Source organism: Triturus cristatus, chromosome 6 (assembly GCF_964204655.1).
Source record: "Triturus cristatus chromosome 6, aTriCri1.1, whole genome shotgun sequence".
In the NCBI taxonomy this organism is placed as follows: Eukaryota; Metazoa; Chordata; class Amphibia; order Caudata; family Salamandridae; genus Triturus; species Triturus cristatus.
This window is the reverse complement of record NC_140589.1, coordinates 844,816,367-844,888,455: the sequence shown is the minus strand read 5'-3', so window position 1 is coordinate 844,888,455 and position 72,089 is coordinate 844,816,367.

Genomic DNA, 72,089 nt, shown 5'->3' with positions numbered 1-72,089 from the left:
GGTCAGTGATCACTGCTCCCAGTCTTTCTGTGAGGTAAGTAGGTTTTTTCATTGTGCGCAGGGAGATCACTCCTACCTCATCAAAGGGCTAAGCAGAATTGTCTTTGCTACATTTTTATAGCTTTACTTAGGGTACACTTTTAGTAACTTTTATGACTTTTTAAATATAAAGAGACCACTCTAAAGGAAGGCCTCAATTGTCTATACAGAGAAAAAGTACATTATTCCTTTTCACTCTAGGGCCATACTTGTCTTAATATTTAGCATATACCACTTTTACAAATTAGGTACCCAGCTTAGTGGTGGGAGGGCAAACACAAGAGTGACTTCACTGATGCTTAACCCCTTCGCTGCCAGGCCTTTTCCCCTCCTGTGCCACGCCCTTTTTTGGCTATTTGGGGTAGTGCGCGCTGAGGCCCCTGTAACTTTTTGACCACATAAGGTATCCACGCCAAATTTGCATCCTTTTCTTCCAACATCATGGGGATTCTAAAGGTACTCAGGGTTTGTGGATTGTCCTAGAGGGGTCACAGAAATGAGACAAAATACAGCAAAATTTTGGGTTTTTTCGGAAACATTGGAAAAACGGGCTGCAAATGAAAGCATCTGGGTTTTTCCCTGCAAATGTTATCAAAAAAGGGTTTGTGGGGTTGAAATCACCATTTTCCCAGATTTTCGGGGATACCAGACTTTTGTCAGAAACCCAACATTTTTTACACAGTTTTGGCATTTTTCTGGGACATTGCCTAATTTTGCTATTTTTTGTGCTTTTGACCTCCTTCCAGTTAATGGCAGAAATGGGTACAAAAGCAATAATGGATCCTGGAAAGCTAAACATTTTCGAGAAGAAGGCAAAATTCTAAATTCAGCAAGGGGTCATTTGTGTAGATCCATCAAGTTTTTTTTATAGAAACTAACAGTTAAATATAGGATAAATTGAAAATTAGTTGAAAAAAAAAGCCTTTCGTGTCAACGTTTTCACCTGTAACTTCTTCTAATTATGACAGCTCTTTGAAAGCTATATATCATTACATCCGCTGGACATTACTGGTTGTGGGGATATATAGGACTTGTAGGTTCACCAAGAACCCGACGAACCCAGAGCCAAAAACTGAGCAGCAACTTGCAATGGTTTTTTTATTATGTACCGGGTATATAGTAATTATTCTGTAACAATGTGTACATGGAAAAATCGGTATGAAAGACACCTATGTATTTCTGAAATGGGAACAAAATATAGAGTTCAGAAACAGTAGATATTTGCACATTTCTGAAATTGGGAATACTCATACTAGCATGAGAATTATCAGTCATTTTTTAGAATGACTTCTTTTTTACACAATATCTTTCATTTAGAAGGCAGAAATGCATTGAAAGTCAATAGATAATAACAGTTCCTTTACAAAACTGAATTACCCTAAGTCTCCCGATAAAAATGGTACCTCACTTGTGTGGGTAGGCATAGTGCCCGCGACAGGAAATGGCGCAAAACGCAACGTGGTCACAACTCAATATCGCAGTGAAAATTTACCCTTTTTTGGCAAAGTGCCTAGCTCTAGTTTTTTAACCCTAGCTCTGCGGGCACCTTGGGAAACCTAGCAAACCTATACATTTTTTAAAACTAGACACCCAGGGGAATCCAGGATGGGGTGACTTGACTGCCTCCCACCAGGTTCTATTACCCAGAATCCCTTGCAAACCTAAAAAATGTCAAAAAACCAACATTTTCCCCACATTTCTGTGGTGGAAAGTTCCGGAATTTGCGTGGATCCACAATTTTGCACCCACCCCGCGTTCCCCAAAGTCTTACGAGAAAAACGGTACCTCACTTCTGTGGGTGGGCCTGGTGCCCGCGACAGGAAACGGCGCAAAACGCAACGTGGTTACACCTCAATTTCGCAGTGAAAAATGACCCTTTTTTGGCAAAATGTCTAGCTGTAGTTTTTGAACCCTAGCTCTGCGGTCACTTTGGGAAACCTAGCAAACCTATACATTTTTGAAAACTAGACACCCAGGGAAATCAAGGATGGGGTGACTTGACTGCCTCCCACCAGGGTCTGTTACCCAGAATCCCTTCCAAACCTAAAAAATTGACAAAAAAACACATTTTCCCCACATTTCTGTGGTGGAAAGTTCCGGAATCTGCGTGGATCCACAAATTTCCACCCACCCCGAGTTCCCCAAAGTCTTACGAGAAAAACGGTACCTCACGTGGGTGGGTCGGCCTAGAGCCCGCGACAGGAAACGGCGCAAAACGCAACGTGGTCACACCTCAATTTCGCAGTGAAAAATGACCTTTTTTTGGCAAAATGTCTAGCTGTAGTTTTTGAACCCTTGCTCTGCGGGCACCTTGGGAAACCTAGCAAACCTATACATTTTTGAAAACTAGACACCCGTGTGCTTCCAGGGAGGCATGGCTTGCATGGATCCCCCAATGTTTCCTTACCCAGAATCCCCTGTAAACCTCAATTTTAGCTGAAAAAATCACATTTTTCACACATTTTTGTGTGGGAAAGTTGAGGCATCACCGGGCTGACACAAATTTCCTACCACCCAGCGTTCCCCCGGGTCTCCCGATAAAAACGGTGCCTCACTCGTGTGGCAGGCCCAAGTACCCGCGACTGGCAAGGTCCCAAAACGTATTGAGGCGACATGAAAATTGCCTACCTCAAAACGACCTGGTTTCGCAAGGGGGGTCATCTGGGTTTTTGGCCCGGTGCTCGGCGGCCACCTAGGGGAACCTACCAAACCCACACATTTCTGAAACCTAGACACCCGGGGGATTCCAGGGAGGTATGGCTTGCGTGGATCCCCCAACGTTTCCTTACCCAGAATGCCCTGCAAACCTCAAATTTAGCTGAAAAAATCACCTTTGTCACACATTTTTGTGTGGGAAAGTTGTGGCATCACCGGGCTGACACAAATTTCCTATCACCCAGCGTTCCCCCGGGTCTCCCGATAAAAACAGTGCCTCACTCGTGTGGGAGGCCCAAGTACCCACGACAGGCAAGGGCCCACAACGTATTGAGGCGACATGAAAATTGCCTACCTCAAAACGACCTGGTTTTGCAAGGGGGGTCACCTGGGTTTTTGGCCCGGTGCTCGGCGGCTACCTAGGGGAACCTACCAAACCCACACATTTCTGAAAACTAGACACCCGGGGAATTCCAGGGAGGTATGGCTTGCGTGGATCCCCCAACGTTTCCTTATCCAGAATGCCCTGCAAACCTTAAATTTAGCTGAAAAAATCACCCTTTTCACACATTTTTGTGTGGGAAAGTTGTGGCATCACCGGGCTGACACAAATTTCCTACCCCCCCAGCGTTCCTCCAGGTCTCCCGATAAAAACGGTGCCTCACTCGTGTGGGAGGCCCAAGTACCCGCGACAGGCAAGGCCCCAAAACGTATTGAGGCGACATGAAAATTGCCTACCTCAAAACGACCTGGTTTTGCAAGGGGGGTCACCTGGGTTTTTGGCCCGGTGCTCGGCGGCTACCTAGGGGAACCTACCAAACCCACACATTTCTGAAAACTAGACACCCGGGGAATTCCAGGGAGGTATGGCTTGCGTGGATCCCCCAACGTTGCCTTACCCAGAATGCCCTGCAAACCTTAAATTTAGCTGAAAAAATCACCCTTTTCACACATTTTTGTGTGGGAAAGTTGTGGCATCACCGGGCTGACACAAATTTCCTACCACCCAGCGTTCCTCCGGGTCTCCCGATAAAAACGGTGCCTCACTCGTGTGGGAGGCCCAAGTACCCGCGACAGGCAAGGCCCCAAAACGTATTGAGGCGACATGAAAATTGCCTACCTCAATCTGCCGCCCTGGGGGGAATCGGGGAAGGTGGTTTCATCCTGATATGCCCCTAAAGGGGCAGAAAGACAGTGGCTATTTTTTGTGGGGGTGTGGGCATTGGTATGACCATTTTGGGCAGCCCCCACCCCCACGCATAAAAAAAGCCTGCATACTCGCTGGCGCCTACAGATCAGGGGCCACTGCCACCATCTGCCCTCCCGGGGGGGCAGAAAGACTGGAATTTCTCTGGGTGTGGGGTGGGGTATTGTCATGCCCATTTTGGGGAGCCCCTACCCCTACACTAATAAAACAAAAAAATCAATGGATTCTAGTGGGCATTCTGCGCCCCCAGGGGGCTACAGCTCCCATCTGCCTCCTGGGGGCAGAAAGACTGACATTTTTGTGGGGGGGGAGGGTTGGGCAGCCCACACCCTAAAAACAATTGCGCAAAAAAAATCCCTGGTGTTTAGTGGGCTTTCTGCCCCCCCCTCCAAAGGGGCAGATTAGGGGCCAATGCCCCATCTGCCCCCCCGGGGGGGGGGGCAGAAAGACTGTAATAATTGTTAAAAAAAATATAACAATTCCCTGGTGTCTAGTGGGCTTTTTGCCCCCCCGGGGGGGGCAGATTGGGGGCCGATGCCCCATCTCCCCCCAAGGGGGGAAGAAAGGCTGTAATGGTGGCGGGTGGGTGGGGGCATTGACGTGCCCGTTGCGGGCAGTCCCCACCCTAAAAATAAAACTAAAAACTAATCCCTGGTGTTTAGTGGGCTTTCTGCCCCCTGGAGGGGCAGATTAGGGGCCAATGCCCCATCTGCCCGTCGGGTGGGGGGGCAGAAAGCCTGTAGTAATGGGGGGGCATGGGCCTGCCCGTTTTGGGCAGCCCCCACCCCTATTTTTTTTTTACAAAACTTCCCTGGTGTCTAGTGGGCTATTTACCCCCCCGGGGGGGCAGATTGGGGGCTAATGCCCCCATCTGCCCCCCAGGGGGGGCAAAAAGACTAAAATTCCCAAAAATAAACAGGGGGGAGCAAAGGCCCTTGCCCAAGGGGCCGCTCCCCCCTCCCTGGTGTCTAGTGGGTGGATCCCTGCTTGGGGATCGCCCTCTGTGGCGATCCCCAAGCAGGGATCCACTGGGGAGGGGTACCATTGGAATGGGGAGATTCTCCCCTTTCCAACGATACCTCTCCCGTCTTTCTGCGTGCTCAGGGGGCTGAGATAGCCCCCTGAGCACGTACAAAGTGAAACCTGAAATGAGCCTCTTGGCTCATTTCAGTTTCACTTTCACTGTAATGACGACAGCGCGACATGCGCGCCGATCGTCATTACAGTGAAGGGGGGGGGCCTCGGGTGCTGGGGAAGCTCTTCCCCAGCTCCCGTGGCTATTTTTGCACAAAGGGAATCCCTCTGGTGCCCGCACCAGAGGGATTCCCTAGGGTATGCCTCATGACGAGCTGGACTCGTCTTGGGCACAGCGTGACTGTGTTCCATGACGAGTCCAGCTCGTCATGGGCATACAAGGGGTTAAAAGCATGGGGTTTTCCCATCTTAAAGAGGTTTCTTGTGACGTGGCCTGCTGCAGTGTTTTAGAGTGCAGCCAGTCAGGTTAGAAAAAGAGTTCTGAAGTCAGGTTTATTGTGAATATGCCTCATTTTCACACATGCCGTCATCCTGCATGCAATTAGAACACGGTCGTTATAACGACCGCGTTGTAACAACACATACCATTACCCCGCAAGTCGGAACAACGACTTGTGGAGGAGGGCGCTGGATGTTGGAATAGTATAATTTACTATTACAACTCCAGTCTGTGCGGACAGTAGGGAAGGTTATGGATTTTAAATCCAACACCTTCTCTCCCCTCCGCAAGTCGTTCTTTCAACTTGCGTGGTAATGGTATGCATTGTTACAATGCGGGCATTGTAACGACTGCTTTGTAGTTGCATGCGGGGTGACGGCTAAATTGTGAGGGCTGTTTTCCTTTTATTGTCACTCAAGTGGGTGTTGTAAGTGTACACTGCAGTTAAAATAGGGTATTTAGCTTTTAAGTCACTGATGTGTTTCCTGCGCCCCACTACTGTAGCCTTTCTTGAAGATGAACTAAGCAAATGGGTTTATCCACTATTTATCCATGTTTATGGGTCAGAACATATGAACTGGGAAGCTTGACAGCCGTCTCCCGGTGCCCAGAGGCAAAACCTACTAGTAAAACCAAGGAGCATATTTACAGGAGCTTATAGCCTGTCGGCGCGTGGCGTCAGAACGCCGCTCTCCGACAGTTTCCTTATAAATATGCCACCAAGTCCATAAAACCATAAAGATCTGATGAAACCACTTAAAAGGTGAATTCCATGCACTAGATCATTCCTGGCATTTGTTACACTCTTTGTTTATTCTTGTATTGAAAGGAAAATTGTGTCTTTTTGTGCACGTTTTGAATGTTCATAATTTTTAAAAAACTACCTTCAAATTATATTTGTTACCAAGTAGAGTGAATAATTGATCCTATGGATTAATACTCTATCCATCTGTAACTGAATGCTTTTTGAACAAATCCCATGATATTTGATGAGGATATTTAAACCAGACGAAATATTAATTACTAGTTTTGATGCAAGGCCCACTAAATATTTTAATGGTTGTCCTTCACCCCTGGTACTCAAAGGATACTGGATGACAGTGACTCTAGCTGAGCAGCACTGAGAACTGTAGCGCATAAATTGTTGAAGCCAGTTAAGCCATGGGAAGACCATGGTTGTGTTACCAAGTGTGGAAAAAGACAAGCACAGAATCATGTCCAGAAACATACACTAACATGTGCTTTGGTGAACATATATAGTTCTTTTCAAATTTGAAGAGATATGGTATTCCTGCAGATGGCCTAATTATTCTCTGCAGAGAAGTGGACTATCTAGACTGCTTCTGTGTGGGTAAGGTTTGAGAGAGAGGCCAGGCTTTACTGTTCTTGAAGATAAAGGCATGCCCCCAATGCCCAGGCTATGTACACATACGTTGTGCCACGTATTGAATTAATATATCATTGGATCCCAGTGATCACCAAAATCCCTCATCTATGACAAACATTCATGCTGTTCATGTGAGGGCCCCTAGTTGAATCTCAGATAAGTTTAACATTGTTTATACTTTGATCGTAATGTGTGAAAAATTCTAAAGCGCACCACTGTCAAATCTCAAAAACTTGCTTTTTTTGACATATCACACCTTTGGATTACGTTGTTGACTATTAAAATACCTCCTGTCCTTCATCTGGTCTTTCCTTCTGAATATGTTGTTTAAATTTTATACTTTCAGTCTTATGAATGGGTTGCTTTCCATGAGTCTTTTACCTCGGGTTTGAATGAGGCAATTCCTTTTGACGGTTTTGGGGAAGGCTTGGATAAAACTTGGGTGGCCACGTCCCTGCCAGGTAATTACAGGTAATGGTACAGGTAATGGTACCAGTCCAGTACATGTCTGTGACAGCCTAATCAATTCTGGGTTTTTTAGCGTTGTTGTGCTTCCATTTACATGATTAAAATGACATACCTAAAATAAATGATGTGTAGTCGAAAAGTCCTGGAAAATGACAGAATTGGTGTGAGGCTTCGTATACATGGGCGCTTATAATTTGGGCATATTATGTTATTTGATATTTTTGCATTAGTGTACATTTTCTTTTTTCTAATTTCCCACAATTTATTTTGATCGTTTTAAGTAATATCACTAGACAATACAAATCTTCAAAATTGGTGAATTACAAAGGAATTATGTAAAAAGATGGGGCCTGAGGGAGGACATAGAGGAGACAGTGGGAGTCACAGAAGGCTGTTGATCATATTGATGAGAAGTATGATTCGCATATCAGGGGAGGGGGAGTTTGTCCCCTAATTATTGGTTACTTCATTAGGCCTAAAGCATATCTTAGTGACCCATGGTACTGTGTTATCGAGAGTCAGACATATTGTGATAAAGGCTCTTTCTCACTAGGCAGAGAACATGTTGTGATATTCTATAACCCACAATTTTTTAACTATCTGTCAGTTTTTCTATCATATTAATGTGGCAGCTCTTTGTCCACCACAAGCCTAGTAGGGGGTGAAGATTTATGCCTCCAGCAATGGGCTTACATTAATTTACCCACTAAAAGGAATTGCATGATGAGTCACCCTATATGGGAATGCATTGGTCTATTTTCACCCAGATGACCCAGGAGAATCAAACCTGGATCAAATGGCAGAGTGTTATCTCTTTTATGAGGTACAGCAAGGATTCCCAGTAGAACCGAGAGTGAGCTATTGCCACCCATAGCCTTATTGCCTCCCACTCTTCCTCCTCTAAGTCTCTTTAATGCTCTATCACCTTTCCTGCCGCATGAATATTAAGTTGTACTGGTTCTAGGCCTATCTGTGAAGTCTGAAAAAAGCAGTAAATGCCCTTTCGATTAGAGGCCTAGGCGACTACTAACTCAACAGTAGTCAGTTCATGTCCACTCTGAATTTGTCTTTCCCTAGTGCCTACCCAGTGTAAAGCCTGTAATATTTAAAATGTGTATCATATCTGTATGGGATATGAGGCTTCACATTACTCCTTGGATTTTAAGGTTTTTTTCAGATAAAGTGCACAGTCTACAGGAATCAGACCCATCAGGGTTTAAGAGGAGTGAGTCGAGTTGGCCCGATGGAAATTCAAGATTGTCTGTCAGTGGCATTATTAGGGGCAAAAAAGAATTTAACACTCTGCATAAGGGCTAATTCTTTTCAGTTGTCAATAATAAATGTATGATACACAAGAGTGCATCTTTGTATGATCTATGATGTGAGAGAAGCTAGAGCCAATGTTGTAAGAGGATGAAACTGTGCATCTCTTCAACCATCAGCCAAGCTCTATCTTAGGCAGTTGCATTAATTCTGTAGCAGGTCAAATCAGAGAGGCCATTATTCAGCGTGAGGACCGATGACTTCTTTTATCTGACTTTTAAAAGAAGTAATTTTCCAAATCTATGAGATTTACCCTCCCTTATGAAGAACAAGAGACCAAATTGTAACTCTTTCAAACTCTTTTTAGGAATGGTCAGGTGGAGTGTTTGTGCTGAATATAGTAAGCAAGGTAGCAAGTTTATTTAGATGTTGTTGATTTAAATAATCAAGGACAGGTCTATCCTGCCCCAGTAAAATAGATCTTTAAAAAACAGTACAGATAGAAGGGTAGATTGCAATTTTATAGTGCATTGAATCATGCCAGTAACCAAAATCCCAGATAATACAGGGCCCTCTTTAGTAAGTCAAACCTTCATTTTAGAGCAATTGCTTTACATGCTGGGTTGAAACCGTCACTTCCCTCCCTGAGGATTTATTATAACCACACAAAATCTGGACACTTTTGAGAAAGCTCCCAATTCTTCTTTAAGAGCAGGGATGGACACAGCCGAGTCAGTCATCGGCATAAATCACAAGTTTATACATCTTTTTTTCAACTTTTATGCCATGTATAGCCTGATTATTGGTGATTCTATAAATGAGGGGTTCCAATGCCTGCATGAATAGTAGAGATGGCAGAGGGCATCCTTGTCTCCTTCCTCTCATGGACTACATGCTATTTGGTGATTCCCCGCCGATTTTCATTTGGTCTGCTAGATTTACATAATTTGTCTTGATGAAGAAAGACATGAGAGGAAAAATAGGAGTTATAGAGAAGACCTTCTGAATATATTGACTTCATCCTATAGCAGGCCTTCTCTATATCAAGAGAAGGAAGGACGATCGAAGTTCAACATGTAGTGGCTCCAGCGATGAGGTTTACCTTGTGTTTTCCTGGGCTTGAGAACCTCAGATAACCCTTTATTGAAAGGGGGAGATTAACTTTGAAAAACACAATGAGTGTGCAGTTCCTAAGGGAAGGAGAGGAAAGGAAGGTCTTTGCTAAGAAGTGCCCTCACACACCCCAAGGGATGTCATGCTTCATCATTGGGCCTGCTCCACATCGGACCTGTGCTGCAATGTCTGACAGGCACCCACGAAGGGTTTCTTTGGCGGAGATCTTTTGGGATGAAACCGTACAGTGAGTGCAGGTGCGTGGGCTGGGAAGTGCAGTGAGTGTCTGGATTAAAATAGGTCTAGGGCAATCCTAAACTAAAGTGTTTATTCTCAGGGTACACTAGCTTAATTAAAATGAATGGGCCCCAATTGGATATAATGATCCTATAGGGCTAGCGTGGTGCTTAGGTTCAACATGTTTTGTGCGTGGTTAGCCCCTTATGGGTATGGTGCCCGTCGCACATTGCAGCGCCAGTCCGGCAAGGAGCAGCCCGCCTAATCTGCATTTAAATGTGCTTTTAAGACAGTTTCTGTATGAATGTGTTGAGCATTATATAGTATCTGCCAATTGGCAAGCAACCAAGTCTTCTACATAATAGCGGGTGGCAGAACAATTCATGAGTGGGTGAATTTTTCCTTTAATGGTCTAAGCGGCACAGAGAACCTTTAGATACTTCTCTATTGAGCAATAATCTTACACGTTTATGCAAATGGTAACACAAAATATGCAGTCATAAGAAAACTATGGATTTGCTTGATTGCAATATACCTCTATTTGGTCACAAATTACTTTTATTTAATCCACTTTTGTTTATTTTTATCTTTACGTTTCCACAGGTTACAAAAACAGAGGCAATGAGATCATCTCTCTTTCCATGTATCATCACATAAGCAAAAATCCTTTCTGTAGGCTACCCCACTGGACTTCCCCACTTAGCTCTTGACAGATCTTATCTCAGACAGGTAAACAAAACTTTATCTAAAAATGTTTTCTAGCTAGCTGTTCTCAGTCTGAAATGGTTCAAAGCTTACTCATCATCATCATCATATAACTTTATTCGATTTTTTTCAAAATCATCTAAGTGTACAGATTATAAACATTTAATCAAGTACATCCATAACAAGGAACAAAATACAGCTCAAAGGTGCAAAAGATCAGGAAAACAGTATACAAGTTAAAAACATTTAATTGAACACATTCTTACAAGATAAAATGCAGCTCAATAGTGCAAAAGTTCAAGAAAACAGGACAGTATAGATGTTAGAAAATATTTAATCAACAAAGAAAGAAGCTTAACCATGTGCAAAATATCTATGATCAAGTGTCACTCAATATAATGGAGGATTTTCTCAACATTCGTCAAAAACCAACAGTAACCTCATTTAGCGTGCGTTTTTTTTGTCTCTGTGTACCGCAGGAAATTATCACTGTGTTAGCGCCGTATTCACAACACGTCGCTAACAGGCGATAGTTTCAGGGAACTGCGGGGAAAACTACTGCTAACATCAAGGAGAAGGCCATAGGAAATCAGGCGTTATCGGGCCAAAACTACCGATAGGCCCAATAGCGGCAGAAAAACCTTACGTTAGCCAGCCCAACGTGAGTTTTTTTGTCTCTAATGCAAAAAATTCAATGGAAAATAGGTATAAAACATCCAATGGAAAATAGGTATAGAAACCAATGTGGCAGACATTGAGGCGCAACAAATGCCCGTACCTGGTGGTGAAGTCTGGCAGGTCGCATGGAAACACGTTGCTGACCTGTGTGAGAAGACCGCCTTGCGCACCTTGGAGCTGTTAATAGTAGAGGTGCTCCTGTGCCCCAACTTAGGGAGGTCTGTATTGCATACTACGATCCACCACTACACCGGGGTGCACGGAGGGGATTACCAGCAGTGGGTGCTGCCTCTCTGCATCACAGGCCGGATGATGTTGGGCTGGCCGGACGCTGTGGAGGGTGAGGCCCCTGTTCAGCACCGAACTTGTGTGGTGGGAGCTCTGCAACTTCATGCCTAAAGGAGCCCTGCTGCATCAACTGCATCGGGAGGTACACCAGCAGACTTGGAGGTGACTGCTGTACCCAGGCTTGTGTAATCCCACCTGGCTGAGGCTCCTTTTGGCAGATTTAGAGAGAATGCAGCGGATTGCGCCACAGTGTCAATGTCCAGGTAGGGAGAAGGTGGGACGCGTAGCGCAGGACGCGCGGGGGTCGAGTTGCCCAGGCCTAGCACACATAGATGACGCAGCCCCAATGGCGGCTCATCCGCAATGGCGGAAGACCGTCGCCCCACTGCTTTCAAGCAGTACAGAGGAAGACCAATCATCACATGATAACTTACTCATGTAACCGTGCTATGTTTCCTTTGCGGGTGGGAGGGTTGGTAGGACTGCTCCAAGCACACGGAAAGGCATGGGCAGATTGGCATGCCCACTCAAGTGCGCAATGACTGGTCGGCTCACTCATGCTACCCAAAGCAGTCATGCGTACTTCACTGTTCGCAATGCAGACTGCATTACAGCCTGCATGGAGAACCCCTCCAGCCCTGGCTGCATGCCTTGTCCCATTGCCAATTACCAATCCCACTGCCGCATGGCAGGGCTGTGATTGGCTCAGCGGAGGGAGCCTGGCTGCCTACTTTCTGTTTCTTGAAGCAGACGCAGGAGAGCAGAAGCAACAAAGGCACAGGACCCGGTTTTGAGGTAAGACTCTTCTTATTGAAATATTTACAACACCCGCTCACACACACATCCCCGCATCCACACCACATCCAGTATTCTTTCCAGCGTTTACCACCTCACAGCTGTCCAGCCACCCCGCACTTCTCAATGGCGGCTGCTGTGCGCCCGCGCACAGCGGGCATACCACTCGTCTGCCCAAGGCACATACGTGCTTGCAACGCATGCCATAACATCGCATTCCATTCCAATGCATACTAATACTAGGCACATTGCAACAGTAGAATAGGTGTTGCATAGCGGAGACATTAATATCACTATTCCCACTTCACTGAGTGCAACCCAAAACTAACCTTTGCACCCCAAACCAACGTGAACCCAGGAATTCCTTTTTGAGCCCCAATAACACACCCAAAAATCTAATTTGACCCACAGCACACCCCGATTTTCATATTTCACCCCAAAAACCCCTAATTTTCATATTTTACCCCAAAACACATCCCAATTTTCATATTTTACCCCCCAAATTCCATAACCACCCGAAAATCTTTAAACTACCCCATTACTGACCTCACAATGCGTTGTAATCAAATGCGATGTAAAGGCACCTGCTTTGTCGGAGTTGCGTTGTGAACGATGTACTGCCTGCATTGTACTGGTTGTCTCCTGTGCCAAAGGCAACCCATTGGCTACACCGTTTGCATCTGTCTGTTCCTGGACCGCGCTCAGCACCAAGGAGCCTACCTCTTGGACACTCCACGGCTATGACGCCAGCACCATCCTCGCCATCAACCCTGGACGCCCCCTCGCCTGCCAGGACCAACCTCTTCTCCGCACCGGACATTGCCATCGCCATCACTGACGGCTGCAGTACCACCCGCAAAGACAGGTAAACAACAGGGGAATGATTCAGTTCAGGAAGAACAGAGGTAGGAATCCTAATACATGTGAGAAAAACAAAATACCTCTGACACCATAAATCACAAATCACTTTTTTCCAATAGGATTAGCCTGTGCTCCCCCTCTGGTAGCTTGGCACAGAACAGTCAGGCATAATTTAGGAGGCAATGTGTAAAGTATTTGTACATCAAACCACAAAAACAATGGAAAATGTCCATAGTGGGGAACTAGAGGCTATAGGGCCTCATGGGTGAGCTCGCCTCCAATTAAATCCTATCTCACACAAAAAGCCACCCAAGGGAGTTGATATTATTTTACAATTCTACCACATTTTGATTTCTAACATTGGGTCTTCATCCCTGATTCTAGGGTGAAGGCCTGCTCTCCACAAACCAAGGTTTGGGAGAATCTGGGGATATCCTCTGAAGAAGCATGATGACATATGGTGGTGTGTGAGGACATCCCGTCAAACTGTTGTGCATGTCTAGGGATCGGCTGATAATTTTGCAATAACAAAATTTGGTAGAATTGCAAAATAATATAAATACACTCGAGTGGCTTTTTTCTGTGAGTTAAAGTGTGTGTACAACACTTCGAAAAGTGAAACAGTAAAAACACCATGCAAAAAGATACCACACCTGGGGCCATATGTAGGTGGCCTAACATTTACCACTTCATAAATACCGAATTTTACCGATTCGGTATTTATGAAGTGGTAAATGCTATGTAGGTAATCCATCGGTAAAATTTACCGATTCGGAATGGGTCGGTATTTTAGAATCGGTATTTACCGATTCGGTAATGGTAACTGGCTTGCCATTGATTCCTATGGGCCAGGAGGCCCATAGGAATCAATGGGAAGCCAGTTACTATTACCGAATCGGTAAGTACCGATTCGGTAATGGGGGGAGCACAATCAAGGGTGGCAGGGTGTCACAGTGACACCCTGTTGCACCCCTGATTCCTGCATGTGTGCACATGTGGCACACATACATGCCCTAAGGGCATGTATGTCTGCTACATTGCACACTTCTAAGTGCAAAAAAATGCTTTTTCAAAGCCATTCGTCATTTACCACCAACTTTTAGTTGGTGGTAAATAACGAATCCCCACAACACCCACACACTCCCCCTACATCTCATTTCAGGATTCGGTATTTACCGAATCGGTAATTTTACCGATTCTGTAAATTACCGAATCCTGAAATGTGCCCCCTATATACCAAAAGCCTGAATACCGGTCGGTAACAGGATTTTTACTGAAAATCGTCCGTTACCGACCGGTATTGGGCTTCCTACATATGGCCCCTGGTGAGTAAAATAGAGCTTAATTCAATAAACAAAAAAAGACCAAACTGACAAAAAGCCAATAAGTAGAACTGAAATTATGAACTTGTCAAAACTAAACTGAAATGTAGTGCTTTAGAGCATAACATGCTAAACAGGGCTATATGGTCATGTTAGACCAGCTCGAATCCAAAAGTGCAGGCTGACCGAGATGGAGCATGGGTAGAATACAGAGGTCAGCCTTGGCCCACTGAAAAGTCTCTTGGTTGCATCATCATCAAAGACAAAATGTGGGTTCAGAGGAGGTGATGCATCATCGTTGAGGACAAGATGTGAGGTGCAGGTGAGGTGATGCATCAGTGTTGATCCACCAAGGAAGGTGATGCGTTGGTCCCGAGAGGCAGGGCAGGACAGACTCACGGATGGCAGAGTCCCAGTGCTGAGGTAGTTCAGTAGGAAGTCTTTAATGTTCCCAAGACCTCATAAAAGGAAGCAAGCCAGCAAGCCCTTGCAGTGACTCTGGCTTTAAGTGATGTGGGTCCAGTCCTTCTAACCGAGAGATGGATGGCACCAGGTCAGTACAGCAAGATAGCATTTCTACCAGAGCAGCAGTCCAGCTGATAGCAGTCCGTCAGCAGCCCAGGGAATCCACAAGCCCAGAAGTGTACTAAGTTGGTAGGGTCTGATGTCCATCTCTTATACCCAGTGGTACCTTTGAAGTGTGGGGAAACTTCAAAGAAGGACATTGAAGTGCACAGAGGTCATACCTTCCTGTCCTGTATCCAGACTCTCTACAGGGGGTATGCAGCCCTTTGTTTTGGGGTCAGGACCCAGCCTATTCAGGTATAAGTGTGAGGCTGTGCCCAGGTCCTCCCTCCCATCCTGCTAGGATGAGCCATGAAGGCCCATTAATACACATCTAAGCTCCCTTTGTGTGTGGCTGTCTAGGGGGGAATACGCAAAGCCCAGTTTTCACCCACCCCACACTGATGAGAGACAGGCTGCAGGCACACAGGGCTAAGAGCAGGAAAATGACAACTTCTAAAAGTGTCATTTTCAAAATTGTAATGAGAAATTCTATTTTACCATTAAAGAGGATTTGACAATACAATAGAATAGATATTAAACATGATAGATCGACTCCCACTCAATTAGGAATTACAGCGTATTAAATCTAATAAGAAATCCCCAATGTTATTCTATGAGAGGGGTTGGCTTCACACTAGTGAAAAATGATTTTGAAAGTGTTTTTACTACCAGGACATGTACAACTTAAAAGCACATATCCTACCTTTTAAGTACATAGCTCTCTGCCCTATAGGCTACCTAGGGTCTCCTAAGGGTGACTTATATTTAATAAAAGGGATTTTAGATGCCAAGTGGACATAACAGTGTAAACTGCACACACAGACACTATCTGCAGTGGCAGGCTTGAAACATGTTTAAAGGACTACTTATGTGGGTGGCAAAATCGGTGCTGCAGGTCTACTAATAGCATTTAATTTACAGGCCCCGGGCAAATGTGTACTTTATAAGAGACTTATAGGTAAATTTAATATACCAAGCAGGTGTAAACCAATTATATCACGTTTTAGGGAGAGAAAGCACAAGCACTGGCTTGCTGTGGTATAGTGCAGAGAGTCTGAAGGCCAACAAAAACGAATTCAACAAAAAGAGGAAGAGGAAGGCAAAAGGTTTGGGCGTGGCCCTGCAGAAATGGCCAATATGAGGCACATCAACCAATGCTTCTCTGGTATCCCTTCCTTTCTGAACAAAATCTGTGCTGACATCAAAGAAGACACCCTTGTAATATTGTGCAAGGATACCTGCTTTTGCACATGGCTGATGAAGGTGTGCCAACTGTGGGAGAGGACAGAACTGTGCCACTTCTAAGTACATATGGCGCAGTACTGCTCTATCTAGTTCACACACTGCAGCGCAGCAACTTTACTTGCTGCAGTGCATTATGTCAACGCTTTTTAAATCTGGGCCCTGATGTATATTATTCTGTGCCCCACTGTGGTAAACAGTCAAAATATCAAAGTTAAAATATCGAGATGACAACATTTTGAGTTTTAAATATCAAGAGGACAGAATATCGACTGTTGAAAATATAGTGGTGCAGAATATCGATATGCAGGTAAGAAATATCGTTTTTTATATTATCGAAGTTAGTAATATTGTTAGTCATAATATCTTTGTTAAAAATATCGATTTTTTGTGTGCTTTAAATGTTAGTATATGTGTTAAAAGTATATATAATGTTTGTAATGTATGTTTGAATTTTTTAAAAGTAATGAATTCTATGTTAAATAATTTTTGCGTATTTTAGTTCTGTAGCGGGTTGTGGGTTCATAGGGGAATAGGGTGGGAAGTAATTTAATTATAATATATTAATTAACAACTTTTTTGAATTAATGAATTATATGTTAATTATTTTTTCCGTAATTTCCTTTCGTAGCGGGTAGTGGGTTCATAGGGAAATAGGGTGGGAAGTAATTTATTTTAAAGTAAGTAATTAATTAATTAATTAATATTGTTGTATTTAATAATTTATATTGTTAATTGTGTTAATTAATTTTTTATGAATTACTTATAAATTGATTAATAGTAATTAATAATTTATTGGTAAATTATTCTAATTGATCATTAATTATGTTAATTGGTTAATAGTTTACAATATTGGTGGTGATGTTTATAGGGGAATATGGTGGGAGATAAATTATTTTTTTTACATTAATTCATTGTTAATTAATGTTAATTATATTGCAGGAGTGGGAATACTAAATTAATCCCCTACGCTATCCAACACTTTCCCTACTGTTATACTTGGTGGAGTGGGAATAGTAATTTTTACCCACCCGTTATCTAACACTTTCCCTACTGTTACACTCGTTGGAGTGGGCATAGTAATTTTTACACTTCCACTATCCAACACTTTCCCTAGTGTTGCAGTTGCTGCAGTGGGAATAGTAATTTTTACCCACCCGCTATCCAAAATGTTACCTACTGTTGCACTCACTGGAGTGGGAATAGTCGTTTTTACACTCCCGTTATCCTACACTTTCCCTACTGTGACACTTGGTGGTGTGGGAATAGTAAATTATTCCCCCTCGCTATCCAACACTTTTCCTACTGTTGCACTCTCTGGAGTGGGAATAGTAATTTTTACCCACACCGCTATCCAACACTTTCCCTACTGTTGCACTCACTGGAGTAGGAATAGTAATTTTTACCCTCCCGCTATGCAACACTTTCCCTACTATTACACTTGTTGGAGAGGAATAGTAATTTTATCTCCCATGCTATGCAACGTTTTCCCTACTGTTATAATTAATGTAGTGTGAAATATTATTTAAAAAATAATAATTTAAATAATTACATTTATTATATATAAAATCAATATTTATATGTATATTATCGGTTTATTTAGATATATGTAATTATAATTTTAATTATGTTGTGAACATTTTATTATTTCATGTAATAATTATGTATTCATATTATTAAGTTAATATCTATATATAACCAAATTAATTATGCATGTTTAATATGTTTTGATATTACATTTATTATTTATTATTTTTTTTAAATAATCTTACCTATGTTTTATTTAATTAAATGTATAATTTAATTAATTGTACATTATTTTTAAGACATTAAAAAAATCTATATTTTATACAACTATATTTTTAACAACAATATTTTGGTATCGATATTGTGGTACTTACCTTTATGGAGATAGGAAGTCTATATTTTATCCATCGGTATTTTGGACTCAATATTCTGGCACCTCGATATTCTGACTGACAATATTACGTCAGTGATCCCCCACTGTATTTTACCTTGTGCCCCTTCATGTATTTCTTCCATTGTTCTGCTGACTCACATCACCATGTGCTCCTCTGTGATCTATAATCCTATGTTGCTGGTGCATATCACATTTTGCCCTCTTTAGCACATCATTCAGTTCAACTATTTCTACTGCACATAATCATGTACGATTTTTGATCTGTGTGCATTTGTGCCTGTCTGCGTGACTATGTGTCTGCGTGTCTGGTTGATGTTGTAACAACAGGTGTCTGTAGGTTTGTTAGCAAGCTCTGTGGGTGCATGTGTACCGAAAACGTGTGTTTCTGTTTGCAATCACTTAGTAAAGCCTAAACCTGTAGGCCTTGTCAATACTTGTCGCAGTTATGAGGCCTCCAAACAAGCCAACAACCCTTCCAATAAGATGTCGACTGGGTGAATATATTATAGTCCTTTAAACGTTGTAAGACAATAATTGAATTTTTCAAAATGCTAAATCTGGCCGATGTATATTTATTTCCCAGACATTTCCAAGGCATCTGCTTTATGCATTGCATCAAAAAATGTTTTAAACTCAGAACAGAGATAAAGGTACAACCTACCCAATGCTCTCAGCATATGGCAGACAATGAGCCAGGAAATTACAACAATGTCAGAGTAGAATACTTTCCACACTATAGAAAAAACACTTATCCCACAGCCTCGCATCTTGTAAGGCAATTCAAAGCATGCCTAACTCATTATTTGTGGCATAGAGAATGTCCTGGCCATATTATGAAAACATATAAGCAATTATAACCATTGTGCCATTTTTTAAATAAGAGTCCTGGAGACATGAGCTTCCGTGGCCATTTATAAAAAAAAATTAAAGACGAGGGCCTGTATCACATGAAGTTTGCAATGAAATTGACAATTTAGGAGTCAGTGCTGGATCAAAAAATATTTTTGACTGACACTATTTCATGTCATTATTGGTAGGTTTAGGCAGTGCTTGGTGATTACACTTTTTGCCACCAGAGTATGAAAACAGATTTATGGAGGGTGTAATGTGTTGTAAGACTGCTTGTGCATATTCGTTGTGGTAGCAATGTGTTCTGTTATTTTTGAGCTGGTCGCTTTTTGTGGTACATTACTGAAATATGACAGTTTTGTTTTGTAATGTGGTTGTTAAGCTCCATTCTGTTTCGCAGTTTTTTTGTGTTTTTGTTTTTAGTGTTATTTTGCTCAAGACTACATTTTTGTTTCTGCACTGTTTTATGGGTCAATGAGAAAGTTGATGTTTGGACAAATGCTGCCATGTTTTTATCCAAAAGCTGCACATGCCTTTACATTTCATGTGAAAAGCAAACATTTACCACTGTTTAAGGTGGTAAAATAATACTGATCCAGTTCTTCAACTATTAAAGACACCAGTAAACCCAAAACAATTAGCCCAAGTCTTTAATTACACTTGCAGTCTTATAGATGATAAGGTGGCCAGTGCACACTTTGCGTGATATGTCTCATGGTCCCCAGCACCATTTTGGACAGACTGGTTGTTTAAATAGTTGAGTTGTAGAGACAGAGCAGTGCTACTTTTGAATTTTAGAATATTTTTGGTAATTGTTTGTTGGTCACAGAAACCTCAATAGAAAGCAATGAAGAGGAGCTGCACGCACTGATATCTCTAGATATTCACAAGCACAAATGAGCACAACACAAAAGAAAATCAAAACAAGAAAATAACAGGACAACACATCAAAACAGTTAGAACAGAATGCAACACAACAAACAAGATTACAACCCGAAAGGAACACAATGCAATAGTAATGGACTGAAACAAAACAGCGCAAAAAACAATTAAACACATGGCCACCACAGCAAAATTCAATACGACAAATATGCATAGATATTCTTGAAACACATTACAACTTCAACAAATCCGCTTTCAAAATAAAGTGGTAAAAGCTGCTTACACATAGAACACTCTCTTAAAAGGTTTTAAAACAGTACCATTCAAAAACAGTTGGTGTAAATTTCACCTCATTAAACGAAAATGAATGTAATTTTCGTTTCCTCAGAAAGGGGTGAAAGAAGGAATAAATAACTGTGAAACTTTTAAAAGGAGAATAAGGCTAATGAAAAGATTTGCATCCATTTGAGCTTTCTGAAAATGCACTTTAGCTTTCTCCTCCTTTACTAAATTTGAAGTGAGCTCTGTTTCTCTAAAGGGAGGCATCTTTTCAATCGGTTAAAATCATTCGAGGAACATATAGACAAGAGATAAAGGGGGCCTCGCAGCCTTTGAGGCAGAAAAAGGTATGGCATAGGACAAGGTTTCAAGGTAAGCAAAAATGCTAAAACGCTATTTATGAGAGCAGCCTCACTTAGGGCCTCATTTATGAGGAAGTGGCATGGGGCAGTGCCACAAGTCTTCTTGGTGCGCTACCCTAAGCCAATGTGAATGGGCAGGAATGCACCATATTTATGAAATACAGTGCATTCCTGTCCTTTCCTCCTGAGCTGGAGTGCAATTTACTGCCTAGAGCCAATGTAGGCACCCATGCACCATGTTGCAAGGATACCTTTGATGAAGGCAAGATTGGTTTTGTACTGGAAGGAGCATCTACAAGCACAGAAACAATCACCAGAAGTGTTTTCTTTTTCCATGTGTGCTTCAGATTACAGAACACATAGAAAGAGGAAAATATGTGGAGGAATAAAAATATTTCTCCTCGTTATGCCTGCTCTGGCTTCTGGCTGAGCTCCGCTCCTACGCGGAGCTCTTCTTAGGTTTTCAGCCTGTTGTTCCCGCTTTGGAGGGGAGACACCTCTGCATACATGCTTCGAAAGGGTCGGAACGGCATTTGGAGCCATTCCGACGCTGCATGTTGACCTGTGCGACCCAGTGGCACTGGCGGTGATTTCTACCTCACAAACGCGAGTGGCTGCCATTTTGAGGCTGTCGCTCGCCTCTACAAGTTTCACTCTCTGGTAAACCAGCGTTTTATTCATTTAACAAGCGGCAACGATTTACTTTATCTTCTTTATAGCTGCTGCTATTTTTCAACATGGGCATTTGTTTATCCAGCATTGCCTCCTTTTTAAGGCACACTATACCATGACTGTGATGCCTTTCTATGCTACTCCTTTTAATTGATGGTGCCTTAATTTACCTGTGCATGTTTGCGGCATAATTTGTTTTTCTTTTTCTCAGAAGAAGAAGATGAAAGGAAAGGCTTCCTTATTTTTACTCTTCTCTGGTTTATATTGACTCTCCTTTACGTCTCTGTCTATCGCTGCAGTGTGTTAATACAGTATATGAGCAGGTTGAGACCTCCATTAAAGGTGCTTCACCGTCCTCGAAATTTCATGATGACCAGTGAAACTCATCTCAAAATCCTGTTCTTGATACTATTCTTGATGAGGTGAGGGGCTGAAGTCTTTTATGTCGTCTACTAACAAGAAACTCCAACAAATTGAAAACAGGTGGATTAGTATGGAAGCCAAAGTGTTTGATATGGAGCAACGCATTAATGACTTATATGAGGTCTCAACTAAGATTCCTATCCTGGAACAGGAAATTCAACGACTTAAGCTCCACACTGAATATCTTGAAAACCACAATAGACGTAATGATCTTTCTCTATATGGCTTACCAGAGAATTTGGAGGGTCCAGACCTCCTTCTTTTTCTAAAGAGGTTCCTGCTGGAACCTTTAGATCGACCACTTGAACCTTCATTAAATATTCAACGTGCTCATTGTCTTGGACGTTTTCAACCAAACTCTTCAAGACCTAGAGGAACTACAATGTTATTTCAGGAATTTACAGATCTCATGCGTGTTCTTACAGCAGCAAAAGTGAATCGTCGTCTCATTTGGTCCGGTCACACGGTTTAACTTTCTCAAGATCTCTCCAATGCCACTAATGAAAGAAGAAAGGAATTCCTGGCCCTTCACCCTCAGATGAGACAGTTGGCATTTTGCACCCTTGTTTGTGTACAATTACTCATGAGGGCTCAACTCATTCATTTGATGATCCTGCTGGATTGAAGTCTTTTCTCCAAAGTCTCTCATTGAATTCCGTTGATGGTTCTACCCAACGTCTCAAATTTTCTTGTCTTCTTCATGATCATATTCCTTATGGCCGTTCATTTTCTTATCTCTTAGTATCTTTCTTTCTGTCGTTCCGTCTGTCTTCGGAGCTGTTGTGCTCCATGCTGATTGCGTCTACTCTTCGTCTTAGATCTGGATCTCTTTCCTTGATCTACTTCTTTTTCTTTCTATTTCCTTTTCTTTTTCTGTTCTTCATTGCTTGTCCTCTTTTTGAAATTTTTACGATGCATGTGTCTAGTTGTGGCATTTGTTGTTGTGTATATTGTCTTGTTTTCTTTTCTACTAAATGGTGTTTTTTTGTTTCCAGCTATACTTCTGCAGTGTATCATCTCCATCCATGTACTTCCTACCCCACCTCCCTATATGTGTAATGTTGTCACGTGGAACGTTCGTGGTCTGGGACACCCCGTTAAAAGACAAAAGGTAGTTTCTCATTTGTCTCGATTGAACTCTCATGTTTCGTTCTTACTAGAAACTCATTGTAACGATGTAGAATCTCTTAAATTGAAAAGACAATGGGTAGGTCAAGTTGTGTTTTCCCCAGCATCTAATCGTAAGGGTGGTGTTGCTATCATTTTGATAAGTCATTGCATGTACAAATTGTATCCACACAATGTGATACAGATGGACACTGGGTAATGGCTACGGTTGTTATTCACAATAAAGAGCTTGTTTTACTCAATATTTATGGCCCAGTTAAACCAGATCCTGAGTTTTGGAATAACATAAGGTTTTACTTTTTCTCCATCGACAATCCACACATTATTGTTGCTGGTGATTTTAATCAATGGTTAGATCCATTTTCTGATCGACAGTCCAAATGCAAATATAATCCCGACACATCTCATAGATCATTTCAATCTGCCATTACCTTGCATCCATTATTTGACGTTTGGAAGACCTGTAACCCTGATTTGTTTGAATTTACATTTTATTCTAATGTCCAGCAGACTCATTCTAGAATTTATTATATTTTGGTTAGTAAACCCTTACACCCATCTATCCAGTCTTCCGAGATTGGATCTATTTTTATTTCCGATCATGCTCCTGTTCTTTCTGCTCTTGATTTATCTCTGAATACTCAAAAATGTGTTGTCAGATAGTGACTTCATCTCTGAGGCCACTAGTTTTATCAACAAGTTCTTTAAGATAAATAACCCTTTGGGCACCTCCATTCCTAATACTTGGGATGCTTTTAAGGCCTATTTTTGTGCTTTCACGATTGCATACTCGGCGAGAAAAAAGAAAACCACCAAGGCCAAGTATACATCTTTATTACAACAACTCAAGTAGCTGGAACATATTTACTTTACATCTAAATACCCCCTAACTCTTCTTAACAAAGTTGCTACTGTAGATGCTTGCAATGTCCTTCTTAAAATTAAGTCCAAGTATCACGGGGGCCACAATAAAGCTGGCAAAATGCTGACTAATTTTACAAAAATTAAATCTGATCGTAAGAAAATTGGTCCTATCCTTACCGACTCTATCGACAAATTGATGTCCTCTAATGAAGATCTTTCTACTAAGTTTCATGATTATTACCAATCACTCTATTCAGATGACACAAACCCCTCTACTCAAAATATGCACACTTTTTTCAATGGCCTTCCTAATCCCCCATCCTTGTCAGAAAAATTTGATTCATTAGAAACTGAGATTACTCTCCAAGAAATACCGGATGCTATTAAATCTTTGAAAAATCTAAAGCACCTGGTCCTGATGGCCTCTCAGCTGAATTTGTTTCCACTTTTTCCTCTATTTTTGCTCCTAAACTTTTTACTCTTTTTAATTCCTTCCTTCTCAACTCTAAGGCGTCTGGTTCCACTTCCTTTATGGAAGCTTTGATTGTCCTAATTCCCAAACCTGATAATGAACACACCCTTTGCAAAAATTATCGACCTATCTCATTAATTAATTATGTCTGTAAAGTTTTTGCTAAAATTCTTGCCTCTCATCTGGAGAATATTATCCCATTATTGGTTAAAACCGATCAATCTGGTTTTGATAAGGGCTGACTGGCTGCTGACAATGCTCAAATGTTTTCCAATGTCATCTCCATTGGGAAAAAATAGCAATCTCCTCTTGCAGCATTATCCCTAGATGCAGAGAAGGCTTTTGATTGTATTAATTGGCAATCCTTGTTTAATACTCTTCAATGGTATGGTTTTGGTCCGAATTTGATCTCATATGTTAAATTGTTATATTCTGCCCCTTGTGCTAGTATTTTTGTGAATAATCATTTCTCTCAATACTTTCCCCTGTATAGCGGTACCCGTATTCGTGTCAACTCTCTTATTTCAGGTTTTATACATAATTCCACTGAAATTAAATTGTCAGCATATGCTGATGACATTTTGATTTATATGTCTAATCCCATTTCCTCCTTACCTCCTTTTTGCATGAAGTTCAATTGTGTTCTAGCATTTCCGGATATAAGTTGAACTTTTCTAAAACAGAGGTACTACCTTTAAACCCCCTTTGTCACCAATATATCTTTAATAATACTAACTTTGCCTGGTGTCCTTCAAAAATAAAATATCTTGGTATTTGGTTCTCCTCTACTCTTTCTAATACAACGAATTACTCATTTAATACATTAATTACCAAATTACAAAAATTACTTCTCTCTTGGTTGGCTCTCCACCTATCTTGGTGGGGTAGATTGGATACTATTAAAATGATGATTGTCCCACATGTCCTCTATACATTATCCATGTTACCTTTTCGGATTCCCGTTTCATATTTTTCTCAAATTAATTCTATTTGTATCAAATTTTTATGGAATAATAAGCATCCCCGTATTGGCCTTGTGAAACTTAAACATCCCAAAACTGAAGGTGGTGTCCATTTCCTTGATTTTAAATTGTATCATTCTGCAATTTTAATTCATCAGTATTTTGCCTTAATTGGGTGGGGAACATGGCGGCGGGCTGACAAAAACACTGGCAGAACGTTGAAAGTGGACGGTAATGGAATCACCCGTAGCGGCGCATTAAAAGCCTTGTTAGGGTAAATAAGAAATGTGTTTGCTTTGAAAAGAATAAACCCCTTTGGTCCTGATTATTCCTTTCTTTTTCTACTTTCCCCCCCGTTTGCCTCCATACCTCTATATTACGACCTGAGTTGCCGGAATCTTTCTTCTCGGCATCTCGACATCACGCTGACGCTGTATGGGTCAGGAAGAGGCAGCGGTATACAACGGGTTCGGAGGACGCCGAACAAAGCTTTGGCGGAGGGTTCAGGCGGCGGCCGCCAGGATTGGATACAGGTTGGCGGAAGGCAGAGCCAGCACAGTATTCCGGCAGTACTCGCTGTAGGAGGACTCTGCTACGCGGGTCCCTTCTAATTAATTGATAGATGCGGTAAGACGGGCGCTTGGCTGGGGGAAGGCTTGGCCCATGGAAAAGAAGCTTTGTTCTTCCCGCCCGGACCCTTCTTTTGATCCCTTCGTATTAGGTTCAGGAAATAAGGCTGTAAATAAAGGGGTGAATATCATATCAGCACTTTTATTGAAGCAACCTTTGCGAGGGGCGCAGGCTGGGTTTAGTGATTTCTTGAATAATCAACACATTAAAGGAGGGTAGCCCCCCACTAAAAATAGATATCAGTTGCGCTCGCACCTTGAGTTAAAAAATAAGGAAAAACTACCTGCGGAGGAGGACATTTTTGGGGGGGTGCTTCCAATCACCCGAAGGAAAAAAATGACAAAATCTGGCGACAGAAAAAAGAGGAGGGAGGTTAAGGCAATACTTCCATCGGTTAAGACAACCCCCTCATTGAAATCCTATTTTAAAATAATGGAACAGTTGGTTATTTCCAAGGGGCAGGTGTCAGTTCTCCAACAGAGCTCTCCCCCACTTTTATTGGAAAATCGGTATGCTTTATTAATGACGGATATTGGAGTTGAGAAACAGGCCTGTCAAGATAGTAATACAGAAGCACCTAGGGCTGGAAACATCTTGTCTACAACAGTTCAGTCCTCTAACATGACAGATCTGCCCTTTAATACACAATTAATGCCTTCGGTGCCTATATCTGATGGAAATATTGCATCGGCCAGATCTAACACAGACACCTCTAACGGGGGCGGAGCAGGTGGGTCACAACTAGAGTCAATGCTCTTAAGTTTAAGGGGGAAAATACTTACAAAATTTGAGATCTCTGAGACCAATCAGAGAGGGATACATGAGAAATGTGAGTTATTAGAAGGGAAAATGGACGATATTGTTCTACGAACTGGAATTCTTGAATGTGAAGTCAAGACCCTCTCGGAAGCTGTTCAAGAGAACACGAAAGACTTAGTGAATTTAAAAGCCCAAAATAAATCTTTGCAAGAGGACTTGGAAAGGTTGGAGATGCAGGAGAGAAGAAATAACTTAAGAGTTCTTAAAATACCAGAAGGTGCGGAGGGAGGAGACATTAAGGCATTTATATGCAAACTTTTAAGAGAAGGAATTTTGAAAGATAGATTGGACATATACCTGGATAAAGAAATTCAGAGAGTCCACAGAGATCCCTTTAAGATGCACCCCGACAGGAAAGCCCCTAGAAGGATCCTAATCAATTTTCATACTTATGCTGTCAAGGAATTGGTCCTGGGGAGAGCTTTAAAAGAACAGGCACTTCAATTTGAATTAGTGAACTATCAAATTAGATCTGACCTTGGTAAGAGAACAGCACAAAGGCAATGGGACCTTGGATCTAGAATGCCCGAGCTGAGAAGTCAGGGCGCCCAGGTCCAAATGAAATTTCCGGCCTTATTGAAGGTCATGTGGAGAAATGAGATACATAATTTCAGCTCCCCAGAGGAAGTAGACACTTTCTTGGCACAAATGAAGAAGTAATTTAGTCTAAGATAGGTGCTACACTGGTATTTATACTGATACACAAATTATAAAGGCGGTATAATATGTATAATGTATAATATGGATATGCTGTAGTGGAGTAGTTAGGTGGGCGAGGAGGGGGAAAAAAAGGGGGTATAATATATTTAGGAGCTATGGAAAAAAAAAAGAATCTTAGTTAAAGTTTAGTTTATTCTTTTTGACATGCCCTACTATAGTGAAATATGGAAGGGTGAGTGTTTTGTTTGTTTTTGTCTCAGCTGCTAAGGGAGGGTCCAGAAGAGGTGTTTTTTTATCGCCAAGGGAATGGTAGGAGGGTTTCTTATGGGTGGGAGAAGGGGAGGGAGCACAGGGTGTAGGGAGCAAGCGGGAAAAAATAAAAAATATAGTCCTCATATGAGTTTTAAAATACTAGAGCTGCGAAGGAAGAGCTCAGGGAATTGGGTAAATGGTTAGATTAAATAAAGTTGAGTTAATAACCTGGAACGTTAATGGTCTGAGGGGTAGGATGAAGGTTATTGAATTTCTTAATAATAGTGAGACTCATATTTGTTTTTTAGAAGAAACTCATTTGGAGGCCCATGAGTGTTAACTGGGTTTTAGTAAGGTTAGATGGATCCAAGAGGTGCTTTGCTCAGAGCAAAAGGGAAGCACTAGGGGAGTTGCCTTAGTTATCAGAGGTAATGTAGGCATAAAAGTCATAAAATATGACACAGATCAGTCAGGGAGATGGTTGGCGGCTACCTTGAGAGTAAAGGGTATGCCGCTAGTTTGCGTAGCATATTATGTGCCAAATGATGACAACCCAGGAGCACTCTTGAAACTAGAGGCCAGTTTGTTGAACACCACTGCACCGATTATAATCGGTGGAGACTTTAATTTAATATTGAATAAGGAGCTAGATCGTACCTCTAAAGTAAAATATAATACCCCATTAAGAATGTAAGTGGCGCTAAAAAACATGATTAAAGATTTCAACTTGCTCTATATTTGGAGATGCAAGAAGGGGAAGCTAGGGATTTAACTTTTTATAGTAAGAAATATAAACATCATTCAAGAATAGATTATTTTCTTGTGGATCAGGGGATGCGGTCTGAAACATATCCCTGCAATCCTATCAGATCATTCAGCTGTAGAGATGATTCTGGGGTTTAAGCAAAAAGAGCTCCAAAGAAGGTGGACTCTTGATAGGACCATGCTATTGGATGAGGTAGTGATGTTGGAGCTGGGAGAAAAAACAGATGAATATTTTAAGTTTAATATTGGCACTGCTAATGACCAGGTAGTTTGGGAGGCTTTTAAAGCCTATATAAGCCTATATAAGAGGGTTATTTTCCACCATAATGATTAGTAAGAGGAAATTTATGAAAAAAGATGAAGAGGATATGATGAGGAAGATAAAGGAAAAGGAGTTGAACTTACAGAAGGCGTCTTTGGCGTCTCAGAGTTTGGTGTTACATTTGGAAAAAGAGCTGGAAGGTTTACAGGCTGAATATCAGGCTAATTTGGATAAGAAACATATCAATAGGTGGAAAGTTAGCAAGCTCCAGCATTTCTCTTATGGCGAGAAATGTAGTTCTCTTTTAGCATGGAAGGCAAGTACAGATAGGGCAAGGAGTTTGATCAAGAACTTAACTCATAGAAGAACGGAGCATTGACAGATTGGTTTAACATCACAAGGGGCACTAGGCAGGGGTGCCCCTTGTCACCGCTCTTGTTCAACCTATACATTGAGCCGTTTGTGTGTTGGCTTAGGGCAGATCCAACTATTCATCCTTTTAAAATCGCAGAGTTAGAGTTAAAACTTGCTCTTTATGCAGATGACCTGCTTCTGTTTACATCAAACCCGGTAGAAGCTATACCCAGGCTATTTGAGAAGGCAGAAATGTTTGGAGGAGTTTCAGGATATAAAATTAATAAAGAAAAGACCGAAATAATGGAATGGAATCAAGCTAATGGCAGTCAGGGGGTTAAGAGCCAAATGAGGTATCTTGGCGTTAATTTAGCTCAGAATCTAGAAGATATCCCCAAAATCAACTAGAAGAGGGTTTCTAAAGAGGTGGTAAGTTTACTAACACTATGGGCTAACCTCCCTTTAAACATCTATGGGAGGGTTAACCTTGTTAAAATGATAATTTTGCTGAAAATCACCTTTTTATATAACTCTGTCCCATTATTATTTAAGGTGGAGGATATCGCTAAATTACAGGGTAAAATAGGCTCCTTCATCTGGGCTACAAAAAGCCCTAGGATAGCGTGGAAAAAGTTAAGGAGAGGCCTCACTATTGGGGGGTTAGCGCTACCCGATCTACTTATATACTGTTACGCTTTTTATTTTAAAACTGTCAGAATTTTGGCCAATAAAACTGATTCCTCATCATTACGTCTATTTTTTGAGGCAATGTTAAGGATGTAGAGTATGGGCAGGAGTTTTTTCTTTATGAGTATGGAGACCCAAAGTTCTATAAAATTCAGACTAAAGATTTGGCGGGTGGCACTAAAGACTTGGATGCAAATCAGGAGAAGAATGAAAATTCCGTATTATGCAGCACATGCCCCAGTCTGGGACTCTCCGGGTACACCGGAATGCTTACAAGATCAACTTTGTCAACCGCTAAAAAGGGGAGGCATAAGATTTTCGGGAGACCTGCAAGAGGATTCGAAATTAATAAGCTGGGAGGCGTTAAGCAGCCTAACTCGAGGGACGCTGACTAGATTCAAGTTTTATCAGCTATCCTCTTGGTGGGCAACGCAGACGTGTTGCAAAGATTAAACAAATTGGAAATTTGATTTCGTTTCTAGAACAAGCATATGGAAAAGGCAAGTTTCCTTTTGGTATTGGGCCCTCCTGGAAGCTGGTGAGGATGTGGAATCTGAAACTATAAGAATGTGGGGCAAAAAATTTAGAGGCAGAGAAAAGGAAGCCTATAATATATGGTCTGACTCTTTTTCTATGTTGCAGGCAATAGTTAAACCACCCGCACTTAGGAGGAACCATCTTTACACGGCCTATAGAGTTTATTGGTATCCCAAAAAATTATTTAAAGTTACGGGAAAGGAATATATCTGCTCTAGGTGTAAGTGCCCTGCCGCTGATGATATTCACATGTTCATGGATTGTCCAAGAATCAAGCAGTATTGGACCGAGGTATGTGTTTTTTTGGAAGTGGTGTTGCATCAACAGATGGAAGTAAGTCTGAATATGATTTTTTTTGGTTTACCAAATGGTTACTTTATGACTACATCTGCTTCCAAGTTTGTGTTCTATGTGGTCATTCTTGCTAGGAGGAAAATTTGCAGGGTGTGGACATCTGAACCCCCCCCCCCCCCCCGATTTTTACTGATTGCTTAAAGAATATTATTTATACCAGCGAATAAGATATGGCTTGTGACCAAAAAAGTGAAAGCAAGATTTGGGCAGCTCTGATGGACTGGGGAGAAAAGTAAAGTTGGTCCTATGATTAAGCCAAGGTACTGTTGGTCCTGTCCTCCTAAGTAACATTGGGCGCTCCATGAAAAGCGAACAGGAGTGGGAAAAGGTAACGGTAACATCTTGGAGGGAAAGATCTCCTTTCTCTCCATATGCCTCACCCAAGGGTCAGTAATAGTTGGCTTGGTAGATCGGAGGAATCCCATCAAGAGCTTTTTCTTTGGTAAAATGAGGACTAAAAAAAGCTTCTGTAAAAAAAAAAAAGTATTTTGCCTTAACTCATGACTTTACTGATGACCCTATGCCCCGTTGGATTACATTTGAACACTCCCTTTTAAAGGATTTTTTTTTCAAAAGCATAATATATATGTCTAATTGCACTTTCATATCAAATAATCCTATTTTGAAATATTCTCAACAATTAATATATAATACTCTGTCAGTTGGCCTTGACCCTTATCAATGTTTTTTATCCTCTACTATTTGGTACAATAAATTTATTAAATTCAGACGTAAATCATTCTACTACAAACACTGGAAGGAGAAGGGAATGTTGTTTATCTATCAGTCAGTTGTTCATAAGTCTGTTATTCCCTTCTCCCAATTACAGTCTCAATATGTTTTACCTAACTCCTTTCTTCATGAATACCTCTTGATATCATCTGCTCTAAACTCCTATTTAGCTACTAACAATTTTCCTTTAGCTTCCCCCTCACTTATCCCTTCCACTCTTATTTATAGTATTCCTCAGGACCTGAGTCCCAAGGCTGCGTCTATTTATAAGATGTTGTTGTCTCCTGTCACTGTTCGTTCCAAATCCCATATCGAATTACTTTGGGAAGCGGATTTGTCCTTATCTCTTCCTGTTCCCTCATGGGACAAATTTTGGCTCAAGTTAATTAGAACTTCTGGTGCCGCCCGCATCAGTCAATCTTTATATTTTATCTATAATAGAGCTCTCATTACTCCTGTTTGTTTATCCAAGTTTTCCCCTTCCTCCTCCCCCCTTTGTTGGTCCTGTTCTACCTCTACTGGGACCTTAATTCACCAATTATATGAAAAGTTCTAATGTACTGAAGTTGTGGCAATCTATTTGGTTTATATGAATGAAAATATTTCAATGTAATATTCCGTTATGAATGCAAAATGTTTTCTTAGTTACTGCCTCACCGGCTTTTGATGTTTCTTTTCCTACTTTTTTGTTGCTTGATCTTTCTATTGCTCTTGCATTTAAAGTAATTTTGTCTTGCTGGAAAGAAAACTCTAAATTATCTTCATAAACATGGTGGAATTTCATTTGTGATGAACACAGAATTGCCAATGTTTCTTCTCTTTCCCTACCCCAGAAAATTAAGTCTGATCTATTGTGGTTACCTTTTACCTCCTATCTCTTTACATATCCACCTGCATCTCAGTCTCTATCTTAATTGCATTTCTCTTTCCTTTTATATATTAATTTCATATTTTATTTCCTTTTTCTTTTGTTTTTCTTTTCTCTTTCTTTCTCTTTCCCTTCCTTTCTTTTTCTTTTCTTTTTTCTCCTCCTCTTTCTTCCCTCTTTTTTCTTAAACTATTTGTATGTTTTCTTCCCATACATTAATTGTTATATTATACTTGTAATGTGTTAATTTGTTTAATGATGTTTTTTTATTTTCTCTAAAACTCAATCAAAATTATTAAACAAACAAAAAAAAAAGCAAGTTCATGCATCCACATTTTTTGTAACATGGCTTGATCTTTAATAGTCCATAATGAATGTCTTTGTTCGAATAACAAGGAAAAACATTGGAGCTACCGGGCTGTCTTGAGTGAGATCCTTAATTCTTGTGTATGCTTGTGTGCTATCTTAATCCAACTGTCACTGGAATAGAGTAGCTGGTAATCAAAGCTTTGATTTAATCCAGGCGACCTCCTACCTTTAAAATAGGCCTTGACCTTATTAGAAGTTCAAGGAAACAATCTGTTGCAAAATCAAACTTCTGCCCTACACCTGTATTGCCAATATCCATTTCGATTGAGTACTTAGTGGCAAAACAAGGACAAAGGCAGTAAATCCATCACAGCAGCTGCTAGATCTGAGATAAAGGTCTATCACTTTTGTCAGTGGTGTTGGCCCTGTATTGGAGCACACTTCTACTGAAGGGTATGTCTGGCTTGAAAATGGAGCTCACCAGTGTGGCCATTACCCTGGAAGGATCGTGCAATGAATACCACACCAACCCTGATAATCCATTCTTCTCACACAATCATGATGTCTGAGTAGGAATGCCAGCTTATATTGGGAATCGGTCTTATTGTAGCAGATCCATGGCTGCTCACTCCCTCAGACAACTAGCAATGTAAATTGGGGCGGTATTGCCTACCAACAGCCTAACGAGTTGGCAACAATGAAGCAATAAAAAGTGTCTTAATATTATCTGGTTCAAAGTTAGTGCTTGCCTACCTACAACGTATTCAATCAGAACATGCTGTCACAAATTATACAGTAATCAAAATCCTTTAATCGCAAAACGTTTGCCAACATTTATTATGATTTCCTCTGGAGAGTTACTCACCATGTACGATCACAGGATGGATGCGAAAAATGGACATTCACAAATGAGTGTGTAGTTAAGCAAGATACATTATAAACAGGGTGAGAGACGTAGATGGTGACAAGAGGGATGCAACAGGGAAATAAATATAGGATGTGGGAGAGGGGCTAGCAAGTGTACTGTGGTGAACAGGAAAGGCGAACATAAAAGAAGAGGAAATATTTTGAGAGCTATAAAATAAAATACTAATTACAGCACTAACAGCAAGAGGTTATTCAAAAGGTACAAAACTACAATGCCAGAAAAAGCTAATAGGTCCTCCTCATACCTTGCATATACTCACTATGTTGCAGTCCAACCACTGCTAAGACCACTTCCTCCTAGCCACCCGCATTCTGCATTGTCTAACTGGGTACCTTTTACGTGGTTCGGAGGACCCTGGCATGTGCCCATTTAGTTAGCATGATCATCTCTTTTTGGGGAAACAAAAGTGGAGGAATGTTGGCGGGATGGCTGGGGGGAATAATGTTGAATGAGAGGAAAATGTGGGAGGCATCATTGTTTTTACAGTGTCATAATGTCAAATCAACAGATAAATGAATTAAGATTTCTTTCTGATAAATTAGACATTTGTAATTTAAAAAGGCATGCCTTAATTTTTTTTAAACTTTCTCATGGAATGAAGATGTGAGTTGTACTTCATAATTGTTTTTCACACTTGGAAGTCCTTTTCAATATAAAAAGAAGAACACGTTTGCTGTTGGAAGGATGAATTGACATTTTTTAAACACATTGTAAAATGCTATCAGAAGAATGGCTTTGAGTTGCATTTCATTTCAACAGTTTTCGGAAAAATAATCGAAGCAATAGAAACATGAAGCAAGGAAAAAGCAATAATAAAAATGTGCTGATGTCGTACACATGTTTCTATTAAAAATTCTGCTGCTTCACCTTTTCTGAACAATTTGTCTTTTGTACCAGACGCTCATACCTCCAAGTAGCAATTTACTATAATGTCATTGACACGAGAGCCTTGAAACGTCAGTGTTGACGCATCATATGTTTTGCACAGTCTTTTCAGCTAACCTATGATCGTTTCACCTTTCAAAGTATTTATTTGTTACTATTGTATGACTGCGTTGGAGATTTCAGTTACAGAGCCAAACGCAATCAATTTTGGCAAAACGTTTAGCAGAAATTGACAATTTGCAAGGCGCTAAAGCCTAGTGTAGAGTGTTAAAACTTCTTGTTTAGCATTTCCTTACAAAAGATACTTGCGTATTTCCACAATTTTTCCTTTCTAATTATCAAAATCTTTAACAATTAATAAAGTATATATTTTTTTCTCAGACTGTATATTTATTCGCTGGGCTTCTTGGTAAGCAAAAATAGAGTTTCATATTTTTCTGACAAAATGTTTTACTCTGGTTAACACTGGCAACAAGGATGCATTGTATTTACAGTGTGGAGCACTATGTCGTAAGGTCCCAAGGTGTGTCAAAAATGTTGACCCATCTGTTCGACAGAGAGCGCAAAGGAATGTAAAGCATTTGCTGCCAAAGTGACACTAAGCTGATTTTAGGGTCATAAAGCAATCTTTATATGCCCGTAAATCAGCTTTGCAACACATTGAAGTGTGTGGCAAAGCCTCATAAAACGATGCATTGCCAAGAAATTTTTTTTTTCCAATACATCAAAAAGAAGAAATGGAGGAAGCTGCAAGAACAAGCAGTGAAGGCAACAACCCCAGCACCAGCCAAGATGTCCAGACAAAATCCCAAGGGAAGAGGAAGAGGAATTTCAGTAAGGAGGAGAACCATATATTAATAACTGTGGTGACCAAAATAGAACACCCTCTATTTGTCACCCATAAATTGACATCAGGGAAGAAAGAAGCCATTTGGCAATCCATAGTGGATAAGATTAACAGTGTAGGCCAAACAAAAAGGACAGTGCCAAGGTACAAGAAGCAATGGCATGATTATAAGTGCAGGACCAAGGAGAAACTGGCCAACAAACTGAAGGCTGCCATGCGGACCGGAGGAGGAGGACCTGAGGACCATGATGAGCTGGACTCCTTGGAGGAGCAGATGGTGTCAGTCATCCCAGCAGAGTTGATGGCAGGAGTGTGAGGACAGGGCAGTGCTGTGTTCGAGGACCAGGACGATCTACAGGGTAAGTGTCAACAAGGGACACTATGGTATAAACTATTATGCAGTGCAGCACAGCAAGACATTTTGCTGTGCTGCACTGCACTGTGTGCAAGGGAAAGGGCAGGAATCTCTCACATGTTAATTCATACATCACATATATCTAAGTTATTTTGTACATTGACATTTTGTACTGCCCAGTCCAGCTCTACCAAGTTTGTCAGTTCCATGTGTGATGTGCTGACCCAGTTCAGGTTGTCCTTTGAATACTGCGACTTGTAGTGTAAGGTATGACATGAGTGACCGGACTACAAGTCCCACAAAACAAAACAAACAACCTGTACTGTTGCAGCTCATCATGCATAGACCTAGGAAACCTGTCTAACCTGACTGTGATACTGATAATGCACACACCCTTGCACCATGAAACAAGTGTGTTTGTCTTGAAGCTACCCAGCCAAAAGTGGAGTGTACAGTAATGGAATGGAATGGGGTTGCCGGACAATTTACTTCTCACCTGATAGTGGATCCAAGTGTTGAGTATGTGAAGTATCTCCAAGTAGGAGCATGTGAAGACCATGTGTACAGTCACTACCATGAAACCGCATTGCACAAAGTTGTCCTGATGTGTTGAATGAGATCTCACAAGTGTTGCCTGCCATGTGAGAGACCACACTACCTCCTGTGTTGTACAAATTACTATTGTGTTTGGGAGTGAATGCAAGTGATGCATGTCATGAGTGTTTGTTGGAAGCAGATATGGTGTGTTAGCTTGGTGGACCCCTGGCAGTGTAGCGCCATGTAGGTCTGGTTTAACATTGAACTGGCAGTGAGTCTGAATTGGGAGCCATTGTAAATCAAGGAAGTGATGTGTGATGTGTGTGCTGCAAGGTAGCCTCAGTGATAGTCATACACTGACGTGTTTGATAGTGTCACACTTGTGTAGCAGCTGTGAAGGTATGCCGTTGAACAGGGCATTGGTGTACTTCATTCGACATGTGATGTGGGCCTGGGTGTCAAGAGGGAGGCATAAGTCAAAAGTCTGACTATCCTCCAGATGGCAAAGTAGGAGGATGCAAAACAGGGAAATATGAAGTGAGAGGATGAGCTAGGTGTCCGGGATAAGGGGCAGCTTTTGGGGATAGTTGGAGGATGAGGTACCTAGCCTCATCATGTGGACAGCCAGGGTAGGTACATGTTACAGAATATCATCACTACTATATGGTGACATTCAGCATGAGACATAGCTCTCACATATGGGTAGGCATGTTGGTCAGTTGCATATTGTAACAAATGTTGGATGGTGAAGGTGTCCCCTGATAGTCACTGTATGATCTGGGTGTATGATCTGGTTGTCAACAGCGTGTGAGAGTAAGTTCAGGCCCTGAGACTACATGATGATTGCCAGAGGAGTCATGTAGAGGTACAAGTGAGTGGGTTTGAGTAAAGAGATTTGTGATACTCTGAAGATGACCAACTTGGGCAATAATGAAAGGGTGTGAGCTTCAGTTGTTGCACATTGTTCTGAGCACTGGAGATGACTGTGTGTGCTTGGAAATCACAGGATTACACACACATACGTAAACCATGGTAAGTACATGCCTGTAAACATTATTGCAGTGAAGCAAGGCTGCTCACTGTGTAGAGTTGTGTGGTTGTGTGTCAAACATGAGCCCTAGCCCACATGAATGAACAAATTGCATGCAATCCACCACAACAAGGCATATTGGCGTGGTGTACTGTGTGAAAAGCAGAGTGCTTGCCAAAATATTATAGATGACTAAACTAACATCACTTTGACAGGAGTTGTGGGCTGACTAATGGCTAGCGGGAAGGCAGGCACCCTGATGACATAATGCACGGTTCTCAGTAGAAGTGTTAAGAAGTTAATCGTACATAAAAAAAGCTGTGATATAAAAATAAGCCAAGCAACATGGTAAATGTGGCCCTTACCTGCACTCGTGACAGCAAGCTGCATAACTGTGTTGCAAGGTGTGGTATGAAACAAAATGGGCCCCTTGTCACCAAGACTGTGTTACCAAAATACAGATATTGCAATGTGGAAGGCAATAACAGTACAACTTGTCCTCATGTACTGTGAGTAACACATCTATGTGTATCATAAAGTTAATGAAAATAAACTCTGTTTGCCACCAAAATTACTAATGTCAATATCTATCATAGATCATCATTTACACATGAAAATTTCTTGCAGAGGGACAAATAACACCGCCTGTCCAGTAGCCTGTCCTGGGTGACCAACCTGTTGGTGATGACATCCTGCCCTCCATTGAAAATTACACCTTCCAGCAACTCCTGGACTCCATAGAATTTCCTTCTCCGGACATGGCAAGGGATGTCAGTGTCGCAGGGTGTCCAGAGGAACTGCCACCCACAGGACATACTCATTCTGCCAGTCCAAGCCCAGCTGCAGGCTCCGAGGACCCCCCAAGTTGCCTTCCAAAGGTGAGCGGAAGGAGTCCAGCAGCGGATGGTTGATGTGGTGCAGTTGGAGAAGGGGACCATGGAGGGCAGCCTGAAGGGAGTCTGTAGATGCCTCAGTCCAATTAAGGATACATCTGAGGCAATTACAGGCACCTACCCTTGGCTCCATAGCATGAATAAGTTTCCTAGCTGACATTGCTGATGTCATGAGGGAGAAGCAAGAGCAACAGGCCTCACCATCTGGCTCCAGTGAGGTTGCCACCAAGCTGGGGACCATCATCAACATCATGTCATCTATGGGGCACAAATTGGACTCCTACATAACAACTATGGATGCCCTCCATAGCGACATTGTTGCTTTGTTGAGAGGCCATCAGTCCCTTTTCAGTGCTGTGCTGCCTACCTTGGAGGAGGAGCCACTTCTTCTGCCCCAGACGTGCTTGTGCCTAAGATGCCTCCCACACAAACTTTACCAACTGCAGGTAAGGCAACAACACCCATCAGTGAGAAAGATGAGGACTTCATCAGTTTCCGTCAGCAAACTGCCAGATAACATTTGGCTGTGCTCCCTGACCAGTTTCCCAGGGGTCCTGTGTCTTTCATCATGCCACCCCCTTTGTCACACAGTACTGTAACTTATTGTTTGTGCACCTGTTAATCTTTTCCACTTGTGGATTTTTTAAGAGGCCTACCTTCCCTAATGGCAAGTTGTACCTCCTCACCCAAATTCACCTCACCTCTACATGTTGCATGACATGTCTCCTACAGGGACTCTGTTTGGACATCACAATCGTGTCATGTTTGACAGCTTTGTCTTTCACTTTGTAAGTTTTACATTGATGGTTTTATATGCAGGAAATATGGCCATTTTACACCATAAAACTGGTGATCTTGTGTACACATTTGCAATTGCACTATGTGATTTTCTTTGCTGAGCAACATGTGTGTAGTATTGTTATTCTATGCATAAACTCAAAAAATTTAGTTATAAAAGAAAAACCTGCTGATCTATCACGTTAGTTACGTATTTCAATATGGCTTTATACCTATGTGTATAGGTATACACTGGCAGTATGACTGAGACATAGGTGTGTTTTGTACAGTTCGTATTACATTGTTACCCAATATGAATATTTCCACATGAATGGGGACTACACTTACATTGCATGCCACAATCATACTTTGCAACTACTTCATCCAGTGTTTGATCACACACCAATGATTTTGTGGAACTTTAACTGATTCAGAGACTAGGTACACTATTGAGGAGACACTAATCTCACACTTATTTATACTGCACCCTTTGTACTCATATTGGCTTGTCTTGTATAGCACTTGATTTGTGTCTTGATTAGTTAACCAGTGCAGATAAAGTAGTTCCGTCCATTCACACAGTGTGTGATGACATATTCTGCTACTACTGCCATTGCAGGATTAGGGGCGGAATGACAGAAAGGAATATAATTGTGCACACATTGCAGTACATTGTTCCCACTATGTGCCCATGACGCTAGGGGCCAGATAATCTGCTAAATGGCAAAGTGCAGCACAGCAAGTCACCTTGTTGTGTGGCACTGAGTCAATGGAATAGGGCAGGAGTGCACAATATTTGAATCTATATGACACATTTCTGTCCTTTTAGCCTGCATTGGTACACAATGGGATGCCTAGCAAAAACAAATGTTGCATGATGGACCTCACAGTAGTGAAAAACAAATTTAGGAATTTGGCACTATCAGCCTGATCGGCTACCTAGAGCCTACCTGAGGGGTGGCTTATATGTAATCAAAGGGGAGTTTAAGGCTTGGCAAGAGGGTTTTAATGCTAAATCAACATCGCAGTTTAAAACTGCATTCAGGATGCAATGGCAGGCCTGAAACATGTTTTAAAGTGCTTCTTAAGTGGGTGGCACAATAAGTGCTGCAAGTTCACTGGTAGTAATTTAGGGCAGATCATGGGCCGGATTCACAGAACTAACTTAAGACAAAATCCTAAACTTACTACCATTTTGGTCTTCACAGAAGGCACTTACTCATTTTAGTATTCACAGAAGGCACTTACTCATTTCGGTATTCACAGAAGTTAGGAGTCCTAACTTTAGGAATCCTAAATGCCTTCTGTGAATACCGAAAGTCTTAAAATTAGGATTTTTCTCAGTTTAGTAGTAGTATAGTTAGGACTCCTAACTTTAGGACTCCTAAATGCCTTCTGTGAATACCAAAAGTCTTAAAATTAGGATTTTTCTCAATTTAGTAGTCCTAAATCTAATTTTAGGACTACTAAATTGAGAAAAATCCTAATTTTAAGACTTTCGGTATTCACAGAAGGCATTTAGGAGTCCTAAAGTTAGGAGTCCTAACTATACTACTACTAAACTGAGAAAAATCCTAATTTTAAGGCTTTCGGTATTCACAGAAGGCATTTAGGAGTCTTAAAGTTAGGAGTCCTAAACATAGGACTACTAAATTGAGAAAAATCCTAATTTTAAGACTTTCGGTATTCACAGAAGGCATTTAGGAGTCCTAAAGTTAGGAGTCCTAACTATACTACTACTAAACTGAGAAAAATTCTAACTTCTGTGAATACCGAAATGAGTAAGTGCCTTCTGTGAATACCAAAATGAGTAAGTGCCTTCTGTGAATACCAAAATGGTAGTAAGTTTAGGATTTTGTCTTAAGTTAGTTCTGTGAATCGGGCCCTTTGTCTTTAACATGTACACAGTGCGAGCAACACATATAATACAGTAAGCACTACAGACTTACACTATGAATGCCAAATTACATTAGAAAGCCTACCCCAGTCCAGTCCAGTACCAATTCATGAAGAGCCATTTCTATGACAGGCTACCTGTGTGCAGATAGCAGGCTGTGCAGGTCAGTAGTCTCACATGCGCATCCCACACACATGCGTCTGTTCACATGTTCACATATAACTAGACCAGCAGTGGCATTATCTTAAAAAGCAGACACTGATGATTAGCATGTTCAGTCCAATTACATTGAACTTATTGTGTGTGAAACTTAGGTAGTGAGACTGTCATGTGTCGCGGTTAGGCCTAGAGGAAATCACTGCCATTTTGCATGCACATGTTTTTCTAAGTTGCCTTGGTTTTCACACAATGACGCTTGACACACATTTGCTTGATTGACAGTGAGGATTAATCCATGAAACTATACTTGCTTACAAATTCATCGTTGCTAGAACACTATCACGGCACCATGAACATTCTGTACAAGATCTGAATATACATTGTGCTAATGCGGTTGTTTGTTGTTCGTCCATGTGACAACATAGCTATCTATAGAATATAAACAATGGCAGTCTGACTAGAATCTGGGCTCACGGCAAGGATGCTTTTTGATATAAATAAACAAACATTTCCTTTGGGCAAGAGGAGCACTTGCTGTCATTTGCTAGGTCACTGTACGCTGGATTCTCAGCCAAGCTGCCTGCCATTCACTCTGCAAAGAGGGATGTCCAATTTGTGACCACGCCAGGGACCTACATACTTTTTAAACCTAGACATTTTCAACTGATGACACGAAGCAATAAAATCTACCTCAAAGGTGAAATATGGAAAGAGGAGAAAGCTCAATATTTCAGTGTAATATATTAACACATAGGGGCATTTTATTAAAAGGCAGCGATAATTATCGCTAAGCGCGCTTAGCGCGATTTTTAATATCGCTGGATTACATCGCAGAGTTAGTGCGTTATCATCAACGTCTAACTCCAAAGCGATAAAAAATCCAGTGAAAGCAGCGAAATGCCTGAATATCACTGAAAATCTAGCGATAAAAAAGCAGCGATAGGGAAATCGTTGCTAATATGCCATGGTGGACTTATCCTGACAATGCACCTGCCATTGACAAGATGGCTAAATCCAGTTTTAATCAGGGGTTAAAAACCTGCGTTCATAGTGGTTTAGCGCGAATTTTGTCATCGCGGGACAACATTGGTAATACAGCGAAGTGCTGTTAGCGACTTTTTACATGTTATTTTGGTTAGGAACGCCTACCCTGCATGTCATAAGCGATAAATATCGCTGACATGCAATGCGATAGTAAAAGTGACAGCTAACGCGTGAAAGCGTGCGCTAACGCATGTTAGCACAGCCTTGATAATAGGGCGATGAAAATATCGCCGCTTTTTCGGCAACAAGTGCCACAAAAGCGGCGATATGGCCCTTGATTATATGCCCCATAATCTTTATTCAGTACACAAGCATCAGAGTGAAAATCAATTCATATTCTATCCAAAGCGCTGAATTAAATCCTTAAGGAAGTGTTTAATTTTCGTCTCATGAGATTTAACATATATAATCCAAATATCCTAAAATTCAAAGAATATTTATGGACAATTTTGATGCAGTCCTGCTTGTGTAACTGCACGCCACATACATATAGGCAGTAGAATATTTTCACACATGAGTATCTTTTAATTCACAAAAAATGCAAAACTGCTTCTGGGTCTGATTTACCTTTTGGCAGTCAACCCGTCCTCCATGTGGGCAACGGAGTATAATACTACATTGCCATGATGGCGGTACCAACTTCCAAATTTTGAACTATCGGTGAGCCTGGACATTTTCTTTTTTTTTTTCTTTTTTTCGGATCTTTTTTTTTTTTTTTTGGTATATGTTTATTGAGAAGTACATGTCAGTTTATAAACAATACATAAAAAAGGGAGTATAAACAAATCAAATTATGGCCACACAATAAATTACTATGAAATGTTACCTTCTCAGATTTTTAAATATAAAAAGGATAATACAGATATCAAAAGATGCAATAGTTGAGGTACTCATAAAACCTGGAAACGAAGAAATAGGAAAGGTGGACTAGGGAGAAGATGATAAAGATAGTATACAGTATGTAGTAAACCATGTATTATAGATAGTTGGAAGATAGTAGCGATAATATCATACAAATATATTATTTCAAGTCAAGATATTCCCACTAACTCAACAATTTCAAATAGGTGAACAGTAAGTCCTAATTCAAATAACAGTGTTAGTGGCTACAGCATCAACAGTCCTAATGATAACATCAACAGCATGAATATAAATAATGATGGTAATGAATTAATAAGGAAATGAAAACAGAAGTAATTCACTTATTGTAGTTCTTAACTAGAAGAAAAATCTGAAATATTACCAGAAATAGAACATTTATTAGCTAGAAAGGGGTTCCAAATTTGGATGAAAATTGCAACATTGTCCTGCAATCTATAAATGAGTTTTTCATATGATGCTATTTTATACATTTCAATAAGCCATTCGTCATATGTAGGGCATTGTGGTGTTCTCCAATGTCTTAATATACAAATTTTTCCTACAGTGAGTGCAATAGCTATCAATCGTCTTGTGTGGTTTGTGAGATTTGGGAGATCAGTAACATCATGTAATAGAACTAATTTTTCCGTTAAAGGAATGGACACTTGTATAGCTCTGTGTAGAGAGGCAGTTATGGAAGACCAATATTCCTTCAAAATTGGGCATCGGAATAAAATGTGTAGTATATCGCAGTCCTCCTCTGGGCACCTCCAACAGGTAGATCGATGTAGTAAACCTGCTGACTTGAGTTTTTGTGGTGACCAGTACCAGTTATGAAGAATTTTGAAAAGAGTAAATTTCATTCTGGCCTCTCTGATACCCTTATCCATGTTCATAATAATATCCTCCCATTCCTCATCGGAATAAGCTACAGTAATTAACCCTTGCCATTTGACATGGAGCTGTGCAAGTAATGGGTATGAGTGTAATTTATGCACTATGAGATTATAAAATCCAGAGACTGCGCCTTTGAATTTCCCCCAAATTTGTAAGTATTGTAATACTGGGGAATCCTCAACTATCCAAGGAAATGGTCCTAGTCTACGAAATAGGGCTTGTTTTAGTTGTAAGTATTTCCCCTCTTGGGAGGCAGGGAGTTGAAATTCTATCTTAAGCATTTCAAAAGTTTTAAGCTCACCTTCTAAAGTGAGGAGCCTGGACATTTTCAATCATTGCAGGAATCGCTATGAAGGTGGTGTCTACCAATGCATTGCAACCGTGCTGAACGGCTCCAGCAAACATGATGGAAGTGTACGGCAAAGTTACCATATTTTTTATTTTCATAAAGAAATTACCAAAGTGGGATTTTTATTTTGAAAAAAAAACGTGGTCAGTGAGACAGTTAAACACAGTGCCCTTTGCTGCCAGTTCTTTCTGGCAGTGACGGCTGTTGGAAAATTACTCTTTGTTCACCCATCTAAATGAGGTTGTCAGACATATAGCCAATCCTCTAATAGCTCTTACTCCGTCAGGCTATTGGAGAAGTTTGACCAGGGTGGAGATGGAGTAGTCTCTGCTGTCGCCAAAGTATGGTCCACCTAAATCAAAATCAGGCAGGTGTACCATAATGTTGAAGTAAAGAGAACACTGTCACTGTTACAATGGAGTTTCTTCTTAACCAACATTTAAATCAGGCCCGTTGACTGTTTCAGCTGCTGGGAACACTCCTGGAAATCTCTGTGATTTCCATCTGAGTCTGAAATGAATGACTCATCTTGCTACTGCATTTGTTGTCGGCAAGCTGTCGGGGAGAGCCGTGGCACTTCTGGTCGCCGCTGGGGGACTCCAATCCCCATAATCCCTCTCACCATCTGGGACACCGTCCTCATGTTTAAAAGCGCGCCACTACCTAACTGCACCTAGGGCCCATATCGCTGCATTTGATGTCTGATAGCTGTTGGGGAAGATCCGTGGCAGTTCTGGTCTCTGCTGGGGGACTCCAATCCCCATAATCCCTATCATCATCTGGGACACCATCCACATGCTTGAAAGTGCACTTCAGTCCCACTGCACGGGACGCGCCCTGCCAAGAGCTAGCCCGTCTGCACACGCCAGCAGCCCGAAGAGGCTGGGCTGGGCCCCCACTCTTTGGCCCAAAGGTCACTGAGCTTAAACAATTATTACATACTGTAACTATATGGGAAAATGAAAGATGGGGTGAGTGCCCCTGGTGGTGATACAATCCCTACCATTGACTCTTTTTTAATTAGGGCAGTTGGGATCATTGCTAAAGAAATTCAACTGATGGAAAGAACACTCTCTCTTGAGATAGCAAAGAGTGACTTGGGTGTGCCCTCCCCCCATGGTGACAATGTGATGGTTGAATCCCCACTGTCAGACTTAATTCCTGTGCCAGCTGGTTCTCTGCCAGCGCTAATTGAGGATTCTTCAGATGTAATTCTCTCTTCTGCTGGGCCCCCAGTTAAAAAAAAAGAGGTGGAGGGGAAAAGAAGATGATGTCAAGTTGCAAGGAGGCAGCTGCAAACTCAGTCATGGTGGATGCTCCCCAAGCTGAAATAGCCCTGGGCATGCTCCTTCCAAAGTTTGAGCTTTTGCTAAAGGGATTATTGGCACCGCTATTAGAGGATCTTGAGGGGATTGAGACAAAGTTATCTTGCCATGTAAATCACAGCCTCTGTGTTTTAAAGGGGGTTGTCAATCCTGAGGTATTGTCCGTTGCACCTCAAGGCTCCGGTAGGAGCATAGAGGGAATGTGCAGTGACCTCACGGTGGCAGGGGGGTGTTCGGGCTCACAAGTGATGCCAGAAGGGCCAAACTCTATTTTGCCGGTTGTAACGCCACCGATGCAGGTGAGGGGAGAAGGGCCCCCTGAGGTCCACATGCTAATACATTAAATAGCAAGAGGGTTGTGCAGCAGTGCACGACTAAGGAGCAGTACCTATCCAACCCCATTACATTGCTCACGCCAAGGGGGTAGTAACACTTTGCTACATCTTTTTCCTGAATCAGCACCGCTTGTAGGGTTTTTAAATGGTGTACCCCCTATTAAAGTGGACATAAGTGAAACAATGGCTAATCTCATCTGCAAGGTAAAACATTGGTGTGATCACACCTTAGTCGAATGGGCTACTTTTGTCACCTCACATAATTATGGCAAGAAGATTTGGCTGGGTAGGCTGTAAAGGGAAACATATTGAAGGAGATTGTGTTGTAGTTAACCTAAGGCACCCCTAGGTTTGCAAACAATCTAATTTAGATTCCCTCGAAAACCCTTTGTACCTGTTGGCGCTGGAGCTAGTATTTGCGAACAACTTGATCCTATTGGTGATAAAACTTTATCACTCATTTGTAAGAGATGCATCAACACAACATCTTGTCCACTTACGTGTTTTGGGGAATTTAGGGGAGAAAAAGACCACTCCATGCCAGGTTCTATTGCTTGGTGATTTTAATATGCGTCTGGGTCAGCAAGGTTGTGCCCTAGATGAAGGGTCCTTTGATGTTAGCCCCAATGCAGTGCATTTTGAACGTACAGCGCATGGTGATTTGTTGGAGAACATCATGACGAGTAATAATTTACACTATACTGAGCACATGTGAGAGGGTAAAGCAATTCCATCCTTCACTGTAGGTCTGTCAATCTACTGTTGATTTCATTATTGTGTCGCTCCCACTTGCCTCTTTAGTAAAGTGCATGAAGACCGAATAGAACCACTTTAGTGACCATAACCCCAAATAGCTAGATCTGACCCGGGGGCTAGAATTAGCAGGAAATGTAGGGAAAAGTCCCCTCAAGCATGATGATAGCACCAAAGATCAGGCACGGAGACTCAGGAGGAATAGCGTGATCCACAAGGTCTTCTTAGAGAATCTTTATGTAGCGAATAGGAAGGATATTGCTTTGTGCCAAGAGAATGTCACACAGGAAGCTGAGGTTTTGAGTGCCTTTAAGAGGCTATGTGGGCAGATTTAATTGAATCTCATTACCCAGGTAAGAAAGGGCAAAGTTGGGTAGGACAAATGGTTTGATGGTAATTGCACCAGGGCAAATTTGTTAGCTGCCCTGAAACATACGTTAAAGGATGAGAACAACATAAGGGAATGTAGGAAATAGGTGTATAAATCAGCGAGCCTATTGCACAAAAAAGAATTAATGGAACAAGCCTGGGAGGAGCTCTGCAACCCACTGTCCTACATAACAGTGCCACATTTTGGGAAATTGTGAATAGACAATTTTTTCTTGGACCGGGAACTCTAGTTTAGACTGCAATATCACCCCTGATAGATGGGTTTTACACTTTCATGGGTTGTACAGTAGGGTATGGGGGGAGTGAGATACTGCCTGGGAGGTAGGTAAATATATTTCCCCATTGACCTTTAGTGAGGGGGGAGGGGTGTGAGGCCATTCTAGGTATGATGGGGAGTGGAATCCCCAGGCTTGGATGGGGTCCCTGCAGAACTTTATAAGACCGACTCCAAAACCTGGTCCAGAATTTTTGCACATGTATTTAATGCAGCATGTGAGGAAGGCATCCCCCTGTCTTGGTCTAAATCGATCATCATGCCCATATTCAAAAAGGGATCAAGGGATGACCCGCTATGTTATCCTCCCATCTCCCTTATTGATTCTGGGGCACAAATCATGGGGATGGTACTGCTGGATAGACTAAAAACTTGTCTAGACAGCAGTAATGTAATCTTGGACCTTCAATATGGCTTCAGGCAGGGTAGAAGGACATTGGACCAGTGTTGTAATCTGCAGATGATTGTTGGTAAATACACCATAGCAAAGGGGGGTGCCTCTATTTGGCCTTTACCTCAGCATTTGATGGGGTGAATAGATGCAAATGCTGGCCCTTACTCATTGAGATGGGATAGAGTTTAACCTAGTGGCTTTTTTACACAACCTTCCGTGTAATCTTTCGGCCTCAGCTAGGCATAATGAGGATGGTAGCTTTTCTGCCCCTTGGACTGTCCAAAGGAGGGCAGCTAGGGGTGTATTTTAGTCCCTCTGCTATTCACCCTTCACATTAACTAACTAAGGGTTGTTTTAACATCTGCCAGTAAGGATATTCCTAGGGCAGGATCAAAACTAATTCCCGCATTGTTGTATGCAGACAATGCTGTTTTGATTGCAAGGACTCCGGTGGGTCTTCAATGTCTTTTAGACACCTTTATTGACTTTAAGGACTCACTGGGCCTTTCAACAAAGTATGCTAAATTGCATACAATGATGGTTGGGTCTTGCGAGATAGATTAGAATAAATTGTTTGGTGATGGGGTGGAATTAACCAAAATAGCCTCCTTCCTGTTTTTGTTTTTTTTTGTATTATGATAGAGGGACTTGGACACACCAAAAGAACTTGAAAAAGACCATTAGATTGAGAGTAGTGGCTGAAACAATGGTTTTTGCAAATACGCGGTTCTGGTGCTTGTCAAGGTCTATTGAGAAAACTGCATCCCGATAGCAAGCTATAGTGCAATATGTGGGTGTATAAGGAGGCCATAGAGCTCCAAGTAATAGAAAGTATTTTTGGGAGAAGGCTCCTGGTGGTTCCTGTAAGCACCTCATCTTTTGTGGTACATGCACAAATAGGGCTAGGATACCTCTCAGATCACATTGCACTGGATCCCGTAATGAGCTGGCTTAGAATCTAGGTTAATCCTGCACTTGTATTTAACCAGCTAGTGTTTGATGATTGTAGAGTGCTTGAGGGTGCACTCTCTATCCCTTGGCTGAGGTACGTTCGAAATATATTGGAGAGGGTGGGTCCTCCAGAGTTATTTGAGAATACTAAAACCTTGAGGAAAGGGACCTGCCGGAGATAAAGAATTTGCCACTCTTAATCAGCAAAGCAGCAAGAGAGGGGAGGTAACTGGCTAAACCATCAGTGAGGCCATATATTCTACTGACGATGCACTCACTAGGTGAACCATATTTGGAGACAGTCAATAATCTTCATCATCGCTTCCTCCTGACAAGATTTAGGCTAAACCTAATTCCCTGGCCTCTATCTGTCCCAAAAGGCTTTCACAAAATTGAGGAGATAAAACCCTGGGCCTCATTTATGAGAAGTGATGCATCGCTGCGTGAAAGCAGCGATGCATCACTTCTCAGTGCGTCCTCCTTGCGACATGATGGATGCGTCATATTTACTGTATGACGCATCATGTCGCAAGGAGTTACTGATCCGTCAGTATTTCTGACGTATCTGTAGGCGCAAAAGTGACACATTGCTGGAGTGTGTCACAAAAGTGACACAACTCCAGCAATATGTCCTTTCACATGGGGCAAGCCCCCTGTGAAAGGGACTGCGTCAGTCTTACGTCTGCTGTGAGGCATAAGATATTGACGCATTTGCACCCTAAAAGTGGTGCAGTGAAATCTCGTAGATTTCACTGCGTCATTTCTACGAGGCTTACTTACGTGGGAACGCCCACCCTGCATACATTATACCTGACGCAGGTATAATGTAGCGCAGGGGTTTACAAAGTGACACATCTGCTTAGATGTGTCACTTTGTAAATAGGGTCAACAGGAGACATGTTTTACGCTGCCGATGCGTCACAAAAAGTGACGCAACGGAAGCACAAAACTCTCGCAAGGCCTCATAAATAAGGCCCCCTGTCTTTGTGACAATTTCTCCCAACAAAATACTTAGGGGTTGATAAGGATGGCAGGCGGATTGTCACCACCGGCTCGGCAGTGGCAATCCCTCCGCCATCGCAAAATGATGATATATATATCACATATTATAATGGCAGGTGTATCGGTGTGGACGCAAAGTGCGTCTGCCGCTTTTCCGCTGGGCAGCAATCGTTCCGATTGCTGGCCGGGCAGACTTGGACCACAATATGGTGGCGGTGCCTAGCAGGCACCACCATCCCTATTAGGTTGTGTGGCATTCAAGGCCTTTCCATGGCGGCGATGCCGCCATGGAAAGGTTGGCGGGGATTTACTTTGGGGGCCCGTTGCGGGCCCCAGGGCGGGTGGGGGGTTTATCCCAAAGCGCTTTACCTTACTCCTGTATTTATTCTGACTTCTTTTTGTTGCTTTTCTGACTCTTGGCTCTTTACCACTGCTGAACAGTGCTATAGTGCATTTGTGATCTCCTGTAAACTTGGTAAGATTGGTCTACACCCGTTTGTCATAATTAATTTACCAGTAAGCCCCCTGTACAGTAGTATCCTATATACCCATGGCCTGTAAATTAAATGCTACAAGTAAGCCTGCAGCGCTATTTCCGCCACCCACAGAGGTAGCCTTTTAAATGTTACTCAGCCTTCTTCCACTGCAGGGCCTGCGTGTGCAGTTTACTGCCATAGTGACGTGGCATTTAACGTGTTTGCCAAGTCTGAAACTCCCCTTTTACTACATGTAGGTCACCCCTGAGATAGGCCTCAGGGAGCCCTATGGGCATGCTGCTATGTAGGTAAAAGGTAGGACATGTGCCCTTGTTGTGTGGCATGTCCTGGTAGTCAAGGGTCAAGACTGATTTGCATATGGCTGGGTCCAAACTGGGGTGGCGTAGTGGGCAAAAGAACAATGGATTTAACCCAGATCTTTTGACTGGGGGAGAATGTTTTTATTGTCAGTATTCCGTCAATCATTTGTTTGCTGTAACACTTGTCCTGGTAGTGGCAAACAGCATATTTGGTTTCTCACTACTGTGAGGCTGCGCCTGTCATAGGCTTGCATTGAGAATTCCCTGATATTTGTTTCAGTGGTAATTTCTAATCTGGAAGTAGTAGCATTGCCATGTTTGGTATGTTTGGAATAGTGGTGATAAATCCTGCTTATTGGTGAAAGCGGATTTGTTATTAATATTTTATAAATGAAACTTTTAGAAGTGGGCATTTCTGTGTGCCTATGACTATTTGTTCTTTGCAGCCCGACTCCAAACACCTGCTTTGTGCACTCACTCTAGACAGTCACAGAGGGAACTGTGGTGTGCCCTGCATATCCTGATGAGTCTTCATGGGCTAGAGCGGCGGGAGGTGTTGTCACCTGTACCTGAATAGGGCTGTGCCTGCCTTTCACAAGGCTGTCTCTGCCCCCCTTTAGTTTCTCTGGAGCCAGGGCTGGGGATAAAATGGGGGTGTTGTGCACTTCTAAAAAGTTTGAAGTTACCTCCAGAAGAAAGACTGTGTGAGTATAAGTGCAGAGGCTGTGACCCCATGTTTTTAGACACTGCGTGGGACTTTTAATTAGACACTGCAAGCTCTACATACTACACATTGCCAGGGAACTGCAGTGCTGCCAGTAGAAACCGCCATCTGAACTGCTTGCTTTACTGTGCTGACCTGCCAGCCTGTTGGGCTGCATTCCTGGCCTCTTACAATTTTCAGACAACTATAAAAATGCCAAGATAGCTCCTGTGATTAATGTTCTTCCAAGAGAAAGATCAGAAGTTTGTCTAGTGGAGGTTTTGACTCATCGAAAGGAAGCACAGAGGGTTAATATGCCTGCTGCAAAGCACATGTACCATTCAGATCACTAACTGCATATCATTTAAATAGGTCAGTGGGTTACTGCTTTTGTCTGAGAGAATTCTTTGTTACTTGCAGCTTATACGTTTTCATCCTAGCATATTACAGTGAGCTATTAACTGTCATCAAAGAGCCTCATGCAAACTGTAAGGTGTAGATTAGAGTGTTATGATTTTTCCCCAGAATTTTATTATCCTAATGTTGGAAATTGTGTTGATTTGGATAGAAATTAATTCTGATTATTTACCCCTTCGGTGCTCAGGACTGCCCCGGGCGTCATACGTCACGGTGGGCGTGTGCGGAGGACGGCCGAAGGCCATCCAAATCCCGCCTGCTCATTAATTCTCCCGCACAGCGGGAGAATTCGTACAACCGCCGAAGGGGTTAAAGAGAACCTCCAACAATGTTGTTACATTCTGAGTTTGTGCTTCTCCAGACCAAGCACTTTTAAGCTATACTGTCTTCAAGTATTGATGACCTGTGACTCCTATACCTTGTTGTCTTCTGTCTTGTGTAACATTTCCTATACATTGATTTACAGACCTATGATTGACTGTCTCTGTGCAGTGTGTGTGATGTAAAGTGCACCCTACACTGGGATGAGTGGAGGTGGTGCTATAAAACAAATTAATTGCACCTGAGAGAGAGTGGTTATAGAGGGTGGTAGTGATGGAATCCATGGCAAAGGTGGTCATTGGTGGGTGCCAATAAACATTGTCGCACTGGGTGCCACCATCTCTAAATATCAAAAGACCACAAAACTTCCTTCACATAAGTACTTCGATTGTAGGCAATATGTCCATAGAATTAGGCACACCCACAGACCAAGAGAATTATAAAAAATTAATTAATTTATTGTATTGATTTATCAAAATATATCATTTTCATATTGCGCTTTTTTCTTGTTCATTATTTAACTGAATGTTATATTGTATTTTGTTATTTATTGTCTTGTAGATCTTTTTTATTGCTTCTTTTGTTTGCAGATTTTGGTCTTTCCATGTATTCTCATTTATTGATTTTGTAATCATGATGTGTGCTGGGCCAGGTTGTGTTTTACATTACTATTGTGTTATTCTTTGTACTATATACAAAAAGAAAAAATTGATATATTATTATCCGTATGAAAATGATATATTTTGATAAATCAATGCAATAAATTAATATTTTTTTTTATAATTCTCTTGGTCTGTGGGTGTGCCTAAGTCTATGGACATATTGCCTACAATCGAAGTACTTATGTGAAGGAAGTTTTGTGTTTTTTTTATATTTATCATTTCCCTGATAACTTCCTCACCTATTTAACTTTTTCAGGGTCCCTCTTCTGTAGTTTTGTTAGCTACCAGCTCTAAAGCCAGCCCAGCAAGAATGCATGCACCAATTTGCCTGGAAGTAGGCATTCAAAGACCCCTCATAGGACGTGCATAAATGGACGTATTACATAGCATCAGTGCATGCCTCAATAAGCTCAGAATTAACTACTTCCCGTGTTTTAACCTCCTCTATGCTCATGACGGAATGGTTCCATCATGAGCAAAAGTTCTAGTGTGCTCATGACGGAACCATTCCATCATGAGCACATACTCAGGAAATCCCTCTACTGCAGACAGCAGAGGGATTTCCCATTTTTTGCCTGGGGAGGTGGGGAAGAGCTTCCCCAACCTCCCCAGGCATATTTTGGAATTTCATTGCAATAACGATCGCGCGCATGGCGCACGATCGTCTTTGCAACTAAATCGAAACTGAAACTTAGTTTCAGTTTCTCCGTTTCGGTGCTTGTCAGGCTATCTCAGCCCCCCGAGCACCGAAAAGATGGGAGAGGTAGCATTGGAAAGGAGAGAATCTCCCCTTTCCAATGGTACCCTTCCCTAGTGGATCCCTGCTTGGGGATCACCCCAGGAGGGCGATCCCCAAGCAAGGATCCACCCACTAGCGCCAGGGATGAGGGGCGGCCCCATGGGCAAGGGCCTTTGCTCCCCCATATTTGTTTGGCCACAAAAGTCTTTCTCACCCCCATCGGGGGTAGATGGGGTCAGTGGCCCCCATTCTGCCCCCCTGGGGGGCGGAAAGCCCACTAGAAACCAGGAATTTCTTTTTAATTGACATTGGGGAGGGGGCTACCCAAAAAGGGCATGGCAATGCCCCCAACCGCCCAAAGAAATGTCAGTCTTTCTGCCCCCCAGGGGGCAGTAGCCCCCAATCAGCCCCCCAGGTCGTCAGAAAGCCCACTAGAAACCAGGGATTGTTTTTTATTGACGTTGGGGTGGGGGCTGCCCAAAAAGGGCATAGCAATGCCCCCAAACCCCCCAAAAAATGCAACAGTATTTCTGCTCCTCCAGGGGTAGAAGGGGGCAATAGCCCCTAATCTGCCCCCGGGGGGGCAGATAGCCCACTAGGCACAAGGGTTTTTTTTTATAATGCAGAGGTGGGGGCTGCCCAGAATGGGCATGATAATGTCCCCACCCCAAAAACAATTCCCCCAGTCTTTATGCCCCTCCCTGGAGGCATATTGGGGCAATACCCCCTTATCTGCCCCTCCGGGGGATAAAAAGCACTCTAGGCCTCAGGATTTTTTTTTATTCAGGTTTGAGGTCAGCCCAGAATGGGCATGCCAATGCCCACACCTCCCCCAAAAATGCCACAGTCTTTCTGCTCCCCCGAGGGATGGATGAGGGCAGTGGCCCCTGATCTGCCCCCGGGGGGCAGAAAGCCCACTAGGCGCCAGCGATTATGCTGGCTTTTTTATGCATGGGGGTGGGGGCTGCCCAGAATGGGCATACCAATTCCACCACCCACCAAAAACATAGCCACAGTCTTTCTGCCCCCCGTTGGGGGCATATCAGGGCAACCCCCCCCCTGATTCCCCCCAGGGCGGCAGAAAGCCCACTAGGCACAGACTTGTTTTTAGCAATGTGCCTACCTGTGGATTTTGGGCCCTAGCACAGCCGGAACATAGGGAAACCTAGCAAACCTGTACATATTTTTAAACTAGACACCAAGGGGAATCCATGATCGGGTGACTTATGTGCCTTTCACCAAGTTCTGTTGCCCAGAATCCCTTGCGAACCTCAAACTTAGTTTAAATAAAACACATTTTCCTCACATTTGTGTGATGGAAAGTTCTGGGATCTGTGTGGATCGACAAAATTCCACCCACACCGCATTCCCCAAAGTCCTCTGAGAAAAATGGTACCTTGCTTGTGTGGGTAGGCCTAGTGTCTGCAACAGGAAACGGCCCAAAACGCAATGTGGACACATCACATTTTACAGTGAAAACTGACACTATTTTTCAAAGTGCCTAGCTGTTGATATTGAACCCTAGCTCTGCCGGCAACTAGGGAAACCTAGCAAACCTATACATTTTTTAAAACTAGACACGCAGGGGAATCCAGGATGGGTTGACTTGACTGGCTCTCTCCAGGTTATGTTACCAAGAATCCCTTGCAAACCTCAAACTTTGAAAAAAAAAAAACACATTTTCCTCAAATTTCAGTGGTGGAAAGTTTTGGAATCTGCGTGGATCCACAAAATTCCACCCACCCCACATTCCCCAAAGTCTTCCGAGAAAAATGGTACCTCACTTGTGAGGGTAGGCCTAGTCCCCGCGACAGGAAACGGCCCAAAACGCAACATGGACACAACACATTTTTACAGTGAAAACTGACCTTTTTTTTGCAAAGTGCCTAGCTGTAGATTTTGAATACTAGCTCTGCCGGCACCTATGGAAACCTAGCAAACCTATACATTTTTTAAAACTAGATACCCAGGGAAATCCAAGATGTTGTGACGTGTCTGGCTCGCACCAGGTTATGTTACCCAGAATCCCTTGCAAACCTAAAAGTTTGTCAAAAAACACATTTTCCTCACATTTCTGTGGTGGAAAGTTCTGGAATCTGTGTGGGTCCACAAAATTCCATCCGATCCGCATTTCCCAAAGTCTTCCAAGAAAAATGGTACCTCACTTGTGTGGGTGGGTCAAGCGACAGGCAAGGACCCAAAACCTATTGAGGTGACTTCAAAATTGCCTATCACAAAACAACCTGGTTTTACAAGGGGTGGTCCCATGAGTTTTTGGCCCCGGGCTCGGCGACCACCTAGGGAAACCCACCAAACTCACACATTTCTGAAAACTAGACACCCAGGGGAGGCCAGCAAGGTATGGCTTGCGTGGGTCCCCCAACACTTCCCTACACAGAATCCCCTGCAAACCTCAAATTTTGTTGAAAAAAATCTATTTTTCTCACATTTCTGTGTTGGAAAGTTGGAGGCTCACCGGGGTGACATAAATTTCCTACCACCCAGCTTTTCCCCAGGTCTCCAGATAAAAACGGTACCTCACTTGTGTGGTTAGGCAAAGTGGCTGCTACAGGAAATGGCCCAAATCGTACTGTGGAGACTTCAAGATTACCTATAACAAAACTACCTGGTTTGGAGGGGGCACCTGGGGTTTTAGCCTCGGGCTTGCCGCCATCTAGGGAAACTTACAAAACCCATACATTTCTGAAAACTAGACAACCTGGGGAGTCCAATGAGGTATGGCTTGCGTGGATCCCCCAATGTTTTCCTACCCAGAATCCCCTGCAAACCTCAAACTTAGCTGGAAAAAACACATTTTCCACATATTTTTTTGTTGAATCACCGTGGTGGCACAAATGTCCTACCCATAGCATTCTACTTAGTGCCCGAGTAAAATGATTCCTCACTTGTGTGAGGTAATTTCCGGATACATAGGGGGCATCTGAGTTTTTGGTCTCGAGTCGGCAGCCATCTAGGGAAACCTACCAAACCCACACATTTCTGAAAACTAGACACCCGGGGGAGTTCAGCGAGGTATGGCTTGTGTGTGTGTCCCAAAGTTTTCCTAGCCAGAATGCCCTGCAAACCTCAAATTTAGCTGACAAAATCCCTTTTTTCTCACATTTCTGTGTGAGAAAGTTCTGAAATCCAAGTGGATCCAAAAATTTCCTACCACCCAGCGTTTCCCCAGGTCTCCCAATACAAATAATACCTCACTCGCGTGGGTGGGTCAAGTACCTGCGACAGGCAAGGGCCCAAAACGTATTAAGGAGACATCAAAATAACCTATTACTAAACAACCTAGTTCTGCAGGAGGGGTCACCTGGGTTTTTGGCCCCAGGCTCGGCGGCCATCTTGGAAAACTACCAAACCCACACATTTCTGAAAACTAGACACCCGGGGGAGTCCAGCGAGGTATGGCTTGCGTGGATCCCCCAACGTTTTCCTACCTAGAATGCCCTGCAAACCTCAAATTCACCTGAAAGAAAAGCACATTTTCCACATATTTTTGGGTGGAATCACCGTGCCGGCATGAATTTCCTACCCCACAGCATTCCCCTCAGTCTCCCGAGTAAAATGATACCTCACTTGTGTGGGTGGGGCAAGGGCCTGTGACTGGGAAGAGCCCAAAACATAGTGAACAAGGGTATAGTACAGAGACTTTTAAGTGCTAAATTTTTTTTAAAATACGTTTTTAGCCAATACTGCATTGATCACCCACACAAGTGAGGTATTATTTTACTCGGGACACTAAGGAGAACGCTATGGGGTAGGATATTTTTGCCGCCACGGTGATTCCACACAAAAATATGTGGAAAATGTATTTTTGTCTGCTTAATTTGAGGTTTACAGGGTATTCTGGGTAAGGAAATGTTGAGAGATCCACGTAACCCATACCTCATTGGACTCTCCAGGGTGTCTAGTTTTCAGACATTTGTGGGTTTGGTAGGTTTCCCTAGATGGCAGCGAGCCCGGGGCCAAAACCCCAGGTGCCCCCCTCCAAAACCAGGTTGTTTTGTTATAGGTAATGTTGAAGTCTCCACAGCAAGATTTGGGCCATTTCCTGTTGCAGCCACTATGCCTACCCACATAAGTGAGGTACCATTTTCATCAGGAGACCTGGGGGAATGTTGGGTGGTAGGAAATTTGTGTCAGCCTGGTGATCCTACAACTTCCCCACACAGAAATGTGAGAAAAAGTAGATTTTTTGCAGGGGATTTGGGGTAGGGAAATGTTGGGGGACCCACGCTAGCCATACCTTGCTGGACTCCCCCGGTATCTAATTTGCAGGAATGTGTGGGCTTGGTAGGTTTTCCTAGGTGGCCGCCGAGCCAAGGGCCAAAAACTCATGGGTCCCCCCTTGCAAAACTAGGTTGTTTTTGTGATAGGTAATTTTGATGTCGCCTCAATAGGTTTTGGGCCCTTGCTTGTCGTGGGTACTTGACACACCCACGTGAGTGAGGTACCATTTTTACCGGGAGACCTAAGGGAATGCTGTGTAGATAGAAATTTGTGTATCCACGCAGATTCCAGAACTTTCCCACACAGAAATTTAAGAAAAAAGTGATTATTTCAGCTAAATTTGAGGTTTGCAGGGGATTCTCAGTAGGGAAATGCTGGGGGACCCACGCATGCTATACCATGCTAGGCTCCCCAGGGTGTCTAGTTTTCAGAAATGTGTGGGTTTGGTAGGTTTCCCTAGATGGCCAAAAAATCATTGGACCCCCCCTTGCAAAACCAGGTCACCTTTTTTTTCAGAATGTGCCTACCTGTGGATTTTGGGTTCTAGCGCAGACGGCACCTAGGGAAACATAGCAAATCTATATATTTTTGAAAACTAGACACTGAAGGTAATCTATGATGGTGTGACATGTGTGGCTTCCACTAGGTTCTGTTACCCAGAATCCCTTGCAAACCTACACATTTGTCAAAAAAACAAATATTCCTCACATTGCTGTGGTGGAAAGTTCTGGAATCTGCGTGGATCCACAAATTTCCACCCACCCCGTGTTCCCCAAAGTCTTCCGAGAAAAATAGTACCTCACTTGTGTAGGTAGGCCTAGTGCCCGCAGCAAGAAACGGCCAAAAACGCAACGTGGACACACCACTTTTTCAGAGTGAAAACTGACCCATTTTTTTCCAAAGTGCCTAGCTGTAGATTTTGAACCCTAGCTCTGCCGGCACCTAGGGAAACCTAGCAAACCTATACATTTTTTAAACCTAGACACCCAGGGGAATCCAGGATGGGGTGACTTGACTGGCTCTCACCAGGTTCTGTTACCCAGAATCAAGGATTCCCCTGGTTTCTCAGGTCATGGGGATTCAGGCAGGGGGCACATGTTGTGCATCCCTATGTGCATGCACCCCCTTTCCTGCCATGGGACCACCAACCAGACAACAAGAAAACTCGCAATCTGTCTGGTGGCAGGCGGTGAACTTTGGCGGTGAACTTTGGCGGTGTGGGAGTGGGTGGCAGCATGGCTTCTTTTTGATGTCCTTGTCAAGGCAGTTTGTGGGGCTAGGTTGATCTGTACTGAGGGTGCTGAGCCAGTCTCCTTCTGTAATTGTGCCCCAGCTGTGGCTTGTTAGGGAAACAGCCATTACATTGCATGCATAACAACGCATACGATTACAACACGGTCATTACAACAACCGCATTGTTACATTGCAGGACCATTACAACGCAAGTCGTTACAACGACTTGCTGTAGGGGGCGTTCTAAGCTAAGGAATAGTATAATTTACTATTTTAACACCTTCCTACTGTTGCACACACTGGAGTTGGAAAAGTAAATTATACAATTCCAACATCCAGTGCCCCCTACAGCAAGTCGTTGTAACGACTTGCGTTGTAATGATACTGTGATGTAACAACGCGGTCGTTGTAACGGCCACGTTGTAATCACATGCGTTGTAAATGCATGCGATGCAGAGGTATATATTCGCTTGAAATGATGAACCTGGTAGGGGTCTTAACTTGAGGTGTGTTGATTCAGAATTGGGTGATGGAGTGGTCGGTCCATGTGAACGGTGGGGTGGAGTTGTATTAGATACTGTCACTTGTGATGAAGATATGGTCCAGTGGGTGCCCTGTTGCATGTGTTGGTTTTGAGATGAGCTAGGTGAGTCTATTTTTGCTCAAGGTTTCAAGGAAATCTGTGGGACAGGGGTCATTTTAATCTTCCAGGTGAACATTGAGGGGTCACTGTGGAGAATGTAAGCTGTTGCTGGTGAGCAGAGCACAGAAGTCCATGATGAGGTTTGTAAGGGTGGCTCATGGTCCAGGCAGTCTGTAGGCAAGCGTTCTGTTCAGAGTGAAGTTTTTAGAGATTTGCAGCTTGAACTACAGAATTTCCATAAATGAGGTGGTGTTGTCTGTGGATCTTGTGCATTTGATGGATCCCTTGTAGATGATAGGGAGTCCTCCTTACTTCTAAAGGTTGATCTTGTTACCCACTGGGATTGCTGTGGCGATGTAGGAATCCTATGTGGGGTAGAGCTAGATCTCATGGGGGTTTGTGGGTGACTGCTAAAGAACTGGCAGTGGATGTAGCTCCTACCAGGTGTGAGGTGCGGTGTGGCAGCAGTTTGAGGACCAGCGTACAAGTTCTAGCAACCTAAGGAGTGCTGCAGAATATTGCTTAGGGAAGATCAGATGTGGGTTCCTGGCCCTGGGTGTAGTCCAGGCACTGATTGGCGCAGATGCTCTTGCCTTTGGTGCAACTTTGGCATGCCAACAGCATGCCCACTGCATGTGTCTGCTGTGCGCCCGTGTTGCAGCTGTCATTAAGTATGTCCTGGGAGGGTGGAGGAGTACAGGGTGCTGTGATGTCTTTTCCTGTGCTCTTTCTTAGCTTCTTCTTATAAAGATGGTTTTGGTTGCGGTTCACCCTCCCAAAACCTATTGAAGTCCCCGAGGATCCCATCTCCAGGGACAAGACTAAGGGTTTTTGAGAGGGGACATGCAGCTACCTACCCGAGCCACATATTAGCCTCAGGGAACCCATCCACTGGGGCCCACCATGAACAGTGTCCTGGGGAACCCATATCCTGGCACACTGTCATTCTGTGCCCAGGAGAGTGCAGGAACTACTTTGCTCCCACCCGGGATTTTGATTGAGAACTGTGCTCCATCAGCAGTGGATTTTCTATTCAGAATCTTACACCTTGTAGATGAGTCACCACTACTCTCCCTGTCACAGTGCTACTGTGTTGGTACTACGATGGGCTCCATCTATGTAAGCACCTCAAGTTTGTAGTTGGTTTCACACACTAGATGAGCTTCATCATAACTCTCTGCTTATTTCCTGACAGCTATAGAGTTGTGCTGTTGTAGGAAGATATCCTATTAATGCCCTGTCCTGATGTGAGTGTATATCTAGCAACAAGGGTCGAAACAATGTTGACGCTACATGTACAAACAAACTCAATAAGCCTAATTCTGAAATATATGCTAAGGCACGTGTGGCCTAAAGGCTGAAGATTCAGGTTTGTTTGCCGCTTGTAAGACAGGTTTTTGTTCTTTGTTATTGTACTTCACTATATTTATTGCTTATTGGTTGTTTGTTTTCACTTGGGACACAAATGCGCTCTATGGGTGGGCTTGATATATTACACTTGTTGCATAAAATATTATATCAATCAATCAATCAGGGAAATATATGCGCACTACTCACCCGTGAGGGTCTCAAGGCGCTGGGGGGGGACAGCTCTACCGTTCAGTCGAAAAGCCAGGTCTTGAGCGCCTTCCTGAAGGTGTTCAGGGAGGGGGCACATCCGATGTTGATAGGGAACTCTTCCCAGGTCTTGGCCACGATGTAGGAAAAGGCTCTTTCCCCCTTTTCTGGCTCTGCGGATGCACGGGGTTTCAGTGAGCATGAGGTTGGTGGAGCAGAGGTTTTGTTTTGGTACGTGATTCTCTTGTTGAGGTATTGCGGTCCTGTGTTGTGGAGGCATTTGTAGGAATGGGTGAGTATCTTGAATGTGACTCTCTTCTCGATGGGGAGCCAGTGGAGGTTCCCTAGGTGCTGGCTGATGTGCTTGTGTCAGGGGATGCCGAGGACGAGTCAGATTGTGGTGTTCTCTATCGTCTGGAGCTTGCGGAGTAAAGATTTGTTGATGCCGGCGTAGACGGCGTTTCCGTAGTCCAATCTGCTGGTTATGAGTGCTTGTTCATGGAGAGGGAGGTGTTGAGTATGATGCCGAGGTTTTCGGCGTGGTCCGTGGGGGTCGGAGGGCTGCCGAGTGCGGTGGGCCACCAGGTGTTGTTCCATGCTGATGGGGTGGTTCAGAGAAATGTTTAAAATGCGTGCATGCAGTTAATGGTGCTGTTGAAGACTGCAGTTACATCCGATGCCACTCTCTAATGAAGGAGCCTGCGTGCTCTGAAACGAGTAAGAGACTATGAATTATGGAATGTGATTGCCGGTTTAAAATTAAAAGCTTTGATTAAGCACATAGATGTTTGGAGGTGTCCTTGCTTTTGGGCAGCTTTTTTGTGGATTTATGACATGACAGCCTGTCCGTGTAGGACGCCACACCTTGTGAGACCACATGGGGCTGAAGAGGTTTCGAACATTTCGGAGCTTTAGGAACAGCTGTGTTTGTAAGAAAGAAACCGGGAGATATCATTCCGCAACCCACTGGGGCTGAATCAAGTTGAAAAAAGACACGGAATTGAACTGAACCCACTGGGGCTTTATAATATCAAACTACAGGCACCAGCATGCTTTGAACCGGAAACACCCCTGCAAGGTGCACTGGAAATGTTTAAAATGCGTGCAGGCAGTTAATGGTGCTGTTGAAGACTGCAGCTACATCCAATGCCTCTCTCTGATGAAGGAGTCAGTGCGCTCTGAAATGCGTAAGAGACTATGAATTATGGAATGTGATTGTCGGTTTAAAATTAAAAGCTTTGATTAAGCACATGGATGTTTGGAGGTGTCCTTGCTTTTGGGCAACTTTTTTGTAGATATACGCACATATATACATATATATTTATATATAAAATCTGCATGGCACCTATGAAGATTAAATTATGTTACAATGAAGGAAAGTATTGTAAAATCCGAAAAATAATAATCAGAATAGGAATATCGTAGGCAGGAGCCTTCATAAACTATGAGAATTGTGTGATTTTTCTAAGAATCCTGACACAGATTCAATTAATTTATGATGCATTTGATAATGAAGGAATTTGTATAAGCCATGATGTATAATTTTAATTGTGTTGAATGTCACTGCTGAGTATCTAAAGTGTATCTTCACAGTCTACACTTGGGGGCCTATTTTCGACCGGTTTTGCATCACGTGTGCACCACGTAATGTGGTACATGCACAAAGTAATTCTTATGTTAGATTGCTGAGGCCACTCAAGGCCACTTTGCATGGCCCTGAGTGGCTCCATAAATTTGGAGTAAAACAAAGCAGTGCAAATCGCAGCATTGCCTTACTCTGCGCAAGGGAGGGGTTCCATTTGCATTGCCTGGGTGTTCCTATGCAACTCTCATGGTTTTTAATGTAGTACCAGATTTACCAGAACTGCAGCACACAGAGAAAGAGGAATTTGCCTCCCTGGATTGCTTTAGTGCAGGGAGATGCCCCTTCCTGCACAAAAACAATCTTGTATGCAATGCAAATGCTCTTGCATCCTGGTGCAAGTGTGCCTGTGTTGGGGGTGGCTCCGTATTGCCTTAACTACGGCTCAATCCTTCCCTTTCCCTGTCAGAGATCTGCCCATTGGGGTATAAATGTGTGAAAACAAAATGAAGACTTTCTTGATAAAGACTCCGCTCTGGGTGAATAAACCATCACATTGTGCAATCCAACCTGTGCGAAGTACGTTTTCAGCTAAAGGACAACTGATTGGGATAAACAGCTGGAGTCCTGACCTACTAAACATCCACCGTCTTTTTGGACTTGGGTCATACAATTCCTTCCACATGGTGAAGCTTTGGGAACACATCAATTATCATCAGATATTATCATTTCAGCAATTTTTTTCCCTCGGAGTCAAACAATATAAGTCTTCAGTCCTGCATGTACATTGCATAGTATTTATGCAATACTCTAAGTATTCCTTTCTGTTATAAAATCCTTCTTTCTTACTTTTCATCTTAAGTCGACTGGTACATCTCAGAGCTAATTGTTTCTTTTTTAAATGTTCACAGATACCCTAAAACAATGCCTGGATAGAATAGGTTTAGTCATGCCTGGCTAAAGTCTTCTCTTTTCGCATCCTTGCATGAATGTACGTGCGTGTTTTGTTTGTTCTCACTATGAGTTTCTTGTCTGCTTTTCCTTTTATTTGTGGATTTCGTGCTCTATCTTTTTTTTTTTTCTTTTAATTAAAAAAACCATTCCAGTGCTTTCATCAACAACAAACTGATCTCCTCATCTCGCATTGCAAAATGAAATGTGAAATATAAGCGGCACAGCCTTTGGAGTGCATTCCTGTGGGCCGTTCACTGACATTTTATGTCAAATCCAATGCAATTATTCATAGACAATGAGGCTGGTCACAGTACATTTGCGAAAGCAATGACGCTTAAGCATTCATTCGCCTGAAATATTTCCATTATGATCCACTCTTGTTGGCAGACCCTTTGGACATGATATTTGATGATAATGTCATTGGAACTAATATAGTTTTAAAATAGTGCAACATGAAGGATTCATTATTTGCACTTGCTATTGTTTAACAGAGCGAGGTCCAGTATAATTCAACACCTACAATGACCATCTATTCAAAAAGAATGACGGTCCAGGCAGATGTCTGCGACTGACAGACTTTGTCAAGCAAAAGACAGAGGTGCATATTTACAAGGGCTTTATCTCCGCTTTTTTTGCTTCTAAAGCCAAAAAAGCGGAGATAAAACTATCGCCCTATTAACAAGAGGGTGCTAACATGCATTAGCGCACGTTAGCACCCTTTTACCCAACGCCTCCCTTTGCATCTCTAATGAGATGCAAAGTGGGCGTCACTGGGCAGGACAACCTTGTAAATATCGCTGATATTCACATCACAATATTTACAAGGCAGCCCCAGCATTTTAGCACACGTTAGTTTTTTGAGAAAACCGCTGTTTTCTCCAAAAACTAACGTCTTCTAAAATGCAAACTTACCTACCCCTAATATTGGGGTGGATTATGCTGATACGACCCTGTGGGTCGTATCAGCAAGGTTATCGCCGTTTTGCAGGGAACTTCGCTGGAAATGGAATCTTAGAATGTGTTGGAAAAACAATAAACATTCTTAGTTAATGTGAGCAATATGGTTAAATCATCAATACTTTCAAAGAAAATCAATACATCATTATTAATAACATGCTAATTCAATGCATTCGTTCATTCCGAATGGAGCACATGACTGTAAGTATAAAATCAAATCTCACACCAATCTCGACCATTTAAATCCACATTACTAACTGTTCGTTCACCCAGCATGTTACACTATTAAAATGATACACTTAGACATAAACAATGTAGAGTAAGAATATTCCTCATGGCTTTTACGTTTATCCTAGGACTAATCCCTGATGAAGGGTAAAAGAACCCGAAATGCATTGGATGGATAAAATAGTCCGTACACTATGAGTTACAAAACAAATTGAAAATGAAGATATAATGTATGAACAATAAAATACATGAATCGACATTCATTTGATATAAACTTGTCTTCCTTTATTATAAACAGAAGAACCTATGTTTATAGGATTTCCGTAGTACCCAAGGGGACACATCCTATGTAGGAAGTGCAGATCAAATACTTGTTGCAAGACGTCATGAAGACGCCGCCCCGGGTGCACACCTAAGCATTGAACAGGATCCTTAACACACCAGCGTAGTAGAGGGTATTCCAACCCTACAAATTTGAAATATTAAAATCAAACATAAAATATGCTGCAGCTGATTGACGAAGAAGTGTGTAAAACTCTACTTAGAGAATGTTGTACCTGCATGGAGTATTTCAGGGATTGTCTGCCTGTTAAGCTGCACCAGTCACAGCTTTTGAGGTGTGATCCTAGGAAAGTCATTAGAATCTCTACATAGCCATTTGATTTCCCCATTGTGGAACTGTATACATAGTGCAAATCCACTTTGTGCTAAACGGTATCATTTGACAATGTGTATTATTATTTTATTTTTTTTATCCATGGGAAAATAATCTCCAGTACAAGACACATCTTCTTCAAACCCATCCTGAAGGTTGAGAGGCTGGCCATAGAGGTCTAATGTGTCTTTGGCATTCACAGACTTTAAAGGATAACCACACCTTGAAAGTCCAAATCCCCATGATCCCCACCACCTGTGTGAGATTTAGTCCTGCGTAATGTTACATAATCTTGTGGTAAGTCTGAAGGGATTTAAGGCAGCATGGTTACCTTCTGTGAATTCCCAGCAGCCATAAATCCAGTGTTCTTGCTCCTAACTCTGCTCAGTGCAAGCTCAAATGGCATTGCCTTGTCATGGATAAGCAAGTGCTGAATTAAATATTAATCGTTTTTAACATTTGGCAGGGAGTGAAAACGCATCCAATCTGTCTTTGCACACTATGCATCCAAGAGAGAAATAATTCTACATCAGGACGCTTCTAAAAGAAGATGTGATTTCCTTGGGATATTTTTATACTATGCAGTGAATCAAAGTAGGGAAGTGTGGAGACATGTTATACTTTCCGTTTTCTGTAAGTTTTATTAAAAGTATTTCTTAATTGTTAACATAAGCAGCCTTGGAAAACCAGAGGTGAATTACTTCTTTAGGTTAGACTGAGGCTGTCAATGATGATACTTGTCTCAAAACAAGCACAATAAAAGCGCCAAAGTGCTCATTTGAGAGCTTTGTAACTGATAGTTCTCCGATAAATATCGGTAGTTGTAGCCGCTCACATATAGCTAAGGGCACCTATTATTATTCCAATTGAAGCCCATGTTAGATGTGAAGGACATCTAACCTGAGCTTCAATTGGAATTCCATAGAGCATATTATCAAGCCCATTATCGCCGTTTTAGCGGCAGTTTTCTGCCGCCAAAGCGGCAATAATTGTATTGCCTATCTTGATAATATGCCCCTAAGTGTTTAGATGCATATACAATCCTTAATGCATATGTGTACTGAAAAAATGTAAGCTTCATGCTCTCGGATATAGAACATGTACAATAATGGCGCAAATAATTCTCTAATGGTTCGCATTGCTGTCTCTAAACTGATAAAGATCCCGCAATATATTATGAAATACGTATGTATTTCAGTAAACTGCTCCCGATATTCCAAACACTCTTATGAGGAAATGTGTTAGCAAGCAGAGCACCTTGGATTGCACCACAGAGGTGGCAGATTTTCAGAACTACTATAACACAACTTAGATGTGTGGTACCAAGGTTTATGAGCGGGGGGCGGAGCTAGTATCCTGATATGTTGAGGAGTTGATAAAACCAACACAATTACTCTGCAACGACTAAGGCTAAAAATAAACATGTGGGTTCTACATGTAAGATTTGTATCTAAGCCTAAAAATAAACACATGGGGATCTACGTGTAGGATTTATATCTTGGGCCCAGAGTACAGGTCCTAATAATATGTACATGCCACAGTTGGCCAAATGGCAAAGGGTGCTTATGAATCTAGACCGTTAGATTGTGGAATTAGATGGCAAACTGGCCTCAAACACTCTGGAACGTGTCCACAGATGTGGTAAATCGTTGAGGTTTGCAGATTTGTGAGCATATGGGAAATACGTAATACCACTTCCCTTGTGTATCCCAGGATGGTTTCTTACCTACCAGCAGCATGGGTCTAAGAAACCTTCTGTAAAAGTTCTAAATAAGTACATCTCAACACTGGGGGGAGGTACAGACTGATCATGGAGTGACATTGAAAGAGTATGCCGAATTTCTTTACACATCGGGCTGACTTAGAAGGGAGGACAGAAACTAACCGCGGTGCATCGCTGGAACCAACCGAATTGTAAAATTATCGCCCTATTAACAAGAGGGTGCTAACATGCATTAGCGCACATTAGCACCCCTTTACCCAACGCCTCCCTTTGCATCTCTAATGAGATGCAAAGTGGGCGTCACTGGGCAGGACATCCTTGTAAATATCGCTGACGTTCACATCGCGATATTTACAAGGCTGCCCCAGCATTTTAGCACACGTTAGTTTTTGGAGAACACCGCTGTTTTCTCCAAACACTAACGTCTGCTAAAATGCAGACTTACCTACCCCTAAAATTGGGGTGGATTATGCTGATACGACCCTGTGGGTCGTATCAGGAAGGTTATCGCCGTTTTGCAGGGAACATCACTGGAAATGGAGTCTTAGAATGTGTTGGAAAAACAATAAACATTCTTAGTTAATGTGCGCAATATGGTTAAATCATCAATACTTTCAAAGAAAATCAATACATCATTATAAATAACATGCTAATTCAATGCGTTCATTCATTCCGAATGGAGCACATGACTGTATGTATAACATCAAATCTCACACCAATCTCGACCATTTAAATCCACATTACTAACTGTTCGTTCACCCAGCATGTTACACTAATAAAATGATACACTTTGACATAAACAATGTAGAGTAAGAATATTCCTCATGACTTTTACGTTTATCCTAGGACTAATCCCTGATGAAGGGTAAAAAAACCCGAAATGCATTGGATGGATAAAATAGTCCGTACACTATGAGTTACAAAACGAATTGAAAATGAAGATATAATGTATGAACAATAAAATACATGAATCGACATTCATTTGATATAAACTTGTCTTCCTTTATTATAAACAGAAGAACCTATGTTTATAGGATTTCCGTAGTGCCCAAGGGGGACACATCCTATGTAGGAAGTGCAGATCAAATACTTGTTGCAAGACGTCATGAAGACGCCGCCCCGGGTGCACACATAAGCATTGACAACTGAACAGGATCCTTAACACACCAGCGTAGTAGAGCATATTCCAACCCTACAAATTTGAAATATTAAAATCAAACATAAAATATGCTGCAGCTGATTGACGAAGAAGTGTGTAAAACACTACTTAGAGAATGTTGTACCTGCATGGAGTATTTCAGGGATTGTCTGCCTGTTAAGCTGCACCAGTCACAGCTTTTGAGGTGTGATCCTAGGAAAGTCATTAGAACCTCTACATAGCCATTTGATTTCCCCATTGTGGAACTGTATACATAGTGCAAATCCACTTTGTGCTAAACGGTATCGTTTGACAATGTGTATTTTTTTTTTTTTTTTTATCCTTGGGAAAATAATCTCCAGTACAAGACACATCTTCTTCAAACCCATCCTAAAGGTTGAGAGGCTGGCCATAGAGGTCTAATGTGTTTTTGGCATTCACAGACTTTAAAGGATAACCACACCTTGAAACTCCAAATCCCCATGATCCCCACCACCTGTGTGAGATTTAGTCCTGCGTAATGTTACATAATCTTGTGGTAAATCTGAAGGGATTTAAGGCAGCATGGTTACCTTCTGTGAATTCCCAGCAGCCATAAATCCAGTGTTCTTGCTCCTAACTCTGCTCAGTGCAAGCTCAAATGGCATTGCCTTGTCATGGATAAGCAGGAGCTGAATTAAATATTAATCGTTTTTAACGTTTGGCAGGGAGTGAAAACGCATCCAATCTGTCTTTGCACACTATGCATCCAAGAGAGAAATAATTCTAGATCAGGTCGCTTGTAAAAGAAGAAGATGTGATTTTCTTGAGATATTTTTATACTATGCAGTGAATCAAAGTAGGGAAGTGTGGAGACATGTTATACTTTCCGTTTTCTGTAAGTTTTATTAAAAGTATTTCTTAATTGTTAACATAAGCAGCCTTGGAAAACCAGAGGTGAATTACTTATTTAGGTTAGACTGAGGCTGTCAATGATGATACTTATCTCAAAACAAGCACAATAAAAGTGCCAAAGTGCTCATTTGAGAGCATTGTAACTGATAGTTCTCCGATAAATATTGGTAGTTGTAGCCGCTCACATATAGCTAAGGGCACCTATTGACAAAAGATTTCGAGGCAAATTTACTAAACTTTCACTCAACGTAAAGTAGAGCACAATGCAAAGTATTTCTTCAAAAGCCTTGCAAGTCCATGCCAATTCATAAATATTTCTGAAGCCATTGTGTTTTTCTTGCATCACCTTGAGCCTAAATATGGGCCTAGGTTCCTTTGCCTGCAAGATAGGGTACTATTGGGTGGTTTAATCCCTCCATTTTGGAATGCCTGGCAGTACAATAGCTGGTACTTCATTAAGTTCTAATAACTGTCCTCACTGATCACATTGCTGAGTAGCACAGTCACTATTTTACTGGTTACCCTGTGAGGATTAAGAACATGAAGCACATGCAGGTCTTCCAAAGATTCGCAAGGATGCTTTCTGTCGTGTATGTGTGTATTCCTCTCTTGGAGAAGAGTACTAAGTTTCCCTCATAGGGAGGTTGCACCCTGAGCTCTACCATCAATCGGAATGATTCATGCAGAACCTAGAGTGGAAAAGTACTGATGGACTGAAAAAGGACTTTAGAGCCCATTTCCAATTTTGTCTTAGTCAAAAATATTTTAGTATGATCTCCCTCCCTCCAGGATTTACAGTCCAGTAAATATTTTTTCCAGTTAGGGCTATATATTCTAATGTAGCTGTAAATTCTGGAGTTCAATATCATTTACACCTTCAAATTACACTCCTGTTAATTTTCAAAAATAACAACTTGAACAGAAATCCAAGTTCTGAACAATACTAGGGCAAAATTACAATTTTAATCTTTCACAGACTTACCATTAATTAAAATGCGATATTAATTTTCATAAATTACCATTAATTGGCCCTTGGAAAATTAAATTATAGGATTACAGATACTGACGATAGACATGGCCACAAATTGACCGATGAAGTGTTAACTAACAGTTTGTACAAGACTACAGAGGGCTTTATGTGAGTCTCAATTACAGCGATAGAGCAGGGATTAGGCTTTTTTGTGGAAGCAGATCTTCCCACATCATAATTCATCACACAAAACCTTAAATAAACCTGTAGATGCGGGTGACATTCGATAGGAACTCATGATGAATAGGAGACGTTATTTCACAGACCCGGAAAAGCACCAGCAGCAGACCCTCGGAGCAAATGGCATGCAATGTAACAGCACGCGTACTAAAGGCGACGTGTTGTTACTAACCCTGGGCGAGACACTACGCTTCGCCCACGTAGTGTACGTAGCGCTGCCTGCTTCGCAGTTTTTGAAGTAGGCGAAGCAGGCAGCGCTACGCACACGCCAGGGCGAAGCGTAGCTGCCTGCCACCCACCACCCACCTCCCGCCCGCCCTCCTTTTTAAAACATACCCTAATTGTAAATTAAATAAAAGTAAAGACTCTTACCTGAAGCGCGGCGTCTCCGGGGCTCCCTCTTCCTGGTTTCCAACTTCTTCTGACAAATGCGCATGCGCGGACGCCCGCGCAAGCGCATTTCTTGCAAGAGGGGAGGTCCAGACTGATCATGGAGTGACATTAAAAGAGAATGCTGAATTTCTTTACACATCGGGCTGGCTTGAAAGGGAGGAGAGAATCTAACCGCGGTGCATCGCTGGAACCAACCGAACGGCAGAAAATATGGGGCAGATTTACAATAACTGACGCATCCCTGCATATCAGCAGGGATGCGCCAGTTATTGTGCGTCACGGATCCGCCACCATGGATGCGCTGCATATAATGCGGCGCACCATGGGGCTAAAAACGGACAGATGCGTGACACATCTGTGCCGTAAAGGCAGCGCATTGCTGGAGTAGCGTCGCAAGAGCGACGCAGCTCCAGCAAGGCTCTGGGGTGCCCTATCTTCACAATGCTGCGTCAATCCTTACGCCTGCTTCAAGCAGCATGGGCTCAAAAGTGACTGAGTGAAATCTTGTAGATTTCACTCAGCCACTTTTAAGAGGCGTTCCTGCGACGGAACGCCCCCCCCTGCACAGGAACGCCTACTTCTGGCGCAGGGCTTTACAACGTGACGCATCTCCCAGATGCGTCACGTTGTAAATACCCCGCAGCATGGCGCTGGTTTTGCGCCGCCACTGCGTCACAAAAGTGATGCAACGGCGGCGTAAAAGAGGTGCAAGGGGCTTGTAAATTTGCCCCATAGTCTTTTGCAGAATGGTCACTCGAAATACAAAAAAATAAACTTGCACATTATAAATGTGTAAACCAAGTATATCTGACCCCCTCCCAACTGATGCCTCATATTGACACTCCTGATAGAGATTGATGCTACATATGTGGTGGAATGGTGTGGAGGCTGAAACCTTTAATGCAAGGCTAGTAACAAAATGAAAGGAATTAACTTGATGGGACATTGCATTGCTGTTACCCCACGTGTATGTTTATTTGGATACATTCCAAACGAGAAGAAAGGTAAACAAATTTCAAAGTACTCACTTTTATGGCCACTAACAGAAGTGGAAGGCAGTATGCTCAATGCAGCTGAGGAGGCTGTCACTTGCATGTTGGACAGCAGAACGGTGAAGAGGACTGAAGCTTAATTTGAAGTATAGAATAAGCCAATTAAAGACACCAGTGCTCGGCAGGAATTGTACATATGGGATATGGCCCTGACAGCTTGCATCTTGCAGACAAAAAACTCTATAGATGGGAGTGGGAGATTTCTGCTAATGCATTGATATGTGCATAGCCAGCAGACAAACCTCTGAGAGTTGAGATGTTAGAAAACGATGAATGTCAGGAAATCGATATGTGTGTTATATGACGTTTCAAAGTCTATTTCATCATTAAGATTCACACTATTTCCTTGCATTAAATGATTTGGTGTCCTTGAACATGCAGATTGTCTGGGGGGGTTATGATTGAAAAAGACGTTTGAGACAGATGTGAAATTGATATCTAAAGCTAATTAATTCGGTTTTAGATTGTGTAAGATGGGTGAACAGCTTATAAGGAGGGACTAAACATGGATATAATAGAAACTGTTTTTGACATTGCAGGCAGTTCTCACTTAACGCTTCATATTATTTTCCCCAAAAATTAATACATGCCAAATTAGCGTCCTTCTTTCCCTGTGTATTGATTATTCTATAGGTACCCAGGGTTAGTGGATTCCCCTAGGTTGAACTGAGAAGAAAGCCAAAATGAAGCACAGGTTTTTTGGGGAAAACAAATGAATAAGTGCTGTGTATGTTTTTTTTACTAAAAATGACATCAACAAAAG